Below are 72,089 nucleotides of genomic sequence, written 5' to 3'. Positions count from 1 at the left end.
ATATATTTACATGGTATCAGAGTCGGCGTCCTGCACCCGGTGGTTCAGCACATCCTATTTATCCTTATTGAGCCTGCGACTCTAAAAGGAAATGTTAGTGTAAGCCACATCGATGCAACACGGTCTTATAAGTGACTGTATATGTTGGAGTGCCCGTTCTCTCTACAAGGGCTATGTTGGATAGTTAATCTTTGACTCCACATATATTTACATATAATGTTGTATTTAAGTGAATAATGATGGGTATTGTCTGAGTGCGAAAAACCATTAGTATTTTAGTTGGTGACTATTGAACATTAATATAGTTATTTGGCTAGATATGGAGTGGGAATATGAATTTTAGTTGCTAGGTCATGGCATCATAATATTGATCTTGATTTTAAACATTTGAAGTTGAAAAATATCCACGTTATCTTTAGACGCTAATGCAACCTTAATTTGACACTTGTAATGGACCATACATCAAAACGATTGAGAGGGTTTATTTCAACATAAATAAAGAAAATTGGGATTGAACTCTCAACTCATTTAAGAAAATAGTGTCCTTAAAATTCAATACGTAAGTTTCGTGGATGCAAAAGGTCAAGCAACGCCTACGTTTATTGGATTGACGGATGTACTAGAGACATGTGTATGATACGAATTTTAACGCATTTAACTAAACATCATTTTCTTTGTATATTGATTCGAAAAAAGAAAAAGAAAAGAAAACAATCTACTATTGTCCTATTTGATTACATGTCACTAGAAGGCCTCGCCACATGCAAAACCTATAAATCCCATACACGTAGGGTGGGGTTGTATTTTATATCAAGATAACAACTCCATATCTAACATGAAGTAGACACAACATTGGGGTCGATCTCATTCATGTATCTTAAAGGTGAACGAAAATGACAACAATCAACCTTATATTTTGTTTTTTTTTTTTTTTTTTGAAAGAGATCAACCTTATATTTTGTTATACAAGCATCATTGAAGTTTACCTTATAGCCTATTTCTTTTAGTTTACCAATGGGGTGTAAATAATAATGGTCTCAATAAATCTAATCTCGTGAAGCCTATGGAAATATATTTGTTGAAAACGATGGACATAAACATATGGTAAACATGTCTCATCAAGCAATGGCATAAGGCTAACGGAATACTCACTTTTTACTATGTCAATTTCTCATGCCAAATCAACGACATGTCATTTCTCTCGTCATTTCATGCCGAATCGAATTTGATAGCTTGTGGGGTCTTCATGGAGTCCATCTTTGTGTCTGTCTTGCGAGATGCTCACAAAGATGGTGTAACATTTATTTACAGTTTGTACGGATTTCTCTAGCATTTTGTCAGGTTGTGGTAAATATTTGGGGTGAATATTCTCTCCACAACTTCTGTGGCTTCATTTATTATTATTTTTTTCAGGGCTATAGCCTTAGTGTTTTGATGTTGTTATTATCATTGCATTTTGTTTTTTTTGGAATTTTTCGTAATGCTTTTTTTTGGGGGGGTGAGACCTAAAAAATTGGTCATTTTTTACAATATGGTATATACATAATTTTTTTTAATAGGAGGAAAATTTGTAAGATCAATTGGAAAATTTTGGATTCAAAATCTCTCTAACATGTACTTTTTTTTTTTTTTTTTTTTTTGCTAGCATATCGCTAGTATGTGTTCATCTCTTCCGTTCTGTAAAAAAAAACTTTGCACCCTTTTATTTTACATTTCAACTATTTCAACCTTTCATCAATTGTTATTATTTTTTAATACAAATAATATTTATCACTTTTAAAACATTTAATTAAAAATATAGCATTAATAATGTTTACGTTTTTCATTAAACTAAAAAATTAAAAATTATATAAAAATAACTTAAAAATATAATTAAAACGATATAACGTTAACTAAAAATTACATCCTATTATTATTTGACGAAGAACATTTTATATATTATTATTTTAGTTGTTTTGTTTTATATGGTTTTGTGTGGCCATTACAAACTCCTGTATATTTTGGGCTTCGTATATTTCTTGTAGGCCATTGTTTATTTCCAGCCACTCAAATTTTATGTGAAGAACATCTCGCACCCGACATTTTCTTGATATTTGACCTTCGAATGGTAATGAAATTCATTTCAAGAAATCAATTAATGATGTGAAAAGAGGAAAACTCTCCTTTCCATTCCATAACAATTTTTCTTTTCCTTTTGTAAAAATTAAAAGATAGTTATTGATCATTTTTAAATAAATATCTCATTCTCTACAAACAAAATAAGTATAAGCAATGTCTTAAACATATAAATTAGTGTTTTTATACGGATTATTACTTTTGTACATACTTAATAATTTTTTTACATAAATTATCAATAAATTTAGCCGAGTTGTTTTAAAATCTACCATTGTGAATGGGTATTGCAGATTATGTATTTTTTTTCGTATACTATGTTTCAGTCATCTTATCCGCCCAACATTATCGACTCCCACCATCATCGTCCTCCTCCCACTGGCACCATTTCTCACCGACAACAAACATCGTCTTCCATCGCCACCGTTCGCCACCACAATCACCCATCTCTATAATTCACCACCACCGCCAATAAACTAATCTAAAATCATTTTCAACCTACAACATATTGATTCTAAGCATCCGATCGATTCAAACTCATTCAAACCTAAAAATCAATTTAAATCGCCAATAGACTCAAACTTATATTACAACAATAAAACTGCATCCTTGAATGAAGGTGGTTACCTGGTGACACATGATTCGAGAATAAAGGGGAGGGCGGGGGGATTTGGCGTTTTCACCAGAGAGAAAAAAGAGGAGATTGTGCGTTTTGTAATGTTTTAAAAATGAACACATAAAATGATCTTTTGACTATTTTGTTTCCTTTTTGGAATTGTTTGACCCGAAAAGATAACTAAAACTATGATGATGGGCAAAAAAAAATTAAGAAAATGACTAATTGTTTACAAAAGTTGTTTTAATAGTAAATAGAGTACAAAAATGTTTTTACTTTGTTTTTTTGTTTCTTGAACATGTATGAGTTTAATGATATTTCTTGAAAACTTGAACAAATTACAAAATCAACCGGCTAGATCTACAATAGTCGGTTAAAAAACTCAAAATGATATTTTTTGTACAAGAAACGTGAGTTCTATAGTCAATCTTATACGAAAAATAAAATGAATATATATGGCTAGGTTATAATGTGGATGGACAACTTTTGTGCGTACGTGTGGACAATGCTATTCTATGAGAATTACTAAAAGAATAACTTGTTTAATAATGTGAATACGTTCAACCTCACACAATTATTATCATTTTCATTCATTCTCACTAATTCTTATTCATTTTTGTTCTCACGCATCGTTTTTCACTCATTTTCATTTTTACAGAATACGTCTCAATAAACATCAAGACAACATTCTGACAGAATGTGAATGATAAAAAAAAAAAGTCGATAATAACTTTATAGACGATTTAATTGGTAAGAATACGTGATAATGACAATATTTATGTAAGATTAAACGTATTCACATTATCACACAACATATTTTCTTTGTCATTCTCACAGAATAACATTGTTCACACGTCTGCATAATAGATATCAATCCACATTTGAACCTATATATATATATATATATATATATATATATATATATATATATATATATATATATATATATATATATATATATATATATATATATATATATATATATATATATATATATATATCCTACAAAGTCAGTAAACTGTAAAATTGATTATAATCAATTGTCGACGTTACAATAGGAAGTGACGGCATTTTTATGTCCATAAAACTTTGTGTTGATAAACGAGTATTTAAATATTTAATAAACAACCCAATATTTCCTTTAGATTATATATAAAATGTATAATTTGTTCAATAAAACATTGGAAATGCATCAATTTTCGTGGGGTGAATCAAGATTTTCAAGTTTACATTGTGACTTGTTCTTGCATGATATTAATTATTAAATTATTATATAACCAAAGTACCCACCGGACATGGATCAAAGCCAAGTCTTGGATGATATTAAATACCCAGAGTACCCATAGAACATGGATCAAAGCTAAGTCGTGGAGATATGAACTAACAAAATTAAATAAATTGAAAATGATCGTTGAAATTTGAAGTCCATTAAATGAGTTTATTAGGTATTGGCCCATTGTCAATTTGTCATTTATGGTGAAACACAATAGTTCAAGTCCAGTCAACCAAAACTAACAATGATAATGTCTTCATCACTTCATGCATATGCGTAGTTTTTCAAATTATATATTTTAAACATAAAATCTTTAAGTTAATTTAATTACATTTTAATCATTTGAATATATCAACCTAGATTGAAAACGTTTTAAAACTTTATAAAATGTTGAAACAGATAGAATAATATGACGCGTAAAGCCGTAAAAACTAAAAAAAGGTCGAATGAGATAATAAACCTTTAGGACATCATAACATACACACCCCTTAATGATTGATTTTTTTTTAACTAATTAAATTGGTGTTTTATTATATTTCGTTTGCCTTTTTTGTACAATTAGAACTCGCATAAAAAGAATTTCCATATTAATATGTGAATGTAGCCATACAGGAGCTATTTTCTTGAACTCTATCTTATGTAATTTCAAGTTTTTGCTCGCGCGGGAAAACTTCATCCAGATGGTATGTTCACGGCGGAGGCGGTAAGAAGTCTAGTCGACTCAAAGATTACTCTTGAGGGAGGAGAAAAAATTGATTGGATTCAAAGAGTCCCAACGAAAGTGTTATGCTTTAACTGGAGAGCAAAGCTTAATGAAATATCATATGCAACAACTCTTTCTAAACGAGGTGTTTGTATTTCATCGAGACGTTGGTGAACTAATGAATTTTGGAATGAGATGGGGAAACTGTCCAAAGAACGCATGAGATTAATGACAATTCTATATGGTCTTTTATGGCGAATCTAGAAAGCTAGAAACAATAAGATTTACAGCAATGTGATTACATCTCCAACTATAATTGTTGATGATGTGATATGGATGATGTATTCTTGGCACAAACATAGAAAATCTCATAATTCGTGTAAATGGTTTGAGTGGTTTTGATCACAATTCCATTGCTGGAATTTGTAAGTTGTAACGCTCCTTTATCCCTCGGTTAGTTTCTTGCTCGTCGGGTGGTTTTTTACTATTATTTATCATTTAAAAAAAAAAAAAACTTATTTTACATTAACAATAATTGTTATTTATATTAAATCAAATCCTTATGTAGTTGATATATATTTGATTCAATACGTCACATTTCTATTAGCCGTCTTGTTAATATATTCTTATAATTAATTTGTTATATATTAAACGCAATGCAATTTTAGATTTCTTGTGGGATTTCAAAAAGGGCAAACGTTACAAACGAATTAGTATTAATATAAAATGCACATATACGTATCGTGGTATGATTAGTTAAGGAAACACCACAAAGATAAAACGAACATATAATTGGCTTTTAGTTTATTACGGCAAACGACATTATATATTTATTTATTCATTTGATTTTAAATTTGTTATTGTTTTTCTTTTCTTTTTTGTAAATTGAACATTATATTATCCAATATTGATCAATGTTCAATGTTGACCACTTAACTGGTCAACGGGATGGCAACACCCTTCATGTCTCCCTTTTTCTTATTAAACCTTCCATTACATGGATGTTATTAGGGCTGTTAATCGGGTTAACCCGATCGAGTTTCGGGTTAAACGGGTCGAGCTAGTCGGGTTTTTTTAGAAAAACTATTCACTCGAAACTCGACCCTAATAAGGTACGGGTTAGTCGGGTTCGAGTTAATCGGGTTCGGGTTTGTAGGGTCGGGTTAGTCGGGTTGAAGTTGAAATGTAAGATGAATTTATGTTGTGCCATTTTAATACATAATTCACATGTATATGGACTTAAAATGTAAAGTTGTTATTAGATATGAATTTTTGGAGTTTCTTTTATCATATTAGTAACGTAAACAGTGAATAAAATTCGTAAAATTGTTACAACACAACTGTACTGCATTAAGAAGAGAGGAAAGTTATGCCATTTTAAACATCTCTATACATAGTAATTTTTACTATCTGGTTTGTTTAATTAAGAAATATGTATTAGTTGTAAAATCTCATGGGATCTTGAATTCATGTCATTCAACGCAGTAAAAAAAATTTGGTAATAAATTCTTAATCGGGTTATTCGGGTTGACCCGAAACCCGAATTGTTTTGAAAAAATCAACCATAAACCTGACCCTAATAATAATTCGGGTTATTCGGGTTGACACGAAACCCGAATTGTTTTGAAAAAATCAACCCTAAACCCGACCCTAATAATAATTCGGGTTAGTCGGGTTAACCTGAATAACCCGATTAAGAGTTCTGACCCTATTAAACCCGACCCTAATTACCTTATTCGGGTTCGGGTCGAATCGGGTTAATCAAGTTTGGGATTTTTTGACACCCCTAGATGTTATCAATGCTATATGGAACATGAGTACATAACACCAAAACGGAAGTACCACCTTAGTCAAGAGGCTAATTAATTAGGTTTTCTCTAAAGAAAAAAGCTTACGTGAAGTTGAACTACCTAACAACAATGTTAACGCTATGTGAGTACGGTAAAAATCACTCCTTTATGTACTTCCTCTGTTAAAATTGAAGATTTGTTACCTTGAATTGAACGGTTGAAAGTATTCCATATGCACGCATTAGATTTAGGAGGGGGGATTAAACTTCAAAACAAAACAGTATAACCAAGTTTAATTTGATTTAAAATGATTACATATCAAAGATCAAAACAATGCCATTAATATGAAATATCTTACATTGTTTAGCACTCCTTGTTTATATTTTTGAATCTTGTATAATTGCCTCTAAGCTAATATTTCTGACAATTTCTGTTTCGAAATTCAAAATCATAATGATAACATATAAAGTTTTGTTTATTGAATTTTTTTTCTTCTTTTCTTAATTATCTTATTTTGGCCCAAAAGTTCAACTATTTGTACGTCTATAATCTACTAAGGATTTAAATCGTACATTAAAGTTAAGTTTGTATATCTTATAAAGTTTTAAAAAGCTACATATAACTTTTGATGTTGTTTAAAGTTTGGTAGGCTAATATATAATTTTGGGTTAAAAGAGTTTGTTTGCCACTAAACTTAATATTAAGGATATTCACAAATAGATTTATCTTATGTATAATTAGATATTATCACGTGTAATTGTATAGTCAATTGTATAGTCAAATTACCTAGTCTAGCTGCTACTTATTCTCCTGTAAATATGGAACAGTCAAACATTTGTATTCAGCCTATATAAGGCAATCGTATTAATGAATATATTCAAGATTTTCACAGCAATCAATTACTCTCCATATGGTATCAAAGACCATCTTGCTCCTCTGAGCTATTCTCGATCCAAAAATTCCCAATACCTTTATCAGTCGCTAATGGCTATTATCGAAGTCACAGCTCAATCTCACTTTCCAATCAAATTAACAGCCACTAATTTTCCTGTATGGCGAAAGCAGGTTATATCTACCCTAATCGGCTTAGGCCTTGATATCGACAAGACCAGGCCTTGTATGGCGAAAGCAGGTTATATCTACCCATCCAAGACTCTTTCTACTGACGCTACTAAACCTAATCCGGAATACCGCCCGTGGTATCGACAAGACCAGATCTTATTAGGTGCTCTGCTCAGCAGTTGTTCTGAAACTATCCAGCCAATTGTTTCCTCTGCCGACACTTCAAGACAAGTCTTCAAGCGACTCAATGACAGCTATGCAAGTGTCTCTCGATCAAGAATAATCTCCCTTAAGTCCAGGTTAGCCAACAATCCAAAGGGGTCTCGTCCAATTGCTGATTTCCTCACTGAGATGAAGAGCATTGCCGACGAATTAGCCCTAGCACAGAGTCCAATCGATGAGAAGGACCTCATTGTGCACATTCTGAGTCAATTAGGTGAAGACTACACTCACATAGTTGCTGCCCTCAAAATCAGAAACACAACTATCACCTTCCCTGATCTCTTTGATAAGCTCGTAGACCATGAAAGAGCCCTCAAAGACAATCAATCGACACCGACAATAGTTACTGTGAACAACACTCAGAAACAATTCTCTCGTCATATTTCCAGGCAATCGACAGACAACAAAAGCTCCAACAAGTTTAATCGCTTCAGTAATTCTGGTCCTCACCAAAATCGATTCTTTGGGTCAACAAATGCCAACAATTTCACTCAGAGTGGTAATCAATCCTCTGCCTTTTGTCAATTTTGTAATATTCCAGGTCACGACACTAAAGACTGCAGGAAACTTGCCCGATTCTTGAAAGACAGCAACATCTCCATCTCATTGACAGCACCATCGCCTTCGGTTAATACCACTGCAGCTGGACCCACATCGTCCAACCCACCATGGATGTTTGACACAGGAGCTTCTCATCATGTGGCTTCAAATCCGGCTTCATTCCACACCCTCTCGGAATATGGAGGACCCGATGAAATTGTGTTAGGAAATGGTATGAGTCTTCCAATCTCTCACACTAGTCATACTATACTCCCCACTTCCTCAAAATCGTTACATCTGCATAATGTTTTTTGTGTTCCAAAATTGCGTAATAATCTTGTTTCTGTTGCCAAACTGTGTAAATCTAACCGTGTCTCTGTTGAATTCTTTCCACATTATTTTGCTATCAAGGATCTTCGCACGGGGGCGTGTCTAATGCAGGGGGTGAACATTAATGACATCTATTACGCAGCCATTTAGTCTCTTCGTCAACTACCTCAACTAAACACTCTCACCACTTCAACCAGTTCTCTTCATTCATGGCATCACAAGCTGGGTCACCCGTCTATCAAAGTTCTCAAGTCTCTTTTTAGGCAGTTAAATTTAGAGTCAAGTTCAATGTATTTCAATAACTTTCATTGTGATGCATGCTCCATTAATAAAAGTCATAAACTACCATTTGGTAGCAATTCATTTGTTGCCTCTAAACCTCTTTAACTTGTCTACTCTGATGTTTGGGGACCAGTCAAACAATCTAATGATGGCTTCCTTTACTATGTCATCTTTGTTGATTTTTTCTCCAAGTATACCTGGCTTTATCCAATGAAGAAAAAATCTGATGTCTCAATATTATTTCCTCAATTCAAAACCCTGGCTGAAAAATACCATAAAACCCCTCTTATCTCTCTGTTTACAGACAATGGTGGTGAGTATATTGCTCTCACTCGATACTTACAAGAAAATGGTATCTCCCACTTCACAACACCTCCACACACACCTGAGCAAAATGGAGTTGCAAAAAGACGACATCGACACATTGTTGAAACCGGTCTCTCTCTCCTCCACCATGCCCACCTTCCTCTCACTTTTTGGTCTCATGCCTTTCAAACGGTTGTTCACCTAATTAATCGATTACCCACATCCATTCTTGATAATATCTCTCCCTACCAAAAACTTTACAACTCCCCACCCGCATATAACAATCTTAAACCCTTTGGTTGTCTCTGTTTCCCTTGGCTTCGGCCCTATGCAGTCACCAAACTCCACCCTCGTTCCGCCAAATGCATTTTTCTTGGATATTCAGTATCCAAATCAGCATACAAATGCTATGACCCTATATCCCACAAACTCTATCACTCAAGACATGTTCAGTTCATTGAACACACCTTTCCCTATGCTTCTATCTCTAATGATGACAGCCCACTTCCCACTACAAATGACTTCCTATCAACCGAGCCAACTACCACTGCTACTGCCTCATCCCCTTGTGTTGTACCAGTCCTCCCAAACATTATCCCTACTGTTCCGCAGCCCACTCCAACAGCTGATCCAGTTGCTGATCCAACTTCAACACCCACTACTCCCACTTCACCGATAAATCACTCAACTACAACCCCTCTAACATCTCCTTTCAACAGCCCACATCACAATCCTCCTTCGTCCAGCTCACAAAATACTCTCATTCAGCCCAGCTCCACACACACACCTGATCCGCCCAGCCCCTCTATCATCCCAAATGATACTGATAATACTCGTTCCAGCCCATACCCTCCTCCCAGAAATCGCACCCGCAACCCAAAATATTATAACGAAAACCTTGTCAACACCACCACTATTCATCCGATACCACCCACTATTGAACCCACTACCCACCTTCAAGCCAACAAGGACACCCAATGGCGTCATGTCATGGAAGCTGAGTTTAATGCACTCATACACAATCAAACTTGGGAACTAGTACCTCCGGCATCTCATAAACCCATTGGTTGTAAATGGGTCTTTCGAATCAAACGTAAACTTGATGGCACAATTGATAAATACAAAGCTCACTTAGTTGCCAAAGGCTTTCATCAACAGTATGGGAAAGATTACTTTGATACTTTTAGCCTAGTCACAAAACCGGTTACTATTCGAACTGTTCTCTCTATTGCTCTTTCCAATAATTGTCCTCTTAGACAACTGGATGTCAATAATGACTTTCTCCAAGGTACCCTTCATGAAGAAGTTTACATGGTACAACCTCCGGGCTATACTCACCCACAATTCCCCAATCACCTTTGTAAACTCAAGAAATCTATTTACGGCCTCAAACAGGCTCCTCGGGCATGGTACACTGAACTCACCAATTTCCTCACTCACTGTGGCTTCAAGAAGTCTCTGGCAGATCCTTCTCTATTCATCTATAATACCAATCACATTATTAGCTATTTTCTAGTTTATGTAGATGATATAGTACTCACAGGAAACAATTCTTCCTTTCTCTGTCAATTCATTTCCGCTCTCAGCAACAAATTTTCCTTGAAAGATCTTGGAATGCTTCATCACTTTCTCGGTGTTGAAGTCATTCCCACGCCATCTGGTCTATTTTTGTCTCAACATCATCACATTCAAGATGTTCTCACTCAGTTTCATATGGACGGTGCAAAGGAAGTCTCCACCCCTCTAAGCACCTCTGAACCCCTATCAGCTATTGACTTTACTCCTACTATAGATGCCACACCCTATCGCAAACTTGTAGGCTCACTTCAATACCTAGCTTTCACTCGTCCGGATATCTCTTATGCCATCAATAAACTTTCTCAATTCATGCATGCTCCTCGTCAGTCTCATTGGCAAGCTCTAAAACGTCTTCTTCGTTATCTTAAGGGTACCATTCACTATGGTTTGTTTCTCAATCGTACCTCTCCTCTCACACTCACGGCTTTTTCAGATTCCGATTGGGGGGTGTTAATGATGCAGGTAGATCCACAACAGTTTATTTACTTTATCTTGGTTCTAACATTGTTTCTTGGAAGTCTACAAGGCAAAAGTCAGTCTCCAGATCCTCCACTGAAGCAGAATATAAGGTGTTGGCAAATGCTTCGGCTGAATTAGCATGGCTAAAGAACTTGCTACTAGAACTCGGCATATCTATCACACACCCTCCTACTCTCTTTTGTGACAATACAGGTGCCACTTATGTCTGTGTGAATCCTGTCTATCACTCGCGTATGAAGCATGTAGCTCTAGACTACCATTTTGTTCATGAACAAGTTTCCACGGGTCTTCTCAAAGTTCATCATGTTCACTCCCACGACCAGCTTGCAGATATGCTCACCAAACCTCTATCCCGAGCTCCATTTCTTCGCAATCGTTCCAAGATTGGAGTCTCCGATGGATCCTCCATCTTGCGGGGGCGTATTAAGGATATTCACAAATAGATTTATCTTATGTATAATTAGATATTATCACGTGTAATTGTATAGTCAATTGTATAGTCAAATTACCTAGTCTAGCTGCTACTTATTCTCCTGTAAATATGGAACAGTCAAACATTTGTATTCAGCCTATATAAGGCAATTGTATTAATGAATATATTCAAGATTTTCACAGCAATCAATTACTCTCCATACTTAATACAACATATATTATAGATTTAGAAGACTTCTTATAACCTATTATTCATAGAAAAATAACACATTTCAGTTTTAATTTTATCAAGACAATATATATTTTTTTTAATTTAGAAAGACAAAAAGTATTTTGTTTAGACAATATATATTTTTTATTTAGAAAGACAAAAGGTTTTAACCTTTGTTATTATAAATAATATATTCATCTTTATGTAGAAAACAACAGTTTATTTTAAATGTCATCATTTAAAAAAAAATAGTACCATTTAAAATAATAAAAAATGACCAAACACATGCTATTAATATAAACCGCGATAAAATAAGTTATTATTCTATATGTTTTATGTAGCTTTCAGTTATAGATATATAAGAAAGATAATAATTAAAATGAGTGTGAGAGAATTAGAGGCGGATGAGAGTATTGACACTTTTATTTCTGTCATTGCTTATAGTGGTGGAAAAATATAATAAAAGTGTAGCATCTGAGTTCTAATTATGTTTTTTCTTTCTTTGATTAGGGGTTTTATAGTCCAAAAGAAAATAGAAGGATAGAATGAAGCAGGAAACCATTAATCTCACTTGTTGAAAAACTAAAAAATCTGTTGAATTTTACTGAGGGCGCGGAGCACCTCTTAAGAGGCGTGATGGTGCCTTCGGCCCATGGGTTGAATGTGTTTTTAAGGTTTTGAGGCTATTTAAGGTGCATTAACTCCAAGAGTTTGTTATTTCTCAGCCTTCGTTAACCCTAAACTGACCTTGAAGAAACGCTAACCTCCCTTTCATAGTTTTGAGCTCCTCCTCTCTCCTTTCTCCTTTCATCCGTATGGTTGTGTTTTTATGGCTTTATAGTGAAGTGTTCTTGAATGATTTGGCATGGAAGCTTTAGAGTGAAGTGTTTTTGAACGATTTTTTTTTATGTATTAATGTGTTATTATAACTTCAAAATTAATATATAATTAGAAAAAATAAATTTGAATTTTGAAGTGATTTACCTAGTATATCTTCATGATATGTGACATAATATTAATGATGATTTGTATTAGAGTGATATATATCAAAAAAAAAAAAAGTTATTCTTTTATTAGAATATAAATTTTTAGTAGAACAGACATTTATATTTGTTTTTCTTTATATTTATGCGTTATATGTGATATACTAGTATATATGTTTGGATGAAACAATTGTTATTTATCTCGATTCTCGCATACTTGTATTTTGGGATAAAGTTGTAATGATTTTTTATTTAATATGATAAAAAAAATACAAATCCCATTCACTACCTCACACGCTTTTCAGTCAAACTAACAAAATATAAGTCCACAAAATGGTAATCGCTTAATTAAAATATTTATTGTTTAATATCTTTTCTCTATCTTCATGTAAAATTATTCTTTTTCTTATTTGTCATATAGTGGAAAATTGTTCTTTATGTTTAAAATATTGCCAAGTGATTGTAACAGTATCTATGACGTATAATTAAATTTTATAATAAATTTGATAGAAAAATCATAAAATGAACATACTTGCATCAAATCACGTTAGCTTTCAGGTCTTAATGACAACCATCTAAATGGTTCCATCAGCTCCGAATCATTCAACATTCAAATCCTTCTTATTAAGTCAATTTTTACTTCCGAAAACGAATAAAGAAAATAGCGCACATACGTAAGAATTGTCATGAGTTAATGCATTTATCATGTCAAACATATATAATAAAAAAAAAATTACTACACCATTGGTTTCCAAAACAGGTGTAGAAACTAGAAAAGACAACTATTAAAGCTCCTATGCACTTAGTCCACGTGGTTTGTTTTACTTGTATGGCTGGTCATTTTGCCATGAAATAAAATCACCACCGCCACGAACGATTACCACCACCACCACTAAATCAAAATCAAATTTAAAAATCAAAACTCAAAACCAAACATGAAATCAAGAGCATTCAAAATTAGGTCTTAAAAAGAATAAAAGATTTAGGTCTTCCGATAAAAATTATTACCTCTGAAAAATCATACGATCACAAGGAGATTTAAGTGCTGTTTGTTTTTTCTGAGACAAAATGTCTGTAGTCTGCGGATCACATCTGTAGACCTCTGCAGTAGAAGAGGTGGACCAAACGTTTGCAGTCTGAAAAAAAAAGATTGTTTATTTTTTTAACATCTGCGAGCTACTAAAATAAAATGAAATCTAAATAAACTGATTTTTTTAAACTTCAAAGTGATTTTTTAATATTTTTATGATTTTGTTATAAATAATTAACGAATCTATATCAACTTTTATGTATTATTGTATAAAAAATAAAAATAAAAATGATATGAATTAACGTATATATTTGATAAAAACCAACAATTTTGGTTGCAAAATTATAACTAAACATTATAATTAGTGATCAAAGAATTTAATACATAAATTGATGGAAATAAACTTCGATTTTTTCAATTAAATCCATTAAAAACGTACCATAAATATTTTCTCGAGAAATTGACGATATTGTATTAAATAATGTTTTACAAAATTTGGCAAAAAAATATAAGAATATATTATGATTTTTTTCATATTTATATAAACAAGTTCAACGACTATTATTGTAATAAATCTTTATTTCTAAATTTGTCAAAAATATCATATTTGTATCGTCAAAAGTTTTTTTTTTAAGTTTTGTAATTTTTTTTTCAAATTGTTATCATTAATAAAGTTAGAAAAAATATAAATTAAAAAAAACTTGAAAAAAATAAAGATATATATATATATATATATATATATATATATATATATATATATGTTTTTTTAGGCTAGAAGATGTCTGAAAATGTTAGAAGACTCTAGTCCACATCTGCGCCAAGAAGAGGACGCGCATACATTTTTAGGTCTGCAGTCTTCAAAAAAACAAACAGTCTGCGAAGGGTAATGTCTGCGCGTGGTCTGCGCGGCGCAGGCAGAAGAGGCCACGCAGATCTGCAGACAAAAAACAAACACTACCTTAGTTACATGTTTGCAGACTTTTGGATCTAGTAGGGTCAGGAAATAGACAAATAGTGAACAAGAAGAACACTTAAAATCAATAACCGAACAGAGCTCATCAGTAGAGTATTTGTATCTTGACGCACAATAAGTTGATTGGAAGTGCACATGGTGGTGTCTTGGGTATTCTCTGGCGATCGTTGTCCTATGAGCTTCGCTTCAAGCCAAAGACTTAATGGTGTTCTAAAGTTGATAACAGTAATATGCTTGTTGGAATTTATAGACCTAAGAACGAAATTGGAAGTGGGTGAAGTTGCAAAATAGTAGGACATTAAGTGTTAGTTGCACCCATTTTAAACAAAAAGTTAGTTGCAAAATAGTAGGACATTAAGTGTTAGAAGAAAAGATGGCAATGTTTTTTTTATAATTATGGGACATAATAAACATTTTGAACTGTTAAATAGAGATTTCAACACTCCACGTAGACAGTTCATAGATGTTTTAACGAGGTACGAATTGCAATGGTGAATTTAATGAGAGAAGTTATAGTGTCGACATCTTGTGATGTACCTCAAATAACTTTGAGTGACATAAAAAGCTAAACGAAATATCCCAAAAGCAATATGTGTGTTTCCATGGTACTTTTGTATATGCATTTGCGTCCATTGATCAAACTATAGGTGAAGACGATATCAAAATGTAGGAATTTGTGGTTTTATACGATATTCATGTTGAATAATCCCCTATGATGGGAGCCTAACGGTTGATATGTGGAATTCCATATTGGAGATCCAAGGTTTAAATCTTAGCATGCCCAAAATATCGTTAGTGTTCCATGATTGACCTCTTACGTGGTACTTAGAGCAGATTGACGTTCACTCAGATGGTGTGGTTTACCATTTCTATAACATCCTGTTTCGAGAAGTTTCTTATTTTGGGATTATGGACAGTAAATCGACCAAAAAGGCATTGGGCTTCAATGGAAGAGGGTTTAGACCCTATTGGATGTTGATCATATTGTTTATGTGATCTAAGCCCTTGTTTTGTGTTTTGGAGTTAATAGGTCAAATGGGAAAAATGATATTTTGGATTTCTTTCATGAATTAAGGATTTTAGTTCGGTATTTTTTTAAATTTAAAATTAACTAAATAGAAGTGTGGGGCATGTCAATAACTTTCTATAGATATAAAGATCGTTGAAAACAGGCTTGAAACGAAGAAGTTATGGTTGTTTGAAGTTGGAATGGATTTGGGTGATAAACGGTTGCCACAAAGCGGGGATCAGAGCCCACGACGTGGACGGCCACAAAGTAGACATCAGAGCACACTGTGTGTCAATCTGTCAGGCCTAAGCCTATGATTTTAGGGTTTTCAACATATTTAATCATAAGGCTCCACATTTTTGGGCATTTTAGCAGCCTCTACCACCTCTAGGACCCCTTGAGAGAAACCCTAGCTTCCACCTTCAAGATTTGAGCTTCTCATCTCTTCTCTCTCCTCTTTTATATGTTTTTATGGTATTTTGACGAAGTTTTAAGATCAAGAAGGCTCTTTTGGTTGCAAGGAAAGTTGTTTCAAGTTTAGATCCATCAAAGACACTACATTTCTAGACTATTGTAAGTATAAAGTTTCAATCTTGTTATCTAGTTCATTAGATATTGTCATTTGGGTTTTTGGAACTTTTTGTCCATTTTATGGGTGATCTTGGAGTTGAGTGGAATCCAACATCTTTTGATCAGTTTAGAATGCTTCATGGACTAGGAAAGTTATGATCTTTTTCCTTTCCTTTTAACCATGCAAGTTATCTTGGTCCTTTAGGCCATTTTGGTGTATTAAAGCTTAGATCTTGAAAAATTGTGACATTATTATGGATAAAGTTGGAAATTTTATCCATTTAGACATCTTGTTGATTCGGATATGAAAGAAGGAGACTTGGACTTAATGGATTTAGTTGAGAAATATGTATTTTTAGGTCCCTTTGAGACTTAAAGTCTAGATCTTGGTGGTTTGGCCCTTTCTAATGGATAAAGTTAGAAACTTTATCCATTAAGACCTTGGAAAGGATCAGATCTAAGCTTTGGAGCTCTTGAAATCGGAAGAACCAACTTGGTTGTGTGTGGGATATTCATATCCCCCTAAACTTCTTGTGGGAAAAGGTGGCATGTTGAGTGGATATGTTACACCCTTGGACATCGGCAGAATCGTCGAGCTGTGCGACAAAACAAGATGTAACATAAATTCCACTTCCATTATAAAATATTACATCAGAATATGTTTTATTAGAATCTCTAAGACAAAAGTTGCCCCTACAATTAGGCATACACGATACTAAGCTTCCAATAGCTCCATCGATCAATCGTTACTTTTAGGAGTGAAATCTTCTGTCTCATAGTTTCCTGGGAATACATGATGGTTTTAGAAGGTCTACATAATGTTTGTTAATTCATAGGTTTTATAGTTTGAGAATACTTTTTACTAAATTTAGTTATGAGAGTATCTTTGGCCTCTATGGGTTTAGGGTAAGGTTTTAATGTTTGCTTGGGATAGGTTAACAAGGCTTTGTCCTATTCAACCTATATAAGTATCTACTGGAGGTGGGTTAACAGGATACCATACTATTTTATAACTGTTTTCCTAAAACGTTCCTTTTTTTCGAATATCCGTAGTATTATTACATATAAATGTATGTACTACCTATCAATTTAAGGTTGATGGATAATGTTACAATTAGTTCCTTATAATCAATTTTCGGATTCTAACTAATTCCCTACGCAATACTTTACTGTGAAGATACACGATTATAGGTCGGGATATAGCTAAAAACTAATTAGCTTTTTAAGAAGAGTGAAGTGTCTCATTTAACCGTTGTTTAGTTTAGCCTTAATGTGTTGTCGTCATATCATGTATCTTACATTCCGTTGTTATCTTTAGTTGTATTTAATATATATATATATATATATATATATATATATATATATATATATATATATATATATATATATATATATATATATATGAGTTAGTTTAGCTTATTCGATTTTCGTATAGTCGTATCGTGGCTATTTCTGTGTAGCCGTATCGTGGCTTTGATTTTATTGTTGCGTTTGTGTTGTACTTAATCTCTCTCTCTCTCTCTCTCTATATATATATATATATATATATATATATATATATATATATATATATCATCCTATATAATTAAGTTGGTATAGTTTATGTTATGCTTAATGTCTCCCTCTCTCTCTCTCTCTCTATATATATATATATATATATATATATATATATACACACACACACACACAGAGAGAGAGAGAGAGAGAGAGAGAAAGAAAGAGAGAATGAGCTAGGTTTAAATGTGGATTGACATCTATTGTGCGGACGTGTGGGCAATGTTATTTTGTGAGAATGAAAAAGAAAATATGTTGTTTGACAATGTGAATACGTTCAATCTTACATAACTATTTTCAATGTCACGCATTCTCACTAATGAATCGTCTATAAGGTTATTATAGATTTATTATTATTATTATTATTATTATTATTATTATTATTATTATTATTATTATTATTATTCACATTCTGTCAGATTGTTTATAGATTGTTTATTGATTCGTATTCTGTAAGAATGAAAATGAGTGAAAAACGATGCGTGAGAACAAAAATGAATAAGAATTAACGAGAATCCATAGAAATGATAGTAGTTGTGTGAGGTTGAACGTATTCACATTAGCTAAGGACTGGGTGGGTTCGGGAACCTAGGAAAGCCTAGGATATGCTGCAGTGGGATAGTAGTATGGTTCAATGAGTATTAGCATAATGGTTTGAAGAAGTGACTTAGAGGATTCAAGAGGATCATTGAGGAAAGTATGGATAGGTGTGTAATGTAGAATTGGTCCTGTACTACTGAAAGCGCAGGATCCATACTCGAATCGGTGAGAGCTTTGGAGAACCTAAGGAGCTTATGAGAGGTGGATTCTTGAGTGAATTCTGATTGTTGGCTTGATTGTATTTCAGTTTGGAGATGAACTCTCAGTGAGATGGTTCATGTTCGAGTTTTGTCACAGGTGCAGGTGTTAGGTCGATCAGCATGCAGATGTGGGAGATCCTCTCATCGGAGATTACCCGCGGTATGATGGAGCAGACTCCTATGATCTTGGGGTCAGTCAAGGAAGGGATTTTGAAAGTATTGGATAATTGTCTTAGGGCCTTTCGAGTTAAGACTATAGTATATGGAACCCAAAACTTGTGGATCCCTAGGATCCTTCGGGGAGGAGGATCCTCTAGTTAGCTTTAGTCATTCGGGATCGGAGGAGATTTGTTCGTCGTGCCTTCGGGAGATTCAACTTCAGATTTGGATTGCCATAGAGGTTTCGCGGGCCCTCCGCGAGGAGTTACCCGACATCATTGGTCATGTCACCGATAAAGTGGTCGTTAGGATCGAGAGGCGGGCCTCATCTATTCAGGCGGTTGATGAGGTGGTTGGGGTGACCCGGGAGCAGGAGATTGGTTTAGGTAGTCATCTGAGGAAGAGGAAGCGAATTTCCGATCTGGCTCGACAATATGGGCAGTGGGACATTGTTGTAGCTGGTGTCAGAGACCTGAGGGGTCGAGATGGTTACACAAGGGATAAGGGGACACGGGAGGATGTGAGTAGCATTTCTAAGTGCGGCAGGTACAGATGGAAGGGTCACAAACGCCAAGAATGCACATTAGAAGTAGAGTTATGCTATCATTGTCATCAGCCTGGTCATATCAGGGTGAATTGCCCCCATTTAGCAGTTGGGGCGCTCCGGTTTCATCGCAGGCTTCAGAAGGAAGGGGGATTTGAGGTTTCTTCAGATAAGGTTGCCGATATGTATCTGTTGCTCTTTTCGGTTCTATCTGTATTTTATGGTTGTGATCTTGCATCAATTGGGTAAGTGTATCTCTGGTTTATTTCTCTGATTATGTCTGGCTCATATCTTCAAATATTGTTTTATGTCATCTGCATACCATGAATCTTAGAGTAGTAGTGTAAGGTCGTCTCCTTAAAAGAGGGTTCCCAGGTTGCGGTAGCTGTAGCAAGTGTGATTGGAACTCATGAAGTATTCTGTTAGTATTCAAGAGTTGTACTGCTTTAGTATTGGTTAGTTTTGGAACACTAGCAGTGATAAGTGTTAGTTGCCAGTGGATTAATCATTGGATGCTAAGAAGGATTAGGAATCCTTCCAGTCTTGTGTGATGTAAGATGCTAGTTGAATCAAAGTGGGGGAGAATCTTTCAGGTATCTTGGAATAGAAGTAGATGCAAAACTAGGATGAGTTCGCATTCCCGTTGGGGAGGAAGACGGCCCAAGTAGCTGACTGGATTGAGGAGAGTGTGAGTTGGGCGTTTGGGAAACTTCCCAAATGTTGGGTTCATGTCTTCTTGGTATTTGATAGTCGGTGTTTGGGAATCAGATTGGGAATTCCCATCAGAACGTGAGGATCAGTCAAGATGTTAGCTCATGTGTGTGCTCGATTTTGGATATGTTCGGAATTGTAATCATCGGTAAGATCATGGTCAACGATTGAATTAGTGTGGGAAGTGTTTTAAGACTGTGGGATAGTCGTAGCATTCACCAGCAGCCAGATAGCATGGAAAGTATAATACGATTGTGGGGTAGCCATAGCATTCTTCATGTGGTCGGATAGTGTGAGGAAGTGTTGTTAGACTACGGAATAAGACATAGTATTCACAGATTCAGTTAGATAAACTAGGCCCGGGTGGGTCAGATCGTAGGGTCGTGAAAGGCCACAAAAGGATTGGAATCAGGAAATGATAGGTCGATGGGATTCGAGGTGGGGCTTGGCCTGTGTAGCCCTATATGGTAGGGATCCATGGGCAAGGCCGCTCTGTAATATGGTTCGGGTGGGACCCGTGGGCGAGGCCCATGTGCTTCTAACTACGCAGGTGAGACCCGACAGAGACCGCTGGGTCAAGGTACGGGGTCGGGGATGCCATCATTTTTAGAGCCAAGAGTGGAAATGTGGATAAGGAAGTTTCGATAGCCGAAAGTTTTCTTCAAAAGTCAAAGGGAGTGACTAAGAGGGTGTTCATTGGCTCAACAATCAGGTGGGAATCCGGTATTCTAGATAGCTGACATATAAGTTGGGACCTGGGAGGTCATAGCTCATTCGAACAGTGGATAAGAAGAAGCAAGAATTTTGGGTAAAAGTAGTGATGAGAGGATTCTTGTATGTGGAGTAGCTTGATGATCGAAGGTGCAAAGTTACTTATAGTTGGATTAAATAATCTCATAGTAATTAATTTGACCCTGTTGTGCAGCTCTCGTCTGAGTTTAACCGTTGCAGGGATGAATCTTTTACTCGAAGGATTATATGAGCCTTCTGTCAAGTATAATTGTCCTTCAGATGGTTATGCATGGGAAATCTGTCAGGGAGACAGACCAGTATGGGATTCAGACTCTAGGGAGGCAGAAGTGGGTTGCAGAAGCTCGAGTTTCGCTTTCTTTGGGGTGGAAGTTCGGTTTGGTTACGGTTGTCTTGAGAAGATTGTTTTACACGTAAATCATCGGTTGTGTTCCTCAGATCATTGTTGGGTATAGGTATTAGTAAGGAGAGATTTCGAGGACGAAATCTAATTTAAGTGGGGGAGAGTTATAACGCCCTGTTCCGAATCACTTTCCTAATTCGGAACTGTGGTCTGAAGATAGGTTATCATAAGGCTTAGGGCCTTTAGAAAAGAGAGATCTAGGCCCATTTAGGTACAGATAATGTAATTGAGGTGATCCAGGAGTTGGGTTGTATCTTGGAGCCAAATGGTATATCGGTAAAGTGGCAGTTCAAGCTCTTTATGAATTTTAGGTTTTATTCGCGAGGCTTTATGTAACATCCCAAAAATCGAGACCAATTTTTTTTGCTTTTAATTATAATATTTGTAAAACTATTTGAGTAAAATATTATTGATATCACTTTAAACCAGAAAACTGTAGTTACATGTTTCAAAACCATAATGTCAGATAGTATAATGTCGGAGTACAATCCTAGGGTTCTCATATGTTGAATCATGTGTGTGCGATGTGCTGCTACCCTGCCAGCTCCTTCCCCTTAGATGAAGAGGTACCTGTAACCAAAACTGAAAATTGTAAGCACAAAGCTTAGTGAGTTCCCCTAACATACCACATACTATACAATCATACATACTGTCGGGCAATTCTGGGGTGCCCGACCTCCCCATGTCAAGCCATTCTAGGGTGCAAACCTACCCATGTCAAGCCATTCTGGGGTGCTGACCTACCTGTGTCTGGCCGTTCTGGGGTTCCTGCTTACCCTCCGGTCTATCTTACCCGGTCACGGGGACTATTTCACCCCTACCACTACCACATAATAACATATCATAATCATGATGTCAGACATATCTAGGGTGTCCGACCTACCCTTCGGTCCTAACGACCGAATCATGGGACTATTCCCCTCCTACTACCACTAACACTAATAGCATATCATACTGGCATATAGAACACATCATGTAGTAGCAAACTAGACAATTATCACAAATACAATCATCTCAACTATAATCAACTACTAGTGGGTCTGCCTTGGTGCCTTAGACCCACTTCTACTAGAAGGTAACTCACCTCGATGTCATGTAGTGTCTGCACCGTTTTCGCTATGGAACCAACTCTCCTCGACTCCTCAATCCCTACATGATAACTTTTCTAAGTTATCAATTTATACTCATAACCCTTACAAGGGTCACTCAAGTCCAAGTCAAAGTCAACCACTTGGGTTGTGGTGACTTGGTAAGACATGTGGAAGATATGGTGGATAACCTATTGACCCATGTTCAAATCCTGGCACTACTCAGCCCTTGTGGCCATGGAGGTTCGCCTGCAGTGACTCCAGGGCATGAGACAAAGTCTCATGTTTGCAGCGGGGGATTAGTCGGTGCGCGTAAGCTGGCCCGGAAACCCTCGTTAGGGAAGTTCCCTTTCCAAAAAAGTCCAAGTCAAAGTCAACGTCAAAACCTTGGTCAAAGTCAACATCTGGTTGACTCGACTCGCCAAGCTAGTCCACCAACTCGTCGAGACCCCACTTCCACGAAATGCTTCAACCTCATCCCTACTCGTCGAGTCTAGAAAGAGCTCGACGATTTCTCCTTCCACAAAACATCGGGACCTTCTTCAACTGACTCGTCGAGTTCTTCCTTGAACTCGTCGAGCCCATCTTCATCCGTATGAAGGTGTTTAGTCTATGACTCGCCGAGTGCATCCTTGAACTCATAGAGTCTGTCTTCATGTGGTTGAGACATTGCTTTGAACTCGTCGAGTTCCTCCTTGAACTCGTTGAGTCCTTCAATCTTCAAGTCCATAACAAACCCCTAACAGGTTAAGTGTTCCTTCCACTCAACCAAAGACCATTACCAGAAGACATTCGGGGGAAAATGTGACCCGACTCGCCAAGTCCCTCTTTCTCAAAAACTATTAAGTCGATTATAATGGGTCTTAATGCATCAAAACCATAGATATGACCTCCTAAGGTCCATTTTATACGTAAAGTTCCAATCTTGCGTCCATGCATGGGGTTTTTGGCTCAAAAAGCCATAAAAAGAGGTATATAAGAAGCATGGGTCTCCCATTACCATAAAGTTGGCACCTTTATGCCATGGGAACCCTCAATGGTTCTAGATCTGAAGTGTAACTCCAAACACACTCACAAAATCCGATTATAACTTCACAAACTCATAAAAATGGTAGAAAATAGACCCAAAAAAAGATCTAAGAGATAGATGGTCAAGGTTCAAGCTTTTTACCTTAAATGAACTGAGAATGAAGCAAAACCTCTAGATCTACTAGCTTCCACTTGAACTCCTAAGCTTCCTTCTTCTCTTCCAACTTCAAATGCACACAAAAGTCACCAAAAAGCTCAAGAACACTCAAAAGAGGCTTAGGGTTTGAGTTAGGGCTTTCTCTAGGTTAGGAGGAACAATGGAGGCTGGGTTGGGGCATTATAAGTTGTTTAAATAAGGTGAAAACTCTAAATATTAGGGTTTCATCCGGACAACTTCTACTTGTCGAGTCGGTCTCCCGACTCGTCGAGTAGATCATTAAACTCTCGGTCAACAATCGAGTCTACTCGTCGAGTCACAGATCAAAACATGAACTTACTTGAATTTAAATACATACCAGGAATCGGGTGTTACACTTTAATGCTTGGGTGTGTTATTAGGAGCGTAGGGCTTCTCTCCACCTTTTCATGGATATAAGGTTCATCAGGAACGGACCTCGGATGAGGAAGATATGACACTTTGAAGTTATTGGCAATATTGGTCCATAATGGAGAAAAGTGGCAAGAAGATACCATGCATGCAAGGTGCCCAACGCAAAAGTATGTCCGTCGTAAGCCGGGGGTACGCCCAGTGTAGAAGAGTAAATGGACGCAGGTGTTGGAGGCGTACGCCCAACATACGAGAAGTACGTTCATAGTCCCTAAACCCTAATTTTTAGGGTTAAGCACTATATAAGGAACATAATGACACAAACTCTAGCCTCTTTATCAACCTCTCAACCTCAGAAACCCTAGATAGCCTCTCATCCTCCATTATCGTGTGTTTTTGGCTTTGAGAAGTTCTTGGTGGTGTTTAGAAGCTTGAAATAAGAAAGGAGAAGTTGGAGAAGAAGAACTTGTGTATCTTGAGCTCAAGGATCCGAGATTACATCACCATTTGGTACTCATTGGAGGTATAAAGCTTTCAACTTACCTCATAAACGCTTAGGTCTATGTTAATGGAGTTTTGGACCTCTTTACGTCCCAAGAATGGATTTTTATGGTTCAACTTTGTTTCTAGGATTAGGGTTGACACTCTTAGTGCTAAATGAGTCCCAATAACAGTAAAGTTTCAATCTTTAAGGTCCTTTTGTGGTCATTCATGAGTTCTAGCCATTTCCATGGAAGTTTGTTGTCATATTTCAAGTTCGGGCCCATTTGGTGGGTTGCAAGCCACCAAGTAATCGACTTTATGGATTAAGACATTGAAGAGGACTTGGATATGTGATTATAGCCTTTAGAATAAGAGTATTAAGTGCTTAATGGGAAAAGTGGCTTAACAGAGTAGTACGCTGAGCGTACATGCAATGTACGTGCAACGTATAAGACATACACGTGTACACTTAGCGTACAAAGAAGTACGCCCCCGCGTACTCAACAGATGTGGGCTTTGTGTGTTTTGGGCATCGGTTTGGGCCATACGTTGGACTTTGTTTCTTTGGGCCTTATTGGGCCACCAGAAGTCATATATTTTGGGCCAAGAATTAGTTGGCTTTAAGGTAAGGCCCATTAGAAGGGTTAGTAGGCCACTGTTGGGCTTAGGAAGTCTACCTATTATTGGTCCTTTCATATTATGGTTTTCGGCTTTAGGTTGAGGCTCATGTGAAGGGATTGGTCCAATTGGAAATTGGGCCATATATTGGGCCTTGTAGAAGTGTTAATATTTTGGGCCAAGGTTAGGGTAGAGTTCAATTTGGGACAAGAGTATGAGAGGGGTAGAATGGTGTTTTACCCCCAATGAGGATTTATGGTTAAGTAATGAGAATCTTAGACTTATCTAATTGGTATGATGATCAGTAACTTGGGGAGTCGAGAGAGATTAGCAGTTCGGGGATCTGTCGACTAGCAGCCATAGGTTTATCAATGGGATTCTGCATTCAGCTTGTGAGGTGAGTTTTCTATTGTAGGAACGGGTCGAAGGCACCAATGTCAGCCTGTTTATGTATAATTTTTATGTTTCTGGACTTCGGTCCGATGTCGGGGAAATCCCAATGAATGTTTATATGTTTCCGGACTTCGGTACGATGTTGGGGAAATCCCGAGGAATGTTTGTATGTTTCCAGATTTCGGTCTGATGTCGAGCGGGGCCCGAGGAATGTTTATATCCAGGTTTTCGAACTACGGTTTGATGTCGGGTGATACCCGATGAAGGAATGCATGTTTAGTTATACTTGTTGTCTTTGTGATACTTTTATGTGCATAGGGAGGTGAGTGTGAGCAGGGTCCCGTATCTTATCACTAGCTGAGAGTGAATGGGGTTCCATATCTCATCATTTTCAGAGTAGGGGCGGGGCCCGTGATAGTCGAGGACTTAGGACTAGAATACCTATTATTGTGTATGATTCTTTATGTACTAGCATGATTATATGTTTTTGTTGTATGTGGATAGCGGGTGGGGCCCAGAGAGAGGCGAGGCTTGGTAGAACAAATTTGTATACCGAGTGGGGCTCGATGTCAGGCGAGGCCTGATGTCGGACTCTATCCGATGCCGGACGGGGCCCAGTTTATGTGATTATGTGTATGGTATGTGGTAGTTTGAGGAGACTCACTAAGCTTCGTGCTTACAGTTTTCAGTTTTGGTTTCAGGTACTTCCAATTGCAAAGAGAAGAGCTCGGGATGAATGGATTGTACACACCATGATGTTTGGCCTGGGATGTTTACTCTGATGTTTTGATTTGGAAACTCTGATAATAATGTTTTGAAATACTTTGACTCATGTTTTGATAGAATGGTTTGACAATTATGGTTTTATTAATAATTAAATATGAAATTTTTGGTCATGATTTTGGGGATGTTATAATGTTTTTCCCTCATTTCCCCACATCTTCTCATCCAATTCTCTCCCAAACACCCCAAACCCTATATTTCTTTCCCTGTCACCTCCTATGTATTAGAAGCGAGTCCCAAAGTCCCAAAAGTCCCCGAGAAGAAGAGATTTCGGCTCAAAAGTTCTGCACGTGCAAAACCCGGTTTCTCGCTAAATCCCCTTGTAAGTGAGTTATGCTTACCATAATTTAAGTATAACTTATGTTTAAGTTCATTATCGTTATTATGAACCTATAAACAAGATTTATAAGTGATTCCAAGTCATTATACTGATTGATATGCTTACGGGGATGATGTCTAGGCTGTGATTTAGTGAGGTGTTTAAAGTGAGATTTCCAAAGAGTATACTTCGTATACCAAACGGACCCTACCTCCAATATGATCCTACCTGGTTGTTCCTTACTTGATAGATCATGAAAGTAGATTTTGAGTTAATGATGAATCTAGACTAATAATTAGTCGCAATAAATATTAGACTAAAACTTAGTGATAATAATACTAGGTTTCGTTAAAGGAAAAGACAATTGTTAGAAGTGAAGCGTTGCCCGAATTTCAAGTCATCACTTTAACAAGTGAGTGCATAGTTAATTTCATATTACACATGGATATAATGTATTTAATATTAATACATGATATATGTGCTTATTATCCGTGTTCCTGATATCTATGTTAGATGAACGATTTATACATGTTTTACGTGATTTAAACTGTATATGTATTTTTATACCTATCAATATATTGGGTAAAGATGGGTATATGATTGATGAGAGATGAAAGATGATATAGATGATGATACGTGAAAGATGATGAGAAACCTTGACTTTAACGATGATCCGGTCACCTAGCAGAGTATAGATGACGACCACAAACTATTCTATACAGCCTAATGGAACGTTAGCAGGATCACAACCTGTAGGTGTTTATGAACGACGTGTTCACTAGATGTACTATAAAAACCCTTGCAGCTATGGACTTAGTGCCTTACAAATGAACATTGTGTCACACCCCCAAACAAGGACGACGGAAACATCCGGGGGCGGATGACTTCATTGTATTGTATCATCACAATTGAATATAATTGAAAACATAGCAACCAACATCATACATTAAAAGATACCAACATACATTGTTTACAGATTGTATTTGTTCACAAATTTACACAAAAGTGACATAAAATACGATGTTCCAAAAAGTAGTAAATATCCAAAATCCATAGCCCAAATACCTGCTCACTGAGTCCCTGAGAATACAATTCGTTTTGAAAAGCGTCTACTAAAAAGTTGGTTAGTTCATAAGCATATTTGTATAAAATCTTTGTAACATCTTTGATTTGTAATAATTTGTAAAACTCCAGAAAATCCGATATTTTATGTGAAAAATGGTTTGTAAGCCTCGTACCAAAATTGTGAATAATTGCATGTGTATTCTTTGTTTTCTTTTGTTCGTAATTTAAAAGAGTGTGCGTTCCCATAAAATCTCATATTTTCTGTTTTATGAAAAATTGTAGTCTTAAAACCCTAAGACCCGAATGATGATAGTAATGTACAAAATAATGTGTAGTTTTATATTTTATAAAATCAGTGAAGTGTATAATTTTGTAAATCCAAAATAACATTGTTAATCCCTATGTGAGTCGTTACAACCATGCTTAATGTGACTGATATGCCTGTCATGACGTTCTTCAGGCGTCAGTTTCGGTAAGATATTTTTCACTCTAGACTGGCCCCGTCTAACTATAGCGAACAGCTCAGGTGTGGGGGTGTCAACCTCGTATAGATCTATACATAATTACCTCGCTCTCCCTCCAGGAGACTCTGGTTGCAACTACAGGACTTACGGTGTACGCTAGGTAGGTACGGCGAACGAAAGTCTCACAGGTGCCTTAACAGATTTACGCAAACTTTGACTCCCATTATTGAATAATGAAAACATCATTACTAGTGTAAACTCATGACCGCAGTTTTATGACACACGTTTTACAGCTTTATGACATACAACTTATAACTTGTTCTTTTAATAGCTTTTTGATGGACAAATTATGACACGCAAGTTTTTCTGTCGTAATAATTCTGTTTTGTATACCGATGCAGTTAAATTATTTCTAACACTTTTTATAAATAATCGTTAATAGACATATCTACTTGTAATATATGTTGTGTAAATAGCATAATCCTTTAAGTTTTTAAACCATTAAAATGATGACAACATATTACGACTATTTTACTAATAAAAATAGTTTTTAGTAAAATAATCAAGTTTGTATTTTGTTTAACACACCAAAATTTAGTTTAGGAGTTTTGTAACACAAAATATACTATTTTGTTATGACTCTAGCATGATTTTTACAAGATACACATAAAATCTTGAAACTTGTTACATCAAAATATTTGTGTAAGTAATAGTGTGAAAAGATATATGTCCCAAAAGTTAACATGTTTGAGTATAAACCCATATTCGTGTCATTTTTTAATGTACAACCCATATCCACAAGGTTTCATACAACACACATGTTAGCAAACACATTTCTCATGATTTTTATGAAGATGCATAAGATAAACTTCATGTTCATGCAAATACCTAAAGGTTAAACACATTACACATTGGTCCATGCAATTATCCAATGGTTAAACTAGGTTTGAGTTGTATTCCCCCCCCCCCCCCCCCAAAAAAAAAAAAAAAAAGAGTATGAAAAAACATGAAAAATAGTGGGTTATGAAGCTCACCTTGGAGATTTTGAGTGGTAGAAGAAGTAGAAGGAAATTTTATGCCTAGCTTGCCTTGGAGAGGTCACTCTAAAATGGTGTTCTAAAGGTTTAACACACAACAAAATGAGTGTGTAAATGGAATGTTCTTAGTATAAACATGTAATAAAACACTTTGAGTTTAACATGGACTTACCAAGAAGCCTAGGATCAATCTTTGATGATGATGATGCTCGAAATTTTTTTTAGAGAATAAGGAGGATGTTCTTGAGAGCTAAGTGAGGAAAAATAAGATTTGTGAAGTGTGTGTGTGTGTGTGTGTGTTCGGCCGCATAAGAGAGGGAGGGGGAGAGAAAGTTTGTTTGACTTTGTGATAGAAGATGGGATGTGCATGTTTTTATGGGGGTCAATAGCTTAGTTGCATGATAGATAAGAATGAGGTGGCACCCTTATCATCCATCCTTTTTTTTACTTAACCAAACCATAGGGTTCTTGGCCCAAAATGAGTGGTGTTTGGTTTTGACTTGGCCCAATAGGAGTTTTCGGCTCAATAGAAGGGTCCAATAGAGGTTTTCGGCCTAATAAGGCCCAATAGTGGTTTTCAGCTCACTAATGCTCAATAAAAGATTTTCGGCCTAATAAGGCCCAAATAAAGAGTTTTGGTCCAATAAGGGTTTTGGGCCAAGAATTCTTGGGCTAAGGACCAAAATTGATTGGACTTAACTATTGGATTGAGTTTTGGACTTGCATGAGGCTATTTCAACTTGGTTTACAATGTATGTACGTATGAACTTAAATGGCATTGTAGTTTGAATTTCACTATCTTGATGAAATAAGGTTACGTAGAAAGAATGGTTTCATACAAGAAGTATAAATCTTAACCTTAAGTTGTTGGTTGTGACACATTGGAAGTTGTGCCTAATAGATAACATCGGTAACTATGGACTTAGTGCATGTTAAATAAACCCTGGCAGCGATGAACTTCGTGCAAGAATAAATAAATGAAAAATATATAATTCTTAGGGTAGATCCTTAAGAAATAAGAAGATAATGAGGATGGGAAATTGGGTTAATTCTTTGATGATTAAACATAATAATATATTATTGTGGGTTGAAAACCCTATGTACTCACCAGGTTTCCTAACCTGACCCACTCAGTTTATTGTATCATAGGTGGCTATATGAAAGATACATTTTGCTGAGAGATTCAAGGAGTATTAGACCACTAATTTAATTATTGTAAGGCTTGTAATATTTCGTTATGCTTATGTTATTGTATTAACGATCACATCCCAATTTTTTAATATAAATAAAAATACATTCCTTCGGAAATGCTTTGATAACATCTTTAACATGTTTTCTGGGACGCAATACTATTTTTCAAAAAGGATACTCTAATTTTCAAAATAAGCATAAAAAATCGGTCTTTTTCTCACCGTGAAATTGGGGATGTTATAATATTATCCACGAGACTACTGAAAAGATAATGCAGATATGAGAGCGCGTGAAGGCAGCACGTGACCGCCAGAAGAGCTATACCGATGTAAGGCATAAACCCCTAGAGTTCAAAGTCGAAGATAGGGTGATGCTCAAAGTATCTCCTTGGAAAGGAGTTATAAGGTCCGAAAAGTGGGGTATACTTAATCTGATATACATAGGACCATTTGAAATCCTTGACATGATAAGTCCAGTTGCCTATCAACTTAGGTTACCCTAAGAGCTTAATAACGTGCATAACGTCTTCCATGTGTCTAATATTAAAAAGTGCCTTTCTGACGATATGCTTGTCATTCCACTTGATAAAATTCAGTTAAACCCTGAAATGAAATTTATCAAAGAGCCAGTCAAAATCATGGACATAGAGGTCAAACGAATCAAGCAGAGTCGGATTCCCATTGTTAAGGTACGATGGAACTCTAAGTGAGGAACAAAGTCCTACATGTGAACGAGAGGACCAAATGAAGGACAAGTACCCTCACTTGTTTGAAGGAAGCTCGGCGACAAGATGGCGGAAAATGTGCCACACCCCCAAACTGGATAGCGGAAACGTTCGGGGGTTGAACGAGAACACAATATCACAATAATTGTATACATTGAAACACAAGTACATAAACAATCATCATATCATATGATTATATCAATTACATGACGCAAATGTTACATAGTATCAAAATACATTACAAGGTTTGTATGTTATCAAATAAAGTAGTTTCCTTAATGATATTCGGTGTCTTGTCTTCAAAAGTAGATCCACTGATCCGAGCTTAATTGTTTCCTGATATTACATGCCGTTTTAAAAGTCAACATAAAGTTGGTGAGTTCATAAGAGTTTAGTTGTTAAAAAATACGATATATTTCCGTAGATGAAAATCATATCTTCGTCTTGTAAAAAGTTTTGTATTTGTACGCCTTCATCATAAAAGAAGAATGTATGTGTGTAGTATGTATCCAATAGCATTTATAAAATAAAAGTTCAAATAACTTCTAAACTTATAAAAAGTGTGACTTGTCAATTGATTTTTATTATCCAAAATTCGAATGTATAAGTAAATAACCATACTTATAAATGCATTATATAAGTAAATAACCATACATATAAATGTAGTGTATAAGTAGAACCATACTTATATATGTAGTGTATAAGTAAATAACCATACTTATAAATATAGTGTATAAGTACATAACCATACTTATAAATGTGTTTAGCACTAGAATTTCACTATTTGATGTTATAGTGAGCCCTTATAATCAAACAATTGACTGTAATGCTTCCCGCCGCGATGCTTCTTCGGACGTCGTGAAAATGTTAAGACAATTGTTACCCTTGACCCGTCAATCATGGTTGTAGCTAGAAACCATAGGTGGGGGCTGTCAATCCCATATAGATCTAAACACAATTCTCCCACTCACTTAAGATTTAACGATTATAAAGTTCAGGACTTAGCGTAATGGTTGAAGAAATGTCTCACATAACCCGTCGAAAGTATGTTATTATAGGTTGTAAATGAAATTGAAGCTTTCCCATGTTCAAAGTGTTGTTCTACATGTATGTTGGTTACCTAGTGTGTAATAGTATTACCCAATGGAAATGGTATTATCAAGGGGTAATGGTTTTATCCAATTGTAAACACAAAGTTTTAATCATTCAAAACTAGACTTTTGGTAAAAATGTTAGTTTTTGTTTATCCAATGTGTAATAATATTATCCAATGGATAAAGATATTATCCACCATACAATAGATCCAATATTAGAAGCTTGTGCATATGAAAGAATGTGAGTTGTGTCTTTTCTTTGAAAACATGAACGTATGTATATATTTCGCAAATAGAACATAAACATGCATGTAAGAGTATTGCCCAAAGGTTAAAAGTTTTATCCATCATATATTAAATCTAGGACCTTTGTGCAAAGTTATTGTTCAAAATGTGTTTTGTTTGCATGAATTATAACCTCCCCCCGAAAGTGTAAGATGAGTGAAAACTAGTAGAAATGGGGGTATGAACTCACCTTTTGTGCTTTCCCCAGAAGATGGAAAGAAATGATGAGAACGATGAGGTAGAAATCAAGCTTTAGGAGACAACACCTCCTTGAACTTCAAGATCTTGCCTAGGGCTTTCGATTCAATATTATGAGTAAAATAACCAAAAGATGATGATGAAAGGTGGTAAATCTCGAAAATCAAGAGTAAATAATTAACAAAAGACTTGGAAACAACTTGGGACTCTTGGAAGCACTTAGAGAGAATTTGTGAAAGTTTGAAAATGGAGAGGGGGTTGGAGAAGCGCCATTCGGCCGTAATTTATAGAGGAAGAGAGGGGGAGTAGGGTGATGAGTGCTCTTGCATAAGGAAGGGGCAAGGTAAGCCCTTTCCATAAAAATAATAAGACATGGTGTTGTGAATATTTTAATGAGGGTAGGGTTCTTTGATTAAAATAATCAAGGTTTAACACTCTAAATTTTCAAATAAAATTTTCATTTTCAAAACCCAAAAAACATAGTTTAAGATTTCTCAAACCCAAGTTTATAAGTTTTTTAAAACACAAAACAATCAATTGTTTGATAAAATCCCATAATCCTCAAAACATAGTCTCTAACTGGTGTGTACAATCAGGTCGGCGCCTTCCCACGATCGTGAGATGTACCTGAAACACATTTCACACAACATTATAAGCGCAAAGCTTAGTGAGTTCCCCAAAATACCACATACAAATAATTAGCCTCTCATGGATATATCTCGATAAGTACCCTCCGGTTATGTGTCTCAGTGAAGACCCTCCGATCTCACAAATCGGGTTGGACCCTCCAGTTCGATATCTCAGTGAGGACCCTCCGGTCTCACAACTCGGTTTGAACCCTTCCGTCCTAACTCAATAAGGCACAGAATAATATACATCATATATCACAAACACAAAATGCATGATATCACATAACTCAGTATAAGCACATAAGACCCTCCAGTCGCTTTGTAATGACCACTCAGGTATGTATAGTGATAAGACTCACCTCGTAAGTAAAGTAAGTAGGTCTCATACTCAAGGGTTGGTCTAGACTCTGCCTACACGTATCATAATCATCTTGAATTAACCATTCATAATAGCAACTTCAAATATGTTAAGCTAACTCCTTCACTAACTCTCGGAAATGGGTGAAAGACCATTTTACCTCTCCATGGTCTCCTAAGTCCATAACTTGAGCAAACCCTAAAAGTCAACCCTCAAGTCAACAGTCTATGTTGATGCAACTCATCGAGTGTATCAATGTGACTCGTCGAGTTCCTTCGTTTCTCTGAAAAATCGGGAAAATCCAACTCAACTCGCTGAGTTGTCTCACCAACTCGCCAAGTTTGTAACGCGTCTAGAATATCGGGGGAAACCCTAACCAACTCATTGAGTTGGCTCACCAACTCGTCGAGTTCCGTCAGACTAATCACCCATTCATACGCTTTTAGGCAAGACTAAGGCCCCAAACTCTAGATCTAGTCTCTTATGGTCGAAATACCACGTAAAGCAACAAGCTTTACGTCCATGCATGGCATTTAGGGGCTAAGTTTGCCAAAACAAAGCTCAACAAAGGGTTCAAGGCATGGAAGTTGGCCAAAGCTTGATAAAGCTTGAATCTTTAGGCCTAAGGGGCCAAATAACATCCAGATCTGAAGTCTCATCTTCATAGCATGCTCAAAAAACTAAATGACTCATAAAGAAGGTAGAAATGGCCATAAACTCTCTAATGGAGAGATCTAACAAACAAGTGGTCAAGGTAATGGCTTTTTACCTCCAAATGGCCGTTAACACTGAGTGAATGCCGGATCCAAGGACTCATTATTCCAAACCTTTTGATCCTCAAGCTCCTTCAAAGAATGAATCAAAACGCACACTCTTAGCCTATCTCTCTCTCTCTCTCTCTCTCTCTCTCTCTCTCTCTCTTAAAGATGATAATAGCTCGATTAGGGTTTGTCTTAGAGTGATAAGGTGATGAGGGAGGTGGAATAGAGGGCTTAAGGTCCTTTAAATAGGGCGCAAACCCTGAAAATTAGGGTATTCACACTCAACTCCTACTCTTCGAGTTGGGTCTTCCAACTCGTCGAGTTGCCTCTAAAATCCACACGACTATCGAAATTTCTACTCGACGAGTTTTAGCCTCCAACTCGTCGAGTTGCCCTGTTGAAATGAATCAAAACAATTTAAATTTATACTTGGAGTCGAGATGTTACTGTTCTCCCCCACTAGAATTAGATTTCTCCCTCGAAGTCATTCTCCGGAAACAACTCTGGGTACTGCTCATGCATCTCGGACTTCGGCTCCCAAGTCCACTCGGATCCTTTCCGATTTTGCCACTGAACCTTCAGCAAGGGTGCCTCCTTATTCCTCAAGACCTTCAAGTTTTTATCCAAAATCACCACTAGCTTCTCAATGTAGTTCAAGCTATCATCAATCTGAATGTCCTCTAACGGGACCATTGCCATCTCGTCGGCTACACACTTCCTCAGTTGGGATACGTGGAAGGTGTTATGAATCTGGCTTAATTCTACAGGTGGCTTTAACCGATAAGCTACCTTGCCTACTCGAGCAATCACTCTGAAAGGACTAATGTATCTAGGGTCCAGCTTGCCCCGCTTCCTGAATCGGATCACCCATTTCCATGGGGATACTTTCAGGAGGACAAAATCACCGACTTGAAACTCTAGCTTGGAACGTCTCCGGTCTGTGTAACTCTTCTGAAGACTTTGGGCCGTAAGCAACATCTGTTTGACCTGTAGGATTTGCTATGTCGTCTTGAGCACTATCTCAGTGCTCCCCGTCACTCTCTGCCCTACCTCTCCCCAACAGATGGGAGTCCGACACCTCCTCCCGTATAAAAGCTCAAAGGGAGGCATACTGATACTGGATTGATGGTTGTTGTTGTATGAAAACTTAGCCAAGGTCAAGTAGGTGTCCTAACTCCTACTGAAGTCCATAACACATGTGCGTAGCATGTCCTCGAGCGTTTGAATCATCCACTCGCTCTGCCCATCTGTCTGTGGGTGGTAGGCGGTGCTGAAATGCAGTCGGGTACCCAACTCCTCATGAAATTTCTTCTAGAATCTGAAAGTAAAATGCACATCACAATCTGACAGTATCAATGTTGGCACCTCTTGTCGTGCCACCACCTGACGAATGTAGACCTCGACCAATTTCTCCGCAAAAGAGATCTCACTTATAGCCAAGAAGTGAGCACTCTTCGTCAACCAATCTACAATCACCCATATCACATCGACACCCCCTCGTAGTCCTCGGTAACTTGGTAATAAAATCCATGGAGATCTGCTCCTACTTCCACAGCGGAATCTCCAAAGGCTGCAGCTGGCCATGGGGACGTTGGTGCTCTGCTTTGACCTAACGACAGGTCAAGCATCTCTCGAATACCCATGTCACATCTCTCTTCATACAGGGCCACCAATAATATTTTTTCAAATCTAAATACATCTTGGTGGCCCCAGGATGGATCGAGAATCTCAACCTATGGGCCTCCTCCATCAAAATCCGTTGAGCTCCATCCGAATATGGCACCAATATCCGCCTACGGAAGGTCATAAGCCCCCGACTATAAGTCTCAAACTCAAAAATCTGCCCAATCACCTGCTCTCTCTTACGATTATCTGGTCTCATGGCCACCTCTTGGGCCTCTCTGATGGTATCTAAGACTGGAGTCATCATCGTCATCCTCATACACACATCTCAGATCGGAACACTTGCTGGCCTACAATCCAGGGCATCGGCGACCACATTAGCCTTGTCAGGGTGATACAAAATCTCACAGTCATAGTCTTTCACTACATCTAGTCGCGTCCTCTGTCTCATATATTCAGGTTGGGCTGATCTATAAGGTATTTCAGGCTCTTATGGTCCGTGTATATGGTACATCGGACACCATAAAGATAGTGGCATCAAATCTTGAGGGCGAATACCACCGCCCCCAACTCCAAATCATGGGTGGGATACCTCGTATCGTGAGGCTTTAGCTACCTCGACGCATATGTTATCACGTGCCCCCTCTGCATCAAAACGACACCCATCCGCGATATGAATGCATCATAGTAGACTATAAAGTCCTCTACTCCCTCTGGAAGAGCTAACACTGGAGCTTCGCACAATCTCTGGTGAAGAGTCTCGAATGATGCATGTTGCTCAGGCCCCCAAGTAAAGACAACACCCTTCCTGGTCAATTTGGTGAGTGGAACAACAATCTTGGAGAAATCTCTGATAAACTTCTAATAGTAGCCTGTCAGGCCCAAAAAACTCTTGATCTCAGATGGGGATCTCGGCACCTCCCATCGCATAACTGCCTCAATCTTGGCCGGGTTGACCAAAATCTCATTCTGGTTAACGAGGTGTCCCAAAAACTGGACTTCTCGTAACCATAAATCACACTTGGAGAATTTGGCATAAAGCCTCTCCAACCTCAATACTCCAAGAACCTCCCGAAGATGCTCCTCGTGTTGTTCCCTCGACCTCGAGTACACCAAAATGTCATCAATGAACATGATCACCGACCGATCTAACATGGGCCTGCACACTCGCTTTATAAGGTCCATGAACACTATTGGTGCATTAATGAGCCCAAAAGACATCACCACAAACTCGTACTGCCCATAACGAGTTCGAAAGACCGTCTTCTGGATATCCTCCTTGCAAACTCTCATTTGATGATACCCAAATCTAAAATATATCCTGGAAAACCAAGATGCCCCCGTAGCTAATCACACAAATTATCGATCCTTGGTAGTGGATAACGGTTCTTGATCGTCAGCTTATTTAACTCCCGGTAGTCGATGCACATCCGGTGTGAACCATCCTTTTTCTTAACAAAAAGGATCGGCTCTCCCCACGGTGAGCTACTCGATCTAATGAAACCCTTCCCCAAAAGCTCTTAGAGCTGCGAGGATAACTCCTCCATCTCGGGCAGCGCAAGGCGATACAGTGCCTTGGCAATAGGCGCTGCCCCATAATCAAATCAATCCGGAACTCCACCTGTCTCTCAGGAGGCACACTCGGCAATTCCTCAAGGATAACATCCGGGAACTCACATACTACTGGAACATCGGAAACAGAACTCGGCCTCTCAGTGGAAACTCACATATCCGACACATACGCTAAAAAGCCCATGCATCCCTGTTGTAGACTCTGCCTTGCCCTATCGGCAGAGTAGAAAGCTGATCTCGATCTAGTTCCCTCGTTATAAATAGTAAGTACTCTCCCACTAGGGTCTCGTATGGTCACCATCTGACGCTCACAGTCTATCACGGCTCCAAACTGGATCAACCAATCCATGCCCCTATGATACATACATCACCCATCGCTATCAGCACCAGATCTATCGGGAACTCAACACCAAAAATCTCTAGAACATATCCCCGGAATACATCAGTGGCAAAAACTGCATGCTCATCGGCTATAGAATGCCTCAACGGTCGACTCAACGCCTCACGTTTAACACTAATGTGATGACTAAAGTATAAAGACACGAAAGATCGACTTGCACCCGAGTTACATAACACCAAGGGCATGCACACAATTCACAAGAAAAGTATCTATATGAAAACAATATAAGCATAAACAAATCTCAAAATAGCATGGATAAGGAGATACGTACCAACAACAACGTTAGGTGCTGCGCGAACCTCTTCCGCAGTCAGCTGGAAAGCCCTCCCACGAGCTCTCAGAGCCTTGGTTTTCCCCAGTAGGCCATCAGTAACACGCAATGCAGCAGGAGCAGAGGCCTGAGTTGGTCCCTGAGTGAGTTGGGGACACTCGGCCTTCCGGTGGCCAGTTTGGTTGCAATGAAAGCAAACCGAAAATCCCTTGGGGCAGTCCTTTGCCATATACCCCTCCTTGCCACATTTTTAGCAAATCCCTGCTCGACAAGATCCCTCATGACTCTTGTCGCACTTGCCATAAGTGTAGCCCTTCTGGCCTCCTGCTCTCGTATCAGCGGGCTTAGCCCACTTCGTCACTGGCTACGACTGCACTGGTTTCCTGTCTCTCCCATAAGGCTCTCCCTCCTCTCTAGTCTGAATCTCTAGCTCAATCTCTCTCCTCTTGGCATTGGTCTGTAACTCAGCGAATGTCTGATATGATGAGTTTGCCACTAACTCCCGAATATCTCCCCTCAAAATGCTCAAGTACCGGCTCACACGTGCCTACTCCATAGACATGTGCTCAGGGCAGAACAACGCCCTCTCATGAAACATCCTCATAATCTCTGTCACTGTTTTTGTCTTCTTCTTGAGAGACAGAAACTCATGGGGCAATCGTTCCCTCTCTACATGGGGAACATACTCATCAATGAAAAACTTGGTAAACCTCTCCCAAGTCATTGCAACATGGTCTGCAGGAGAAAAATCAGTCGTCACAAACTTCCACCAGTCCTTCGCTCCCAAGTGAAGCTGGTTCAGTGCAAACCAAAGTGCTCCGGGCATGAAAACGTATAGAAACATCCCTCGATTTCAGAGATCCATCTCATAGAAGCAATTGGATCCTGGGTCCCATCAAACTTTGGTGGCTTTGTGTTGCTGAACTCATGAAACAACAACGAGTCACCCCTTTGTGGCCTTGCAGTTGCCAGGGTTGCGGTAGCTGCGGTAACAGCAGCCTCGGTGACGGCAGGATATCGCTCATCAAAAGTCTCAATCAGCGTGCTCTTAATAGACTCGAACATCTCTGGAATGACCTCCCTAATAGCTGCGGCCACCTCCTCAGCAATGATCCTACGGATCTCCTCGTCACCAGTATCACTACCCCCGGGGTTGTTGCGGGTAACCACCATAGTCTCTCTGAAACACAAACACAAAATCATCAGGGACTGGCTAAAGCGCACACTCGATTACCCACCCCTACATGCTCCTTAGCATCCTAAGGTTCTTACTTAGGTTGTATATAGATCCGGTGCTTTCAGTAGTACGGGCCCAATACTACCTTCCACACCAACCCATAGTCGCTCCAAGTCCTCTTCCTAGGATCGTAATTCACAAGTACTCTATCCCTCATGGATATCAAACTATTCTCTCGGTAGATTCCTCAAATGCACATCCAGGTATCACTCCTAGATTACTCCTCGACTCAAAACTCGCTCTAAAAGATTCCTGCTATGTACCCCCTACTTAGCACACACACAGAGCAAATAACATATATTATCAATCAATAACATCCCCTAGGCTAAGGCATCATGAATCAGACAACTCTAGTTCTAAATTCCTGAAATACCTAGCCTATCATCTAACATGCAGCTCTAATATCTCATAAGTATCTCATCTCACAATATAAAAAAGTAAGGGTATTTTGGGAAAATCACCATTCGGGCTCTGGTTGATTTGTAACGCCTGTGTTTCTGGGCTTGCCATTTTTAGCGATGTAATAGTCTAGGTTAACCTTTGCAACCCGTTTTGAAATAATAAGATTGTATTATTTGAGTATTATATGTTTTGTGCTTAATTGCTTAATTATGTGGTTTAATTAATTAAGAATAAAAATAAGCGTCAAAATTTAATTGTAAAATAAACTTGATATCTTTGGTTAATGTTGTAGTAGTTGAAACGAGGTTTCCGAATATATAAAGAACGCCCAAATCTGACTTCGTATGAGGAAGTTATGATTTATCGAAGTTTCGGCTTAGCGGTGTGCAGCCCGAATTACTCGATTTGAGATCGAGCGGTTTTTAGTCGAATCGGTCTAAACGAGAATCGAAGATCTCGTTGTTAGTATCGAAGCGATGAAGAGTTAGGCGAGAACGGACGTCAAACGAAGAAGTTATGAATTTATAAAGAAGTTTTTCTGTCCCGGCCTATTAAAAATAAATAATAAAAATAAAGTTAAAATTATCTGAAGGAGTCATCGATCTGATCCGTAGTACGCCCCGCGTACAGCGAAGCATGACGCACCTCGCACTCGAGTTCTTCGGATGACGAACTCCATGACGTTTCGGAGCAGTACGCCCCGCGTACTCCGAGGCTCCAGCCTCCTATAAATAGGATGCGAGGGCAGCCGAGTTCTTTTGCTATTTTCTCTCTTCTCTCTCCCTTTTGCATCGATTTGCGTGCCAGAAATACCCCGAAGCCCCGGTAATATTCTCGAGCCCCGAGGCAAGTCCCGAGATCCCGAAGATCCCGAGAAGTGCGGTTCCCGAGCCGAAGCTCTGCCCGCGAGAAGTTCGATTTTTGTGAAGATCTTCCAGATCTGCTGAGGATTACTACTTCTGCAAGTCGTAGTGTTGGCCGATCATCTTCTGATCAAGTGAGTGTATACTACCTTTCATAAACACGATAATAATACAAGTATGGTTTGAGTGTATTAAGTATATTGTTGTTTATATGTGTGAATGTGTATTCACTTTCTTCTATCTCATAGATATGATTTATTCTCTATGAAATATGTGTTATGTGTGTGTGTGCCTCATCTGTTATGTGAAATATGTATTGATTAAAGCATGCTATACAGGTTTTTAAACTATGTATAAAAATGTATATTTTTATCTACTAATATGTTGGGTAGAACATGGGTAGATAGTTGGTGTGTAATAAACAGATGAGAGGCCTCGTTGTTGTTTGATTTAGTCATCTAGCGGAGTTTAGATGACGACCACGAACTTTTCTAGACAGTCTTGTGGAAACATTAGCAGGTTCGCCACCTGTAGGTGTTAATGAACTTGGGTGTTCATTCGTTGTACTCCATCCCCTCATGGTTGCCTTATTTGACTTATATTGCTGAGGAACCCCGGAAGCATGTGTTGTCGCCCCGATGAAATATTCTTAGACTAGGTCCCTTATGTTAGTTGTTTTAGGGACATAAAGTGAGAATAACGGGAATGGGTAATTGGGTTATTATTGGTTGGTGGAAATTAAATATGATTATTTATTGTGGGTTGAAAACCTTGTATGCTCACCAGGCTCCCAAGCCTGACCCACTCAGTTTTAATTTGTATTACAGGAAGTGGCGCAAGGGCATAAGATGGATGAACCATCAAGTTGTTTTGTTTACAAGTCTGTATATGTATATATCTGTTGAATGACTTGTAATGTTATCGTTTATGCTTATTGGTCTGTATCGGAACATGACACCCCGAGTTTTGATTATATAATGAAAAAATACATTTCTTTTTATGAAATGCTTTGGTAAGCATTGTTGTATCATGTTTTGTTTTTGGGAACAAATTCCGCAACTCTTTCAAATCAAAAGGATTTACTCTGAAATTATTTTTAAAGCATAAATGAAAATCGGTCTTTTCTAGCCGAGATTTTGGGGATGTCACAGTTGGTATCAGAACATTAGTTTAAGCGAACTAGGAATTTGTAGGATTTCTAGACTTAAACTTAGAATGCTAAGTGAAGTTTTGAGATGTGTGTCTGTTATGTTTTAGACACGAGCACTGGTTTATTTTAGGAAAGTTGCCTAAAATGCTTTTATGTGCTAAATGTTATATGTTGCCATATATGATATTATTTGTTCGTATCTATGGTCTGTTGCCAACCGGATCTAGAAACCTTATGTGTGTAGGATTCTAAGCGTACGTCTACGATATTAGAACTAGCATGTAAATGTTTTGGAGCGATAAGGATGATTTGAATATCTATCGTGATTGAGGATCTAATTTCACCTTATTCGATGTGTAGATCAAAATGGTGAGAACAAGAAGTGGAGTTGGAAATGCTGACGAAAACAGGAATCAACCACCAGTGATTGAACAAATACCTATCGTAGCAGCAGCACCTGAGCCAATAACCATGGCTGGTGTGCAAATGATGATTCAGACAATGTTGGATCATTATATGGATGAAACTAGACGGCTGCTTCAACAAAATCGTGAAGAACTGTCAATTCGTGTGGAGGAGCCTGAATTAAATGAAGGGCACTCGGAAGGTGGAAACTTCAGTGGGTCTGTTGGTCAAGCCAACCCACCGATAGTTAGGCAAAACAACCATGATGGAAGGAATGATGGAATGGGATGCAAGTACAAGGACTTTCTAACTTGCAAACCATCGACCTTCAATGGAAAGGAGGATCCGATTGGAGTTATGGATTGGATCTCTGAAATGGAGTTAGCCTTCATGACTTGTGGCTGCAGAGGCAAGTTGCAGACTATCTATGCAGTGCGTCAATTCCGAGGTGGAGCCGTTCGTTGGTGGAACACTCTAGGGAAGACTTTAAGCCCTAATGAGCCACTGCAATTGACATGGACAGAATTCTTGGTGCAGTTCAAGCTCAAGTTCTGCTCGGCTCAAAATCTATTGGAACTAGAGAACAAGTTTCTGACATTGACGAAAGGCAGCATGTCAGTTGATGAATACACCAATAACTTCACCGATAAGATGGAGTTTGCCTTGCGTATCGTCCCAGACGAGCTGAAAAAGGTGGACCGGTATGCGAAGGGACTCCCATGGGAGTACGAGGTGCCAGTACGTCAGGCACATACTCTAGAGGCAGCTATCTGGGCTGCCAAGTCTGTTGAGAACATGATAAAGGGGAGAACCACCGACAAGGTTGAGGTTGGTGAGAAAAGAAAGTTTGAGGGAACATCTGGTTCCGGTAAGAAAAGCAAATTTTCGAAATCTGATTCGAAAAAGTTTGGTGGAGGAAAAGGAGGCGAAGCGAAGTGGTGTGATAAGTGTAAGAAGAAGCACTTTGGGAAATGTAGCGAGGATGTAACCTGCTACAAGTGTGGAAAGGTTGGATATTTTTCCAATGAGTGTCCGAACAACAAAAGGATGTGTTTTGGTTGTAATGAAGAGGGGCACATTTTGAAAGACTGTCTGAAGAAGAAGGAGGCAGCTAGGCCCAACATTCCACCAAAGCCGAAGGCGAGAGCCTTCCAGATGACACTTGAGGCCGCGAAAGATGAAGCTGATGTCGCTTCAGGTACCTTTCTCGTAAACGAATTACCTGCTCAAATTTTGTTTGATTCTGGAGCCAACTACTCCTTTATTTCGCATGAGTTTGGTAGAAAGCTAGATTTGCCTGTTGATAGACTAGATAATGCTTTATTAGTCGAAGTTGCTAGTGGCAAGTTTGTACCTGTTAGCCATCGTATGAAAGATGTCTTAATCGACCTTAATGGGAATAAGTTTCACGAGGAATTATTTCCTATCAAACTTAATGGTTTCGACATCGTGTTGGGAATGGATTGGCTTAGCGCCAATGATGCCGAAATTTTATGCAAGAAGAAGATAGTTAAAGTAAACCCGCCTGGGAATGGGAAAGATTCGTTTATGGTGTATGGGGACAAACGCAGAGTAAATTCTGGAATCATTTCTCTAATGAAAGCCAGAAAGTGTTTGACAAAGGGATGTACATCATACTTAGCATTCGTGATTGATGCTAAGAAGGAAAAGAAGGTGATGTAGAGTATTCTAGTGGTGTGTGATTATCCGGAAGTATTTCCCGAAGATCTTCCTGGATTACCACCTGATAGACAAGTGGAGTTCAGAATAGACTTGTTACCAGGGACCACGCCAATAGCAAAAGCACCTTATCGATTAGCACCGACGGAGATGAAGGAGCTGATAATGCAACTTCAGGAGTTGTTGGACAAAGGTTTCATTAGACCTAGTTCATCACCCTGGGGAGCTCCGGTGTTATTTGTGAAGAAGAAAGATGGAAGTATGAGAATGTGCATTGATTACAGAGAGCTGAACAAGGCAACAATAAAGAATAGATATCCGTTGCCGAGGATTGATGACCTATTTGATCAATTGCAAGGTTCGATCTATTTCTCGAAGATCGATCTAAGGTCAGGATATCATCAGCTAAAGGTAAGAGAGCAAGATATCGAGAAGACTGCATTCAGAACTAGATATGGACACTACGAGTTCTTGGTTATGTCGTTTGGACTAACCAATGCTCCGGCATCATTTATGGATTTAATGAATAGGGTTTGTAATCCTTTCCTTGATAAATCCGTGATAGTGTTCATAGACGACATTCTGATTTACTCGAAAAGCCAGGAGGAGCATGGCAGACACTTGCGAGAAGTGTTGGAAGTCTTGAAGAAGGAGAAGTTGTATGCGAAGTTCTCCAAATGTGATTTTTGGATTCGTGAAGTCCAATTCTTGGGTCACGTGGTCAACCAAGAAGGGATAATGGTTGATCCAGCAAAGATTGAAGCCGTGATGAAGTGGGAACAACCGAAAAGTCCCACGGAGATTCGAAGCTTTTTAGGATTAGCCGGATATTACCGAAGGTTTATCCAAGGCTTTTCTTCGATTACTACTCCATTAACAGCTTTGACCCACAAAGGAGCTACTTATGTTTGGAGTGATAAGCATAAAGAAGCATTCGAGAAGCTAAAGAAGAAGCTATGCGAGGCATCGATACTTTCTTTACCCGATGGAGTTGAAGACTTCGCTGTTTATAGCGATGCGTCTGGGGTTGGATTGGGTTGTGTTTTGACCCAAAGAGAAAAGGTGATAGCATATGCGTCTCGACAGCTGAAGGAGCATGAAAAGAATTACCCGACTCATGATTTGGAGTTGGCAGCGGTAGTTTTCGCTCTGAAAATATTGAGGCATTACCTCTATGGCACGAAGTGCAAACTTTTCACTGATCATAAGAGTCTCCAATATCTCTTTAATCATAAAGAATTGAATATGAGGCAACGACGCTGGCTAGAATTACTTAAAGACTACGACTGCGAGATACTTTACCACCCCGGTAAAGCTAATGTTGTTGCTGATGCTCTCAGTCGGAAAGTCAATCTTGAAAGGAAAAGACCAAGAGCGTTGAGAATAGAAGTTGTCTCGACCATTGTGGAAAGTATAAAGAAAGCTCAAAGTGAAGCTTCTGAAAAGAATGACCGAAAGGAGGAACGTTTGGGTAAAACGTTAGTGTTCGGTATAAATAGTCATGGACTAAAGGTGTTCCAAGATCGGATTTGGATACCTAAGACAGGAGGAATCAAAGATCTTCTGATGGAAGAAGCTCACAAGACCATGTACTCGATTCATCCCGGTAGCACTAAAATGTATAGGGACCTGAAACCCTACTACTGGTGGCCGACGATGAAGCTTGATGTTGCAAAGTATGTGGCCGAGTGTGTGACTTGTGCGAGAGTCAAGACACAAAATCAGAAACCGTACGGGAGTTTAGAACCATTTCCTGTACCTATGGGTAAGTGGGAAGACGTTGCTATGGATTTTGTCACTAAACTGCCCCAAACAAAGAATGGTCACGACATGATTTGGGTGGTCGTTGATCGATTCACTAAGAGTGCGCATTTCATAGCAGCCAAGGAGAAATGGTCTATGTAAAAGCTTGAGAATTCTTACGTGAAGGAAATTGTGAGGCTTCACGGTGTTCCGTTGACGATTGTATCGGATCGTGATAGCCGTTTCACCTCAAGGTTTTGGAAAAGTCTACAAGAGGAAATGGGTACCAAGTTATGTTTAAGCACAGCTTACCATCCGCAGACTGATGGTCAGAGTGAAAGAACGACACAAACACTTGAAGATATGCTAAGAGCATGTACCTTGGAATTCCTAGGTAATTGGGATGAACATTTACCATTGGTAGAATTTTCCTATAATAATAGTTTTCACTCGAGCATTAAGATGGCACCTTATCAAGCTTTGTATGGACAGAAGTGTCGTCCGCTGTCTTGTTGGCTTGAGGCTGGGGAAAAGCAGTTTATGGGACCGGAGATGGTTCATCAAACTGCTGAAAAGTTGAAAATAATTAGAGAAAGAATGTTAGCAGCTCAGGATCGTCAAAAGAGCTATGCTGACAAGAAACAAAGACCGATGACTTTTGAAATTGGAGATTCGGTTTTGCTTAAAGTCTCGCCGTGGAAAGGACTTATAAGATTTGGTAAAAGGGGAAAGTTGAGTCCAAGGTTTATTGGACCGTTTAAAGTTCTTCAGAGAATTGGGAACCAAGCTTACAAGCTCGAACTACCAGAAGAACTGAATGGAATTCACAACACTTCTCATGTGTGTCTCACAGCTCGGGTTGGACCCTCCAATCCAATATCTCAGTGAGGACCCTCTGGTCTTACAACTCGGTTTGGACCCTCCGGTCCTAACTCAATAAGGCACATAATAATATACAACATAAATCACAAAGACAAAATGCATGATATCACATAACTCAGTATAAGTACATAAGACCCTTCGTTCGCTCAGTAATTACCACTCAGTTATGTATAGTGAGAAGACTCACATTGTAAGTAAAGTAAGTAGGTCTTGTACTCAACGGTTGGTCTAGACTCCGCCTACACATATCATAATCATCTCGAATTAACCATTTATAATAGCAACTTCAAATATGTTAAGCCAACTCCTTCACTAACTCTCGGAAAAAGTGAAAGACCATTTTACCCCTTCATGGTCTCCTAAGTCCATAACTTGACCAAACCCTAAAAGTCAACGGAAGTCAACCCTCAAGTCAACAATCCATGTTCACCCAACTCGTCGAGTGCATCTATGCGACTCGTCAAGTTCCTTCGTTTCTCTGAAAAATCGGGAAAATCCAACTTAACTCGCCGAGTTTGTAACGCGTCCAGACTATCAGGGAAAACCCTAACCAACTTGTCGAGTCGGCTCACCAAATCGTCGAGTTCCTTCAGACTAATCACCCATTTAGACGCTTTTTTGGCAAGAATAAGGCCCCAAACTCTAGATCTAGTATCCTAGGGTCGAAATACCATGTAAAGATGCAAGATTTACGTCCATACATGACATTTAAGGGCTAAGTTTGCCAAAACAAAGCTCAACAAAGGGTTCAAGGCATGGAAGTTGGCCAAAGCTTGATAAAGCTTGAATCTTTAGGCCTAAAGGGCCTAATAACGTCCAGATATGAAGTTTCATCTTCATAGCATGTTCAAACAACTAAATGACTTAAAAAGAAGGTAGAAATGGCCATAAACTCTCTAATGGAGAGATCTAACAAACAAGTGGTCAAGGTAATGGTTTTTTACCTCCAAATGGTCATTAACACTGAATGAATGTCGGATCCAAGGACTCCTTGTTCCAAGCCTTTTGATCCTTAAGCTCCTTCAAAGAATGCACCAAAACACACACACTCCTAGCCTCTCTCTCTCTCTCTCTCTCTCACACACAGATGATAATAGCTCGATTAGGGTTTGTTTCAGGGTGATAAAGTGCTGACGGAGGCGAAATATAGGGCTTAAGGTCCTTTAAATAGGGTGTAAACCCTAAAAATTAGGGTTTTCACACTCAACTCCTACTCGTCGAGTTGGGTCCTCCAACTCGTCAAGTTGCCTCTAAAATACACGCGGCTAATGTGGTCGCCGATGTCTTAAATCGTAGGGTAGCAAGTGCTCCGATCCGAGATGTGTGTATGAGGATGACGGTGATGACTCCAATCTTAGATTGCTTAAAATGATAAGATATGTTTAGATATTTAATCACTGAGTTTTTTTTGTCCAAATTTTCTCATTGAACTTGTTTGAAGTGTTCAAAAAATATCCTTATGACCTGCTATCATAGGTTTTGCCGGTTTCCGGCGTATTTGGCCGCACCGATGAGACTTTAGTTATCTTCTCTGGTGAGTCTTCAAATATCATTCTTTTATGTAATTTGTTGAAAGAAAGCAAGAATAGGGAATGGGGGTAAAAACCTCCAAATTAGGGTTCCTTATTTTTCTTCCATAGAAAATCAAGAATAGGGAATGGGGGCAAAACCTCCAAATTAGGGTTCATATCTCGTTCCTCATTTGATTCGCCTTTCACTGACGCACACAAGAAATAAATAAGGACAACGGGGGTTATTTGTTGTAGAAGCTAGTGATCCATTTAAGAAACCTAGGGTTTAGCTTAGTACCTTCAATTTTTCAGAGGCTACTCGTTCTTATGATGCCGCAAAATCCCTTAACGATTGTGTCAACGACTCAACATCAACAAACCCTAACGATCTTCATCCCTTCTTTGACTCGCCAAAGCTCTAAATTATCATTCCTCGGAGGTCAACATGTAGTGGTGGTCGATGAAGAAGAAGAAGACGATGGTGATGACCTTCACTGCATAAAGTTTCATCTTTTAGGATGAACACCTATCTGATGTCTAAATTTTTTTTTTATATTTTTGTTTAAAAATGTCTTCATCTCTTAAATTTGACATGATTAAGCCTTCATTAAGATATATAAGTAAGCCTTATATGATGATTGATATATGATTCTTGAGCAAGCTGTTCTTGATTTCATAAGTAAGCTTATAAATCTCTTGATGTCAAATGTTTCTTCTTGTCATTCTATTAATCTAAAAATGGAGGATTGATTTCTCAAAGCACTATGGATTGGTTTCCTTTAACTTTGATCCATACTTATATCTTCGCTGGAGACTCGTCGGAGAAGATGACCGGAGTCTTATCAGGGATACAAAGAACGTCGGGAACTGGCTAAACCCACACCAACCGATCATAAAAATAAGATATGGACAAAAAAAACAAGTTTAATGGGCAAATATGGACAAAAAAACACAATGACCAAATATATACAAATCGAAAAAGTATATTATCATTTTAAGTCATTATCCCTTATCAATATACCTTATAAAGCCTTTACCACTTTTAGGGCAAGCCATACATAATTCTAAGTAGTACAAATCATGATATTTTAGGTACAATTATTCAATGCATAAATCAAATTAATTTTGGACATTATTTCGTATATGAAGGAAAATATAAGATTAAGAGATATGATTGAATTTTTTATTTTAAAGAAGAGATAATCCATAGTCTTACTTCTATCCCTTAAATATCTTATTTCAAACTGGTTAGAAAATGAATTTGTCAAAAAAATCGAATTGTCTATAGAAACTATTTGAAAGAAATCATTCGTATCTGTCGTTTAATACGGATAAATACCTAATTTAAAATACATAGTAAATACTGCAAACGCATTAAATTTTAAATTGAGTACCGATTTGTTTGATTGTTCACCACACAAAAAGTATTTGTAAATATCCCCAAAAATTGATAAGGATAAAAAGTATTAGGTAATGTAAAATAATAAACTCTGAATATTTCATGTCGTGTATTAATTTGCAAATCATTACTCAAATAATGATATAAACAATAATGTGAATTAAAATACTTTGTCCTAGAAAAAAAATGCATAAATATAACGACGAATATTCAATTGAGTAAATATTAATTAAATATCTAAAAAATAATTATTGGAGGCTTGACCAAACAAAAACACATACATCATCCACCACCACTCAAGAAGCATATGATTTGCATTTGCTTCATGTGCTTTTTCAAGCAAACCATTTTTTCTTCCACTCTTTGAAATTAACAGACCCTACTACTCCTCTTCAATCCCCACTCATTTCTGAGCCCTGTTTTTTACTCTTCAATCAATGTCACCAAACTTATAGTTATCTCCTCTCCCTAAAAGTTCTTGAAAGCATTTTTCTTTACAATTTCCAAAATGGATTGAGTCATCCGGACATCAAGAATCTCTGTGTTCTTCATTACCCAGGTAAAAACAAAAAAAAGTTTCGATTACTTTATCAATCAATTTCTTATATTTGGGGTGTATTGTGAATTGAAATTTTAAAAACACAATCAAATTACTCAAGATTCTGCTTCTTTTATTAGGTAATCATGTTTAGCGTCTTTGATATTTGTTAGCTTTGACTTTTTCTTTCCCTTTTTACCAATTTACAAACACTTCTTGCTGAAAAGTGAAAACGAAATGGCAGCAATAAGCTCTAAAGCTGCTCGTTGACCTAAAAATAGATCAACCTTAACCCACCCCCCCCCCCCCCCCCCCTCCCTCTCGAACACCCATCATACATAACAGTCATCTAGTCATAGTGTGGAAAGAAAAGAATTTGGGTGTCCAACTGTCAATGGTCAAAAATTAAGTGTATTTAAGTAAAATAAAATATCTAAAGCCTCCAATTTTGCTTATGTGTTATTCCTACATCCACCTAAATTATATCTTGTAATCTTGCTAAGCTTCTAGAAATAAAGGTTTGATCTTTTAGTTTATGTAGACAATATCTAATCTGGGTGTTGTACTTTCTTATAGTAAACCATCATAGAAAAAGAGGGTTTTTATTAGAACCTCAATCCCATGGATTCTCCAGTCGCTACAGGAAAAACGAATGAAAGTTTAATCAGAAACAGGACTATGGAGAAAAAAGATGATACATCTTTGCATATTGCTGCAAGAACAGGAGATTTAGATGTGGCTTTTGAGATTTTAGGTAGTTATGAGGACGAAAAGTTGATGGAATTGCTAAAAAAGAAGAATCAATCGGGTGAAATCCCTCTTTATGTTGCGGCTGAATATGGTTGTGTCGATTTGGTGAAAGAGATGATAAAGTTTTATGACTCTGAATCTGCAAGTATTAAGGCTAAAAATGGTTTTGATGCTTTCCATATCGCTACAAAACAAGGAAATCTTGGTAAGGATTTGATTATTTCTTCTTGTTTTTTATGTGTTGATTGAATGATATTTGAGGTCAAATGGACCAAATTCGAACTTCATGATACGAAAAGATTTTGGGAATAATTTGATGACATAAAACCTTTTAGCTAATGTATAAATAGAAAGAGAGTAGATTTTGCACCATATAAATAGAGAGAGAAAGAGATAAGATTATGCATCATATATGGAAAGTATCAACATAAAAAAGGGATGAATTGCATAACTTGGTATTTCAACATTGTCTTTAATTGCTAATCACAAAAATGACCAAAAAACTTTTGAAAATATATCACAGAATAACCATCTATTTAACGAAATACCTGTTTTTTATGCAAACATGCTTTATCAGTGGTCTCGCTACAAACGGCATCCTTTTCTATGAGTTTTTAATTCTTTTTATACGCTAAAACATCATTTATTCGTGAAGAGATTATGTTATTTATGTTAAACTATAAAAAAAAAATCGTGATTTCTCCTTAATGGTTTTTCTAGTAGAGACCATTGATACAGCAATTTGGTAACAAAATGTTATTTTGATAAAAGTTTAAAAGTCTTTCATTATGTGATATGACTTTCCGTTTTGGTCATTTAATAGGCCTTTCTTTAATCACAATAAAGACCCATGATTAGCATGAGATTTCCTTCATTAATTAGGGTCAAAGCTTTCCAATAATCATGAATTTTTATCAAAACTTTTTTCTTGCAAAGTTTGTTGACAAGATTCTAGATATATACACCCATAAATCCCCCACAAATGTTAAGTTGTAACCTCGTTTATACAATCAAATGCACGGGACCCATAAAACAAGAGTATAAACCATTAAACTTATGAGTTACAACACTCTCTCTTTTAAGTTGTAACATTTGAAGTTTGAGGGCGATTTTTATTCAGAAAATTGTCATATGATATCGTATAATACAAAAGGGTTCTCAAGATATGATTCAATTTTGATTTCAGAGGTGTTAAAGATTCTAATGGAAATGAATTCAGAGCTTTGTATGACATTCGATCAACAAAACACCACAGCATTACACACAGCTTCAGAACAAGGGCATCTTGATGTGGTGAATTATCTGTTGGAGAAAAATAGCAGCATGGCTAATATTGCAAGAAGCAACCTCAAAACTGCCTTACATTCATGTGCAAGAAAAGGGCATTTAGAGGTAGTAAAGGCACTTACACAAAAAGTACCTGGAATTGTTGCTAGAGCTGACAAAAAGGGACAAACTGCCCTTCATATGGCTGTTAAGGGACAAAATGTTGAAGTTGTTGATGCACTTATTGAAGCTGATAATGGCCTCATAAATATAGTTGACAAAAAGAACAACACTGCATTGCATATAACTTCACGAAAAGGTCGCACACAGGTATTTAAACATGTTCATTACTTTATGTTGACTTTCAAGCTCAAAAGGATAACTTTCCTAATTCAAATGGAATTTTGTTACACATCTAAAAAGTTATCTTTGATAAGTAATTGTTATTATAGTACCAACTTTTTGCTAATATATGTGTTTTATGTTTTATTGCATGTATACCTACTACCTAGTTTATGGTTTATTGATGGGTACTGAATTTGCAGATAGTTTGGGCATTGTTGAAACACAAGGAAGCAATCAATAAACAAGCCATTAACAAATATGGAGAAACAGCCCTTGACACTGCTGAGAAATTCGGGCGATCAGAAATAGCGATCATCTTGCGAGAACATGGAGTCCCAAAAGCCAAGTTCATCAAAAACACACAATCACCATTAACACCAAAATCCCGCGAATTAAAACAAACAGTAAGCGACATCAAACATGGAGTTCACGATCAACTGGAACACGCAATCAAAACTCAAAAAAGAGTAAAAGGAATCGGAAAACGTATCAACAAAATGCATCTTGAAGGTCTCAACAACGCAATCAATTCCACCACCGTTGTTGCTGTTCTAATCGCCACTGTTACTTTCGCTGCCATATTTCAATTACCAGGGCAATACGTCGATACCAACAAAGACATTCCGGTTGACTTTTCTTTGGGGGAAGCGCACATAGCTTCGAATCCGGAGTTCATTGTGTTCTTGATCTTTGACTCTCTTGCCCTTTTTATCTCACTGGCGGTGGTGGTGGTTCAGACGTCGATTGTGGTGGTGGAGAAACGGGCGAAGAAGCAGGTTATGGCGGTGATTAATAAGCTGATGTGGTTGGCGTCTGTGTTTGTTGCAGTCGCGTTTCTTGCACTTTCGTTCATCGTTGTGGGGAATGAGAAATGGTTGGCGATTGGGGTTACGATTATTGGATCGGTGACATTGGCGTCGACGTTAGGGACGATGTGTTATTGGGTTATTATGCATCGAATTGAAGAGAATAGTATAAAAAGTCGGAGGCTTGAGAGGAGTATGAAGTCGCTATCGGGATCGGTGTCTGCATCGGATTCTGAAACCGATGAATTCAAGAAACTATATGCTATCTGATCATGATTCATGAATGAATTCATGGTATTGTTGTATGTTATGCTTCTTTTCGTCTTTTTTTTTTCCAATTTCCCTTGGTATTAATTATGGCACGATAGATACCACTTCATATGTACATATATCCAAGATCTATATAAAAGTAGCAGAAAATGAGAAAATTGCTCTACATGCATGTTTGAATCTCCCAAACGACCTTAAATTCTTCCCTTTTTTACTCATATTGAAGGGTTTCAGTTGAGGCATAACCTAAGTAGATGATGTTGTGAAATCATGTTTTCTACTAGAACCCTAACATCTACAAAACATGCATGTATATGAATGATGTTCTTTCAATGTGTAAACGACCATTGAAAGAAAGGTTTTTAACTCTTCAATAATCGACAACTAGTTTAAATCATATATTTTTGACATTATTTATGTAATTTCACTATTGCACCGGGAGCATTACTATAATTTTGTGTTACACATTGACCATTTATGTAAAGTTATTACACATGGACCAATTCTGTAATTTTGCTATTACATCGGACCGTTTCTATAACTTTGCCTTACACATGGACCATTATGTAATTTTATTTCATGCATGGCCAATTTCTGTAATTTTACTATTAGATAGGAGCTATTTTGTAATTTTATCTTACATGGGAACCATTTCTATAATTTTGTCATACTTATGGAGTATATAATTTTTTCATAGGACCATTTCTGTAAATTTTTAAAACTTATGGACCATTATATTATTAGATAATGACCATTTTTATAACTGTGGCATTTTTAAGGACAGTTATATAATTTGTTTTTAAACAATGACCGTTTCTATAAAAGTACTGCATGGACAAAAGTTGTAAATCATACAAATTAAACCTAGAGAGATCAAAACTGTCAATTATTGGGCTTTTGTTACAAGAGCGATATATAATGAGCTTATTTTCTCCATTCATTTTCCAAAATGGGTGCAATAAGTATTTTTCAAATATCCGAGTTTGTAAGAAGTTGATTTCATTTGGTGTTTAGGTTTTGCACACTCACCCATCACCTCTCCAATATTTTTCTAAAAGAATACTCACTCTTTTGAGATAGAAAACTTAATAAAGAAGATACTTGAAAATATCATCTCTACTTACTTGATCTTGAGTTATACAATGTTGGTTGCACACCAAATAATCTTGTACCTAAGCAAGTGTTTGAATATAATAAGATTTATATCCACATTCCCCATTTATAAACAGTTTTGGTGTGAGTATGAATATGTACACACGGTTTTATTCATACATTTAAAGGATTATTTGTTTATCGGTGGATCGGATTTGGAAATGATTATCGATTTAGACAGAGTGATTCCATCGAAGTGGAGTTAATAACCACTTTATATCCTTGTGTTCTTTATGGTTGATTGTTTATTACTTGTGGTTGTTTAATTACTTATTGTATTGTAGTTGTATTTCCATGTTTGTAATTCCCGTTCCAAGCATAGTATTTAGTTTGTTGTATGAAAATATACACTTTGGTCTACTTCCTTCTTAAAGTTTTGTCAAGTGTGTCGCCTAGAATATTACATTTGAAATACTCATTTAGTTCTTCAAGTGTGTTCATGAGTACGCCTAGCATTTCATATACTTGTATAATAGTATTCGTAAGTGCACTTTGTGGGGAAAAAAAAAAGAAAATTTAAGTTTTGCATTTGTGCTCAAAGCACCTCTCCTAGGTGCCATCTCTTACCCAACAAACATGGTTCATATTGGAATTAAATAAATCGAAGAGTGTGTTAGAAACTACAAAGGATAAACTGATCTCAACCCTTGAATTGAATGGATGGTGTGAATGCATAGACGTGATGTAAGCAAATATAAATGCTTAAAGCAACATTTGGTGCTTTAACAAAAGCTGTCATTGCTTAAAGCAAGAATAGCCACTTTAAAGATTGAAATCACATTCATGGGTCCTTTTATGCTTAAATCTACACTCATAATCTTTAGTTAAATTTTAACTTACAAGTAAAGGATAGTTAGTTGATGTAATGATGTTGACTGACTCTGCATAAAGAATTCTTCAAATCTGTCAAGTAGATAACTTTGACCTTTTTTAATCATGAAGAATACCCTGAATCATTAACTTGACATACAAAATCTTTTATAATCTTAACCTACCTAAACCAACACTTTATGATCTTCTTCTTGTAAATCTTGAAATGAACGTTGTACATTGCTATGGAATGGAGACCCATTTAAAAAGGGTAGGCTTATTTTAAGTAAAAGAAAAGTGAAAAGTTATAACAGATTCCTCACTTTCATGCACTGTTGAGGTCAAAAGAACGAAAAAGGGTTGATTATAAGTGTACTTAATGTAAAAGATGTACATAATGGTAAAAGTGACCAAGTACTTTTCTTCATGTAAAAGAAGCACATGGTGGTAAAAGTTTTTTTTCTTCTAAATATTAGTTCAAATTCAAGAAAAAACCCTGAATAATCACCTTTCGAAATATTAGTTAAAATTTAAAATGTTTTACAATCTTTAGTTAAAATTTAAAATGTTTTACAGCAGTTTTAGCATTTTCAGTGCTCATTTCCATTCCGATTTTTTTAAAAAAATTTTTTAGAAAAAACTTTAACAGTTTGGTATATTTTTATCTTTTTTTTTCTTTTAAAAAATAATATTCTGCAACTGTAATATATATGTGATGGTGACGAAGGGAAGTAGGTTTTGATGATTAGCAGCACCACATAGAAAGTGAGGTGGACCGGTGCTATTCTAACACATAAAGCTAAAAAGCTGAAAACTTTAAAAATCCAGAAAATAGTGGGTCCCTTTTTTTCTTTCTTACTATAGCAGATTTAAATTTCATACATGTGATCTTAAATTGGATTCATTATCTGCTTTGTGTAAAAGATGCCTTTTTATACTTTCCTCCTGTACCTGTAGTTACCTATTCAGAAAAAAGGCACAGATCTAATAATGTCAATTTGATGCTGCTCACTTTGTTTTACGAGTTTTTCTTTTTTCTTTTTTCTTTTGTGGGAAAGAGTTTGCATTTGAGATTTTGAGCCCAAACCAATGTTTTCAGTTTTGGTGTGTGGGTGATAAAGGGTAAATTCGTAATTGTAACTTGAAAACTTATGTTTCTTGGACATTTTATAATGGAAACGTCATAGCCAAATATTTGAGTTTCTTTTTTTTTTTTTTTTTTTTTTTATAATTTCCAGTAAGGTAGTGTACATTTTCATACTGCTATTAGTAATGAATTATATTCAACAAGTACACAAATTAAACATTTATATCATAATGTAAGATAATAAAAGCTTTGATTTGTTTTACATGTAAACAAAATAGTGCTCATGGAAGATTTGAAAATAAAATATCTTTGGAATTCGACTAAATAATGGTTTATTTTGATTTTGTACGGACAAAATTCGATATATCTCAAAAGCAAATAATGGGACACCATGACATTATCTTCATAAAATAATTAAAAAAAAAAAAAAAAAGGAAAACAACATTGATTATTACAAAGTACATTTTATAAAACGGAACTTGGAAAAAACACAGATTGATTCAAAACCTGTTGGGATTTCTTACAGTGATCAATGGCTGCTTCAATGGAACCTTCAAGCTCTGAATCAGCAGTACTATTCCTCTTACACAACTCATAAATCCCATTAGAATAATTGAAAGAAGACGATGATGATGAAGAAGAAGAGGAACCAGAAGATGACGTGGAAGACGGCGAGCATTTTCTCTTAATTGCCCCTGAAAAAGACTTTCTATTGCTGCAACTACTGTCAAAACCATCTTCATTCCCTTCATCTTCAATACCCTTTAAAACATTTCCCAATGTCGGGTATTTGCCAAACCCGGTTTTCTTTTTGTTGACTTTTAGATATTTGGTCAAGAAATGTTCATCTTTATCAGAATCTTGTTGGATTACTGGTTGTTTAGCATCTGAACCACAAGCAGATTTGTTAAACAAAGATTTGAGATAGTTTCTGGAAGCTTTAAGCTTTTGAGTCAACCTTAGCTTCTTTGACCATGGGGGTGCGTAGTAGTTTCTGTTTGTGGGGTGAATGTGATGATGATGATGATGATGATCACCGATGAATCCTGTTAATTCCGTTGACCAGTCAAAGAAGTATTCATCTGGGGTTAATTCAGTGCTTACCCTACTAGATTCAGAAGGCGATATATTGCATGATTGCACCATTAATGGAGGAGTTGAAAATGTAATGAACTGATCTTCTTGTTGTTGACCTTGATCTTTAGCTTTAGCATTTTGAAGAAGAAGCGATTTCACCATTTGTACACGTGGCGGGAGGTGAAGCGGAAGGAGTTTGCCTTTGTAAAAAAGTTCATCTGCTGGTGAGGCATTGTTCATTGATCTTCCATCTTTTTGGAATTCAAACTCTCTGGTTTTTGATGGTGAAGACGATGAACTTACCTCCATGTCTATGAACTCTTCGTCTTCATAATTGCTTGATAGTAACAGATTTGAAGACATGTTTTTTGAAAGAATGTGTTAGAAAGGATTGAGACTTGAGGCTCAAAACTCAAAAGAGCATCATTTAAAGTAGAGAAGGTGACAAGTTAGTAACTTATATAAGTAAGATATAATAAAATGGTGAAATGTCAGATTTTTTGTTATTTTCAAGTAAAGTTTTTCTTGAATGCTTCCAAACAAGAAAGTATGGTAAGAAACAAGGATGGTCCCTCTTCCTGCATTGACCACGCATTGAAAAGGTTGTACGACGTGGTAATCTTGTTGTACACTAACTACACAAAAGGTGGACAAAAGATATAAAATCATTATGAGAATGGTTATTGGTGTGGTGTTAATGTTATGATGATTCGTTACCTTCATAACCAAGAATGAAAACACATAATTTAGTCACCAAAGAGAGGGACACTTGTAAAGGCTTGAAATCATATATCAATATATCAAAATAATATCATCCCTTCTTGTTTAGACCCAGCGTACAAGTTTCTTATGCATATGTACAACCAACTCTTGTTGGTAATTATTAAATTTGAACTGAGAGAGAGGTATGTAGTAATGTGTTGGGAATTTGTACGTAGCATTTAATAAGAAGTTGAATTTTAAAAGGCAATGCCCCATTTTCCCATACACCTTGGTTTTTAGCATTGTCATATTTTTATAGACAATGGAGAGATGGATAAAACACTTCATGGGTCTCCGCACTTGGTCAACACATGGGCTTATTATCTTTTTTACTTTCACTTATTCTCACAAGATTCTAAAATCATTTAAAAAAACAGTTGTTGATCTATTAAATTTTGGTTTATAAGACCCCTACGTCGCTATTAAATGATGTTTTAAATATTTAATTAATAATACTTTTAATTTGGCCCCCACTCTACATTGTGAATCTATGGTAATAATTATTGTTATTATTATAAGGTTGAGCGCAAGAGTCAATAGGCCATAATATAGTATATGTAATACTAAAACATAAAACGATGAATAATGCCTAGCTACCATTGTCTTTTTCAAAATAATGGTCCATGATTTCTGCATTTTTTTGTTTTGTTCATATGCATATGTAATCTATCTCCCCAATTTCCCTAATGTTTGTAACCGAGTTACCCGACTCACTCACTCAGTAAGACACACCATCTCTTTGAAAAAATATAGTAATAATTAATGGTTGTCGTTTATTGATTCAAATGTAATCTAAAGAAATATTAGGAAATGCGACTAGACTTAATAGGGGCTATTGGGTCTGACCTTGAGTCCATACCCTCGTGTCTACCTTCTGCTGCAAACACTGCCCACTTTCACAGATGCCCCACTCGACTCATCTGACAAACCTTTAATAACTTAACTGAATCACAATTTTTTATATTTATCTTTGTTGCTAAAAAAGGTAGTAACTAAATCAACTAGCCATTTACCAGATGTGCATAATCTATTTCAGAGACTGAGATCCAACTTATAACATGATGTTCTATGTTTCAGAAAACAATGTAACTATAAATCTAATCATCTATGAATATATGAAATGTACCATTTCTATGTGATTGATTTACAACTTACAAGCTTTGGCTTCTGTATTTAGTGTCAAAATCATCCCCACTTTACTTACCTGTTTGCATAAAATTCACATTCAGGTTACTCCTGTGTGGAATCTAAATGAAACAAAGATGTGGAATGTATATCATAAGATTTTCAACTTGGCCTATTCTGATGATGACTTGTTGCTCTCACTTGAGGAACTTTGAGACTTCTTCTTCTTCTTACGTTCTTTGGTTTTTGATTTCTCTTTATTTTCATCATTACTTGTAGAAAGTTCCAAGGCCAAGTTCCCTGATTCTTTACAAGGTTCTAGAAGCTTCTCATTTTCACTAGTACAGGGATGTTGTGACATATTGGTTTCTTCCTTATTTTCTTTATCAATTTCCAAGGCCGATTTTGATGCTTCTTTATTTGGGGTTGATGACTCCTCATCCTCCTCTTGATCATCATTTGGATTTGATGGGGAGTTTTCTGAACTGCCACCTAAGGGTATATATGCTTTCTTTTTTGGAGATCGTATAACCAGTTTTTGTGTAAGGATTGATTTTATATCTACTGTAAGCACACGTTTGGAAGATGGTGATACGCCTTTTTGTGGGCTTTCCTTTGACACTGTCTGTTCTACATGACTTGACTTATCTTTACTCACATATGGTCTGGCTAAAGATTCGAACTCAATTTTTATGTTTTCAATAGCTTCGCATAAATCATGAACTGGTTCAATAACTTTCCTGCTCAACATCAACCAACACATTGAAACAAAATCTTTATATTATTGAAAAAAAAAATGAATTCGTCTTACCTAAAAACATTATCAATTGCTTGGTAAAACTGCTCTTTAACACTATCTGCTGCACCAAAGATAGTAATAACCTGCACCAAATGAAAACATTAAAAAAAAAAAGTGCATCAGTGTTTTTACTTTTTAGGCCAAAAAATAATCAGAATGTGTAAAATGAAAATACACCTTGGTTTCTGCAGCTAGATATGCATGTTCAAGGCTTTTTCTTTGTTCGATATCTTGTAAAAATTCTTCATCTGGGTCGATTGCTTTCTCATACCTACCACATTTCCAAAACTGTAAGCCCAAATTTTGATAAAAAAAAAAGCACTTCTCTTTTCTATCCACATAAACTAATTTACAAACAAAAAGAAATTCTTACCTTTTCAAGTTCTTTGCATGTTCCCTCAAAATGGCGATAGCAGGTCCCAGTGCATCCTTATATGACCAAAATATACAAAACAAGTAAAGATGCAATGAGATTATAGATTACATGATAAGTTAAAATGGAGTTTAACAAGTTTATAATTAATTACCTTGTAAGCAGATAAAAGACTCCTAGCCACATTTATAAAGTATTCTTCATGAGTCTCCAATTCATCACTTGAGTATGTCGAAATAAAACAGAGTATTTTTCAGTAAGAGAATTTATATATACACTTGAATATGGACATAATTAGAAATTACATACTTGACCTTCTTTTCCTTTTCCTCCATAAAAGAATACTGGAAATCCCAAGCAGCTTCTAGAAACTCAACAAATGCATTACAAGTATCTGCTTCTACTCTATACGAAATAATTGCTTTCGAGAGTTCATCCTCCTATTATGCCATGATCATGAAAAATTCAGATTAGGGTTTATAACATGGAATTGTAAAATGTCATGAAATTATCCTAAGTTTTTTAAACCTTAAATTGTATTGGGACCAAGACATTCCAACCTTTGACTTGAAGTGTACAAGAAGCTGATTATTAGCATCATCAAACTGTTCCCTTTCTTCTGTGGCATTTTGAAGACGACCATTTGCAACAGCCAACAAGTTTTTGACCTAAACAGGGATTTACTTTCAGACAATCACACTGACATATATATATATATATATATATATATATATATATATATATATATATATATATATATATATATATATATATATATATGATGCTCATTAATAAGAAGGCTGAAGGCACCTTCTTTAATTCAGTTTCAAGTTTGTCTCTTTGCTTTTCAAGTTCATTAATTTCAGCTCCCAACTCCTGGAAATTGCAATGACATTTTCAGTCTTCTTGAAGTAAAAATAGGAGGATTTGAAAGGTCATACCTTCTCAATTTGGGTGACTTCACTAGTTTTGGCTACACGAAAATAAAGGGCTTCTTCTTTTTGTTGCCTGATAACAAAATAGAGGTAGATTAGTAGATATATTATAAGGTTTAAAGGAATTTAACATTGATAGAAATAAAAGAAAAGTTTTTCTGTATCATTTTCAGACAACAATAAGAGAGAGGTCAAAAAACTCTGTAAGTAACTTGAGTTTGCTGCACAATATAACCGAATCCAGGGTGTTTATATGTGAGAAAAACATAAAATCAAAAAAAATTATAAGTTGATGAAATTTCACAAGTTAACATCAGTAGTGTGTTGACTGTACAAATAAATAAATACAAAGAGAAAAGAAGTGAGATAACTAATTACCGATGATCAGATACGCGCTTTTCAGAATTGGATGCAGAGCTTAGAAGAGATTCCGAAAGAACTTTTAGTTTATCAATCTGCATAATCATTAATAAAAAAAAAATAACTTGATTATTTAATGTTGTAGAGAGTACTATAAATATCCAGGTTACACTAAATACCATCCCTACAGTAACTGATAACAAAAGCTCATTGTATGTCTTGATGGTTGTATCAAGGCTCTAATACCATGTGACCAGTTGTGAGAAATAAATTCTATCTACTTCTTGTGAAACCATTACCTCAATTTATATATAATATATATATGGTGCAAACTACAAAATGGAAATTAGGGAAAAGCTTACTTTACAAGCATGATCGTTTGGTGTATCCCCACTGTTCAACAATTTCTTTTTAAGTAGAAGTGACTCCAGCCTACAGCAAAGTCGAATGGGGGAAACAGATTCTTTTATAACCTGCAACAACAAAATGTCATGACTTCAACAAAACTGAAACCACCTTAATATTCTTAAAAGTTCTATTGAATTGACCTCCAATGTTACATCGCTTGTTGCATCCAAAGAAGTTGGATCACTCTCAATTGAAAGTTGGTGATGTTCAAACTTTTTCAAGTTTCGATGTATTTCTGAGACTTCAGAATCTATTCTGGGGGTGCATCATGAAACAGGAAAATCAAATTATGTAGTTATAATAAAAGAAATAGAGATTTGTACATCAATACTTCATTTAAAATAGATAAAACTCATCTAGCGATACATTTAGACTTCTGATACCTATATATATTTATGCACTCTGTCTGGACATGTTTCATATAATCAAAAATTATAATTCCATTCTCTATGATTCCCAGAGTATAATGTATGCACTAAAGCTTGTTCCTAAAGGTATGTGATGGAGTTTGAAACCAAATACATGTGAGAAACATGAAACTAATTCCTTACCAACCTCAATATGTCAACATTTAATTTCAGCCCAGCAATTGCATCTTGAGCAAATTGAAGCAATTCTTTCCTCTTTGCCTGAGACAAGAAAGTCTTGGTGTATAAACATTGTTGCTCATATACTGTAGACAACAACATATGAAGTGACTAAATAACAACCTTACCAGCACTTCATCATCATAAACTGAGAAAGCTTTTGACAAATCTAGGATCCTGTTCACAATTACATCATGGATTTCCTCCCCTCCTGTAAGACACAGCCTACATCCAGAAGAGGGGTAAAGATAACAGCTAAATTTGATTCATATACAGACCACATCATGTGTTCAGAAGAACTTGTATATTAGAAAATCCTTCTGAATAAGCATTTATTGAACACATAAAGGGTCAAAACAAATGAATCATAGAAGTAGGAAATATCACCCAAATAGCTCATGTAGTAGCAAGATTTCTTCCTTGTTTGGTGCTCCAACAATCTGAGTCAGACAAAAGAGTGAACCTGCGGTTAAACTCCATGAATCAGCAAAAATAATCAACTGATATAGTACTCAAAGAATGCATCATCAACTACAGACATACAAGAGGATAAAAATTCACATAAAATGATGAGAGGACTTTAGGTGCCTTACTATTCATAAACAAATATCAAGTACTAGAGAAGACTTTTCTGATGAACACTTACCATAGACATTGTTATGCCTTCAAGAGCTTGACTGTGCAGCAAAACATCACGGAAATTCACTGGTGATACACCAAGATTTGGGTCATAGTATAGCTCCTGTCAATATAAGTGATGGATAAATAAGCAATCAGATTACATGATGCACTGCTAAAAAAACTCACATAAAGCAACTGAGAAAATCCAACTAAATGCAGTCTTCTATGTCCCAGTAAGAATCTAAAGCCTATATATAAATTGCAAATGTTTAACTGGTGCACACTTAGCAATTGGAGCAACATGAAAATGGCAGAACAACAAAAATAGGGCAATATTTTCTCACTTACAACATCTGGATTTCCAGGAGAATGATTCTTATCATTTGGTGTACAAATTTCCTTGGAATTTTTCTCATCATTCTCAGTTGAAACTGCATTTTGTCTTTCAATTTCTCTTAGAGAAACTAACCATCTTCTTAGCAGTTGAACTCTTTCTTCCCCTTTAGAAGAGACAGAAACCTCTTCAAGCCTTCTAATTGCCTCCTTGTAGCTATTCATGTTCCGAGCTTTCTGCAATTTTGTAGCACAATAGGACTTCAAAAGCCATAGCATATATGAGAACATGGATTCAATAATGCTTATATGTACCTAAGATAGTCCTTCCTTCCCAATATAATCGGTATGAATAACCTTTTAACGTTTCTAAAAACATTATTAAGTTTGGCATCTGACATTAGTTTCACAGGATCTTAACAAAATTCTGCACTACGTAACACTTTTCTTTCATTATCACCAGTTTTTACTAATTTAAAAGGGCAAGTTCATAAGAATTTTCGTAAAATTTTCTACAATTTTTTTCAATTACAATATTCAGGATGCGTGCTCCTAAATTTGAGATATCTGATGATTACAGAAACTATATGAACAGCCATGATGAGTGACTTGCACCTAAACTTTTGGATTGAAGGGGGTATATTTAAGAAAGAGAGAGGCAATATCTATCGATAACATGCACGTGTATATGTGAGACGGAAGAAAAGGATGAGATAGGTTAACGCGGTCTACCAACTTCTTGTCGTCCTTGGAGTCTGCATTGCCAGGGAGGCTGATGTAACCGGTGTGAGAGCGAACCACATCTCTGAAAGCGGACCTGCCGCTTACTTCCGCAGCCCTGTTCATCGCCGATCTTAGCCATGCCATCGGTACCAAATTGTACGACCTTATTCAAAATGTGAAAGAGAAAAGCAATTGCGAAGAGCAACAAGAGCTGAATTTCTTCTATTTGTTTCTCCGGCGATCGAAACGGGAGGAGGAGGAGATTGGCGCGGGTAGCTGAATTGGTATCGGTAAATAATAGGTTTGTGAATTTGGTTGAACGCTTTGTTTCGTACGTGCCGTTTGCCTTTCGTTTCGCTTTCATTTTACTAAATTTACTGATTTGCCACTCAAAACCGCTTTCTAACTCGCTTGTCTACGGATTATGGAAGTTTGTTTATTAGTTCGGACTTCGGAGTTATATTTTCGACCAACAAAAAAATATTTTTCTTTCCCGACAAAATAAATGTATTTCGGAATTTCGGACTAGTATTCTGGATTTTCAGACTCAAATTTTGGATTTAAAAATAAAAAAAATAGAATTTGAATAATGAGTTTGAAATCTGATGAACAATTTCGGAATTTCAAGAAAAAAATCATTTTTTATTTAAATCTAACAAAAAATTAAACAAACACACTAAATATGAACTATATACCATATAAATGCATAAAATCATATATTTTATTGAAAATAGAGATATTTCTTTAAAAATAATAATAAATAAATAACTCTGAAATTTAACGTTAATTCATCATGCCCCTTATGCCCTGGGCGACACACGTGCTATAATGGCGGGGACAAAAGGTCGTGATCCTGCGAGGGTGAGCTAACTTCAAAACCCGTCCCCAGTTCGGATTGCAGGTTGCAACTCGCCTACATGAAGCCGTAATCGCTAGTAATCATCGGTCGACCATATAACGGTGAATCCGTTCGCGGGCCTTGTACACACCGTCCGTCACACTGTGGGAGCTGACCATGCCCGAAGTCGTTACCTTAACCACAATGAGGGGGATGTCGAAGGTAGGGCTAGTGAATGTAGTGAAGTCGTAACAAGGTAGCCGTACTGAAAGGTGCGGCCGGATCACCTCATTTTTAGGGAGAGCCAATGCTTGTTGGGTATTTTTGTTTGACACTGCTTCACACCCAAAAAGAAGGGAGTTACGTCTGAGTTAAACTTGGAGATGAGATCAAATTAGGAATGAAACATTTGAGAGTAAGGGTTCATTTAGACACCTCAAAATAAACATTTCGTATATAAATAAAGATATTTCTTTGAAAAAAAAACTCTGAAATAGAAACAGTCTAGAATGAGGTATTTGTGAGATAATGACTATTTTTCAAACACTAGAAAAAAAAAGTTTTTTTCTTTTAAAAACTAATTTATAATTGTTAGTTTACTTAATTTCATCCGTTTAATTTTTGACTACTTTTTTTATATAGATGGTTTTTGTGGTTTTAATTTCTTACAAGTTGGTCTTGTTGAATGATGTAATTTGTTTTATATTTAATATTTTTAACATTTTTTTAAAATTGGAAAATAAAATAACTTGTTTACTCTTTCTAATTTTTTTTATTTTTAACTTTTTTTTTAATTATAAAATAAGATAAAAGAAGTCAGTGACTTCTCTCTCTCTCTCTCTCTCTCTCTCTCTCTCTCTCTCTCTCTCTCTCTCTCTCTCTCTCTCTCTCTCTCTCTCTCTCTCTCTCTCAAAGGCCTTCTAAAACTCTAAATCTTATGAGTCTTCTAATCTTCTGACAAAATCTGTTAACCTGCAAAAATTTATCAACAAGTGGGTTAGGTTATGAGAAGCCTAGTAAGTACAGTCTTAGGGTTTTACATTATACCGAGAATGTATGGTGAACACTCGTCTCACGAACAAATTTACAAACTCATACCTTCTCGAAACAATAAAACATCAATATTCAGATGGGGCAAAATATAACTTTTAACAAAGTACATTCCCATTATTGATAATGTCCATACAAACTCCACTATCAAATAACAACACCAAGTGGGTATACCTTGAGTACCACTGTAGCACCCTGTAGTTAAACGAATAAATACTCAGGTGATGTAACACCCTGTTTTCACTGTACAGTAGAATTTAATATAAAAGTTTGTTTATAAAATTCAAAGTAGAATATATTAACTTTTAGCCAAATAATTATCATAAACACGTAGTAGACGTCAATACAATTTCTGTAGATATAAAAAACACTTAAATCTGACTTCGTATGAATAAGTTATGATTCTTCGAAGTTTCGCGTTCAGCCCTATACAACAAAGTGTGTCGTAAAAAGTGATTGGATATATGTTGATTATTAGCCCGAGTAATCTAAACAAAATTCATAGTAATCGTAAAATCGAAAACATGCATATAAAGAACGTCCAAATCTAACTTCATCTAAGGACTTGCGATGCATGAACCATCCAATAGCTGACACGTGGCATGGCTAGAGCGGCGAGAGACAAGGCAACACGGACAAACGGAGACCTGACACGTGGCACCAACCAGAACCATACACGCAGATCTCTTTACTTTGTTTATTTTTACATTTTTAGTATTATATAAAATTGATTTTGCTGTGTGCAACCAATCAAATAAAATTGATATAAAAACAATATAAAAAAATATGGATTTTCTTTAATAAATGCAGAAATGGTCCAAAATACCCCTTAAAATGGAAATGCAACAAATCATTAAAACAACAAAGATAGTTTTGTAAGCTAATTATATAAAAATGACAGTTTTGCCCTGCCAAATTATACCCCTACGGATTATATTAAAATGTCCATTTTCCCCTTATACTATTGAATTACATAAACCAACACCAACAGATGCGTTGTGTTCAATAACCGATCAGTATGTACTATAAATGGGCTTCCATCTCAACTATTCGTATTCCCCTTTTAACATAATCAAACACAATGTTAAGAACTTTAAAAAAAGGAAAAATGTTATAATAAACAAATCAAAGGAAGTATGTTGGTATAACGATGATTTTAATGATAAATGATGTTTCATGGGTATTTTAGAACATGATGTGACTCGAATAAATGGAAAATTTAGCAAATTTATTAAACGTTTGGACATAATGGAGAAAGTTCAAATTGTATAGACAAAGCATTTCAATAACATCACAATTAGGAATATTGGAATGCTAAAACCATCAATTTAAATTAGATATTGTAAAGAGGAAATATTATAGCTTAATAGCAAGGAAATTGTACATTGAGCCAGAAAGGGGGAAATGTGAACCGCAAAGGAGTCAAAGGAAAATTGGTAGCTTCATTAACCAATTAAAATTAGAGACTCAACCCTTTTATGTCGACTCATCGCTCTTCAAGGAGTAATTGATGAAGTCTACAAGTATTATAAATGGAAATGAGAATATATATATATATATATATATATATATATATATATATATATATATATATATATATATATATATATATATATATATATATGAAGAAATTGGAAAATAATGAAAATTATACAGTTTGAAATATCTATCAAATTAAGAACCAACTTAACATGTGACGGCAATTATGTAAAACAATTTTTTCTAATCACATAAAAACAAATATCAAGAATTGCAATTTTGAAATTAAGTTTTACCCGGAAAAATGTTTAAATATATAAACCGAACCAGAGGAAATATTTGTTAACAAAATATAAACATTTATTCTCTCTAAAACAACACACAATTGAGTCATCAGTCCATTATTAAAACAACAATAATTAAAATGGATGAATTTTTTTTTTAAAAAAAGAATATAATTAAAATTTAGCAACCAACTTACTTAATATAACCAACAGTGGTTACAGGAGCATGTATCGCATCTGCAAGGTGAGGAACAGTCCTTGGGCTTCAACCTGCCATGTTAATACGTCTACATGTTTTCCATTTGTAAGAAATAGCAATCTACTTTCTTTCATCTGTTTATTAATTATTATTATTGTAAGTTATAACATCCTACTTTTATTTCTTCCTATTTATAGTAAAAAAAATAAAATTATAATGCGATAATTGTGTAGAACATAATTATCAAAGTAGAATGTATTAGTAAGAAAAGAGATAATTGTTAGTTGTTACCCATCATATGTCATTTAGATGTGGAATTCTTTTGTCATAAAGGTGACTTGCTTAATGCTTTGTGTTAAGACATGTGAATGTAAACATCCCAATTTGCTTTATAATGTGGCTCCAGTCGCCAGGTGTCCCTGCCAACACACAACTCACAAAAATGAAAACATAAGAAAATGAAAAAACAAAATAAAGAAAGCTCCAAAACACAAACATAATTAATACCTCTAACAGATAAAGCATCAAAAAGTTGTTTGTGCATGGTAATGATACGATCGGCTATTACCTTCAATTCAAGGCTCCATTTATCTTACAACTTTCTGCAAACGCAAATTCACCCTAACTTATTTGCACCCAATAAAAGATAGAGAACAATGTGTGCAAAAGATGTAAATGCCTTTTTACCTGTCTTTAAGAATAGTAGCTACAATTGAAGCACCATGGATAGGTGGACTTGAGTACATGGGCATTATAACAAGTTTTAACTGACTCTCCACCTTACTTGCCATGTCTGCACTCCTACAAACCTATTAGGAATAACATATCAAATTAACAAAAAGGAAAATCCATCAAATCACCATATATATATATATATATATATATATATATATATATATATATATATATATATATATAGGTTCAAATGTTTTTGACAACTATTGTGTGACTGTGTGCACCAATAAGAATTCAAGAAATAATTAATTATTAAATAAATCATTTAAAGGTATTATAGTAATCTTGACATATTTAAATATGGTAGATAATTAATATATTCTTTATTATTCCTTTAAATATGGGATGTAGTCAAAATCTGTTGGAAGAAAACCCTAGCCGATCACGTATACAACGATTTATCCTCCCTCTCGTTCTCTCAACATTGGTCCCTGCTATTCAGCGGGGTTTCGGAGGTTTTGGGCTACCATAGAAGGGGAGATGTGCTAGAGGTTCGATCATAGGGCGGGAGGGGTTCCGATGGGGCAAAGAAATCAACGATGAAGTCGAATCTTCATAGGCCTTGATCGATGTGAACAGAAGAGAAAGAAAGCGAGGGGAGGAGGTATAGATCTCCGATGAGTGACTAGACCGAAGAACAAAGGGAGAAACAACGGGGTGGGGCTGTTGCTCCGATCGAAGCAGGTCAGGAGGTGGAGAGGATGTGGTGGTGGTCGCTGATTCTTCTTCTCCGGTGAAATCTAGGTATTTTTTTATTCATGTCTTCCGATTATGTTTTTGGTTAATTATTTATATGTCAATTAGTTTATTTGTCAAGACAGGAAAAATAAAAAAACATTGCAAGATTGGATAAGTAAAATAACATGTTGTTAGAATATATTGATTTGAAGATTACATTCTGTTAGAGTAAATTACATTTTTTTTTAATGTTTACTACATTCTATCAAAATTTATACTTTGAAGATTACATTCTATTAGAATAAGTTACAATTTTTTAATGTTTGCTATATTGTATCAGAATTACAACCCAGATTACCAATTTGAAATATTGTATGCATTCTGTCAAAATTTAAAATGACATATATATATATATATATATATATATATATATATATATATATATATATATATATTCTGTCAGAATAGTGGTAGTGCAGTAATGGTAATTGCACTTTAGAGTTAATGATTCTTTTAGAATTTGTGTTTGCCTTTTTTGTAATAGATTTGCTATGATTTTTTTCCACAGAATGAACAGGTTCAGTAAAGTCATTCTTAAAGAATACGATATTTTTTTAACCTTTCTTAGTTTTTGTTGCATTTTTTTATAGGAATTGATTGAAGAATGGTTTGAAGACATGATAGGAAATGATTGAAGAATGAATCAAAGATTGATCACACTCACATTTTAAGAATTTTGTTATGTTTTAAAGAATTACACTTGTTATTCTTTCAAAATTTTGTTATTATTCAAGAATGTTATTTGTATCACAATCATACAATGTAATTATTTGATATATTATTAATGCAAGAAGACATGTATTCTTTATAAAATGTTAGTGTTGATAATATGTTCTATAATTCTTTAAGAAGGTGGGACATGACTGGCTCTTAATGTCTAGGTATGTGCAAAAGACATTAATGCCCTCATTATCCTCATCATAGCAAACAAAAAACATATATGTGAAAAGGCGATGACTTACAATGCTCAAAGCATCAACTCTTTTCCCATAATGGCACTTATTTTTAGCATAACTTTGAGCTATAAAACATTTGCCACCATCACCAACAAACATGTGAATAGATTGAGCATCTTTATCCAGACTTCCACTTGCAAAGCCATAAAAAATTCAAGATCCAAATCTTTAGCACTAAATATAAATAGTCTTTGTTAAACATAAAAGTTTAAAACTCACCTGATATGCACTATAAAAAAATGGTAAGATACTTTTGGATCTAATCAATTGTCTTATTTGCTCCCATTGTTCAAGTGTTGGCTCAACACCCGTGGGATTATGAACACAAGCATGCAGTGTTCTAAAAGGTGCGCCATGGCGGGCGCCAAGGCGCGCCATGGCGTGAGGCGCGGCGTCGCCGTTACGAAAAGCTTCATAACGTTGCTGTTAGGCGTGGCGCGTGGCAAGGCGTGATATGGCGTGCCATGGCGCGTTATGGCGTGTTATGGCGCGTGTTTTTTCGTTTGAGACACGTTTTTTTGCTCTTTTTTATACCTTTTCTAATCGGACATACAAGTATTGTGTTTATTATTAACTTTCTGTTATTAGTTGTTGATATAACACTTCTAAAAACCAGATATATTTGATATAAATTTATATTTATGCGGTAATATAATTATAAATTAATACAAAATCGCCGCCTTACATCACGCCTTGAAAAACGCCATGGCTCGCCATAACTCGTTAAGCTTGAGGCTTGGCCTTGCCGCCACGCCACGCCTCACGCCTTTTAGAACCTTGCAAGCATGTAATTGAGAAATCTTTCCAAACTGGGGAGACATTAGACCTCTATAAAAGCCCAAAACCCAGGGTATTATTAACCTAATTCTTATCATCAAAGAATATTTATTTAGGCTGTATAATTGAAGAAAATGGACAAATATGTTATGAACAATAACCGAAGGGCAGTTCAAGTAAAATCAAAGAAAGTAAAGTTACTAGTGCAGACTTGGCATCTTCTTTCAGCTCCATTCCTGCACCATTGAATGAAATTCTGCAAAAACAAAGTAAAATATA

The 72,089-nt window shown here is 36.3% G+C and overlaps 3 protein-coding genes and 1 pseudogene across 3 annotated transcripts; 1 reads left to right on the top strand and 3 right to left on the bottom strand.

Annotated features, from left to right (window-relative positions):
• The first annotated feature begins 49,930 nt into the window (after positions 1-49,930).
• LOC111911713 (ankyrin repeat-containing protein At5g02620) lies at positions 49,931-53,768 on the top strand. The gene is made up of 4 exons (XM_023907464.3): positions 49,931-50,186; positions 50,742-51,120; positions 52,102-52,511; positions 52,727-53,768. Exons 2-4 carry the CDS (start codon positions 50,787-50,789, stop codon positions 53,600-53,602), a joined length of 1,620 nt encoding a protein of 539 aa, XP_023763232.1. The 5' UTR covers positions 49,931-50,186; positions 50,742-50,786; the 3' UTR covers positions 53,603-53,768.
• Positions 53,769-57,048: 3,280 nt separating this feature from the next.
• LOC111911712 (probable membrane-associated kinase regulator 3) lies at positions 57,049-58,694 on the bottom strand. Its single transcript, XM_023907463.3, has one exon. The coding sequence runs from the start codon at positions 58,089-58,091 to the stop codon at positions 57,117-57,119; it is 975 nt and encodes a 324-aa protein (XP_023763231.1). The 5' UTR covers positions 58,092-58,694; the 3' UTR covers positions 57,049-57,116.
• A 726-nt stretch (positions 58,695-59,420) lies between these two features.
• Positions 59,421-65,329, bottom strand: LOC111911711 (uncharacterized). Its single transcript, XM_023907462.3, has 18 exons — positions 64,764-65,329; positions 64,047-64,268; positions 63,724-63,819; positions 63,465-63,517; positions 63,206-63,302; positions 63,046-63,119; positions 62,631-62,745; positions 62,445-62,555; positions 62,101-62,177; positions 61,729-61,795; positions 61,598-61,663; positions 61,348-61,455; positions 61,097-61,227; positions 60,942-61,008; positions 60,788-60,843; positions 60,592-60,685; positions 60,427-60,497; positions 59,421-60,355 (listed from the first exon to the last, which is right to left on the bottom strand). The coding sequence occupies exons 1-18, from the start codon at positions 64,896-64,898 to the stop codon at positions 59,788-59,790; spliced, it is 2,208 nt and encodes a 735-aa protein (XP_023763230.2). The 5' UTR covers positions 64,899-65,329; the 3' UTR covers positions 59,421-59,787.
• Positions 65,330-68,598: 3,269 nt separating this feature from the next.
• On the bottom strand, positions 68,599-71,411 carry LOC111911690 (aspartate aminotransferase, cytoplasmic isozyme 1-like; annotated as a pseudogene).
• Positions 71,412-72,089: the final 678 nt, after the last annotated feature.

This window comes from Lactuca sativa, chromosome 2 (assembly GCF_002870075.4).
Source record: "Lactuca sativa cultivar Salinas chromosome 2, Lsat_Salinas_v11, whole genome shotgun sequence".
Taxonomy (NCBI): Eukaryota; Viridiplantae; Streptophyta; class Magnoliopsida; order Asterales; family Asteraceae; genus Lactuca; species Lactuca sativa.
Note: the sequence above shows the minus strand (reverse complement) of the source record. Positions and strands in the feature narration are given on the sequence as shown.

Excerpts from the sequence above, each read along its gene's own strand:
- LOC111911713 (XM_023907464.3), top strand. The coding sequence starts at position 50,787 with ATGGATTCTCCAGTCGCTACAGGAAAAACGAATGAAAGTTTAATCAGA. Across the intron at positions 51,121-52,101 it reads TACAAAACAAGGAAATCTTG|AGGTGTTAAAGATTCTAATG; the intron begins GTAAGGATTTGA and ends TTTTGATTTCAG. Across the intron at positions 52,512-52,726 it reads CACGAAAAGGTCGCACACAG|ATAGTTTGGGCATTGTTGAA; the intron begins GTATTTAAACAT and ends CTGAATTTGCAG.
- LOC111911712 (XM_023907463.3), bottom strand. The coding sequence starts at position 58,091 with ATGTCTTCAAATCTGTTACTATCAAGCAATTATGAAGACGAAGAGTTC.
- LOC111911711 (XM_023907462.3), bottom strand. The coding sequence starts at position 64,898 with ATGGCATGGCTAAGATCGGCGATGAACAGGGCTGCGGAAGTAAGCGGC. Across the intron at positions 61,009-61,096 it reads GAAAAGGAAAAGAAGGTCAA|TGATGAATTGGAGACTCATG; the intron begins GTATGTAATTTC and ends GACATACTCAAG. Across the intron at positions 60,686-60,787 it reads CATGCAAAGAACTTGAAAAG|GTATGAGAAAGCAATCGACC; the intron begins GTAAGAATTTCT and ends GAAATGTGGTAG.